The 60,948-nt window shown below is 36.3% G+C and overlaps 2 protein-coding genes and 1 long non-coding RNA gene across 8 annotated transcripts; all 3 read left to right on the forward strand.

Moving 5' to 3' along the window:
- Positions 1–3,604: 3,604 nt before the first annotated feature.
- LOC309501559 lies at positions 3,605–6,548 on the forward strand. The gene is made up of 2 exons (XR_014206900.1): positions 3,605–3,737; positions 4,517–6,548. It is a non-coding gene; the product is annotated as an uncharacterized lncRNA (long non-coding RNA).
- A 20,417-nt stretch (positions 6,549–26,965) lies between these two features.
- Positions 26,966–59,862, forward strand: LOC309501384 (uncharacterized protein). 6 transcript variants are annotated; one of them, XM_082173444.1, is made up of 5 exons: positions 52,223–52,264; positions 52,446–52,484; positions 53,072–53,104; positions 54,671–54,768; positions 54,902–59,861. In XM_082173444.1, exons 4-5 carry the CDS (start codon positions 54,675–54,677, stop codon positions 58,690–58,692), a joined length of 3,885 nt encoding a protein of 1,294 aa, XP_082029570.1. In that variant the 5' UTR covers positions 52,223–52,264; positions 52,446–52,484; positions 53,072–53,104; positions 54,671–54,674; the 3' UTR covers positions 58,693–59,861. The 6 variants fall into 6 exon arrangements, with proteins under 6 accessions (XP_082029568.1, XP_082029569.1, XP_082029570.1 ...); XM_082173445.1 differs by lacking the exon at positions 52,446–52,484 and having other exon boundaries at positions 52,246–52,264; positions 54,902–59,862; XM_082173446.1 differs by lacking the exon at positions 52,223–52,264 and having other exon boundaries at positions 54,675–54,768; positions 54,902–59,862.
- On the forward strand, positions 32,982–37,998 carry LOC309501393 (uncharacterized protein). Its single transcript, XM_082173465.1, has 2 exons — positions 32,982–33,290; positions 33,414–37,998. Exons 1-2 carry the CDS (start codon positions 33,197–33,199, stop codon positions 37,226–37,228), a joined length of 3,909 nt encoding a protein of 1,302 aa, XP_082029591.1. The 5' UTR covers positions 32,982–33,196; the 3' UTR covers positions 37,229–37,998.
- Positions 59,863–60,948: the final 1,086 nt, after the last annotated feature.

Raw genomic sequence — 60,948 nt, forward strand, 5'->3', positions numbered from 1 at the left:
GCTGACGTCACGAAAAGGCCTTATCGATAGGCTGCTGCAGTTGCCGCAGGGCAGCCAATAGGCGCACAAGCCGTCTCGCCTGTGTCTACATGCTGCCGCAACGCGTTTTACATTATTTCAAAATTAAGGATAATTTTTGGCTTCAGTATCTCGCGGAAAAGAGATTTTCCCCTAGCGTAAGACTTACGCAGTACGAGAGTACCTCTCGTAAGAGAACCATGATCGCACTTCTGCCGGCCAACGTTAACAAGTTGGTTTTCCACAGGACATTAAATGCTTAACGTGAAAAAGCTTTTAAAACGCTTAAAAGGCACTTTAACGTGGCTTAATGTACACAGTACACACTTTATTAAGATGTGCAGATAAGCAGATGAACCCAGAATATTTCCATCTAGTTTGTGTTATATTGTAGCCTATACACTGTAAAAAAAAAAAAAATCTGTAAATGTACAGAATTTTACTGTTTTATTTTACAGATTCCGTAAAATTACAGAAATAGAATGTAAATGTACTTATCTGCAGTAAAATAATCTGGAAAACATGTAACATAAAATTTCCGTTTTTTTGACTTCCCATACTCTGACTGTTCTGCTTTTTCAAAGTAGTTCTGTAGGTTTCGTTTCGTAACAAATTTCCTCTCATAATATCATATCATATCATAATATCATATAATCATACATTCTTTGTTGAAATGTCGATTACATGTCAACTATGAAGAATTCAAATATACAAACTGAAGAAATTCCCGCCCGGTGCAACCGTCTCTTCTGAGCACAAGGTGAATGGAGCAGCATAGTGATACAGCAATGAAACACTCTCTAGCTACATCTACATTAATCCAGACACATTTGAAAACATTGCTTTAATTTTAAGATGTTCTCAGACCACACTATCGTTCCAGCATTTTCCAAAAGTTTCACGATCTCTTTCACACAAAAAAAACTCTTAATTCATCTTCCTGCGCATGCTATAAAATTTAATAAAAGTTGATAATGATGATACAGAGAGACGGGAAATAGCTGTTTTCTAAAAAAATAAAAAAATAATAATAAAAAAATAATCTGCATGGAAGGAAAGCCAAAATGTAAAAAAAAAAATGCTTTTCAAAAGTATCTGGATTAGTGTAGACATAGCCCCTGTCGCATACACACTACCACTCACTCATAACATATTAACATAACACACTCATAACTCACAACTCTTGCATACACACTTTCACTCTTGCAAATTCCCTCCACAAACATGCTCTGTGCCAATTTCCACTATTCTGATATTTTTACTTTTCATTTATTAAAAGAGTTATATAGTAGAGTCTGTTTCTTTGTTATTTGTTGCTTGTTTGACATATGCCTTTTCAAGATAAAACCCAAGAGATCGAAAGTGGAGAAGAGCACTTCAAGAAAGCAGCTGACGGTCAGTCAGTCACAGCATGTGTGTCAAACTACGCTCCTGGGGGCCACTGTCCTGCAAAGTGTAGCTCCAACCAGCTCCAAAACACCTACCTGGAAGTTTCTAGCAATCCTGAAGACATTGATTAGCTGGTTCAGGTGTGTTTAATTAGTTCCTGGAGGGCCACTGTCCTACAGAGTTTGGCTTCAACCCTAAGTTTCACTCATGTGTTCGAAAGGTTCTTTCACTCTGAACCAAAATGACAGACTATGAATAGAAGGCATACATGGAGAACATTCTTCAGAAGAGAGTCTAATCTCCCTCCATCCACTTAATAACTGTTTAATTATTATTCAACTGTGTATGTTTTTTTTTGTAACAAATTGTTGTATTGTTATAATTAAATATATTGCTGCAATTGTTTTTAAACCATAGTTTTAAAACTGTTATACTGTTTTTATTAAATAAAAACTAATAAACAGTATTTTGCATTATTTAGCAGTGTTTAACCTTATTTTTAGAAAATGTTATTGTCTTTATGCAAGTAAATATGATCCTTCATTAAACAATAAAAAGCTCAAGAAAAAACAAACAAGATTTTATGTAAAATTACAGTTATAAACTGTATTTTAGTAAAGGAAAATTACTGTATTTTTACGAGATGTTTATTTTCTATTATTTTCCATTTTTTTCGGGCATCCCAGCTGCCAGAAAATTACCGTTTTTTAAAAAATTTTTAAAGGATTTCTTTCTTGTTCTCTAAAATGGTTTACAGAATTGGCCCTGCAGTCACTGCGTCACTCAGAAACATTAGGTCAGAACACTATAATGTTGATTTGTCTGCCTTTGCTTTGCCTGACAGAGATATGTAATATTAATATTTGTAAATCTGCTACTGACAGCATGGAGACCCACCCTGTAAACATACTGTATACACACACACACTTTTAAAATACAAAACACCATTTCATTTTTTACTTCAAAATTTCATTAAACTTAATTCAATGTCACTTGCTGTTTCTTTTTTCAGTGCACGAAAGCTATAACATAACTATGTCTTTCCTTGATATTCATATTTTTTTCACTCTCAATATGTTAGTAAATGTCTTTTTGCCTATACTACTACTACTACAAATAATCTGTCATATACTTATGTTTCTATTCCTTGTTTATTAATTGTAATGTTGATTAATGTTTTTTTTTTTCTCTCTCAGTCATTTAACTAGCAGACCGAGAATGTTTCAAAATCAATGTTTGGGTCTCAATGTTTTAGAATTTAAGAATTGCATGCATCTCATGTGTTAGAAATCAATCGAGTTTTCAGGTGGAACTGGCGCCCTCTAGTGGCCCAAAGTCTTTCAACGCTTCAACCTTTTTAAAGCATGACCCTGTAGTAGCTGGAGAATTAGCACTAGACTAATATTTGGCCAAAATCAACTAAGTGGAAAATACCGCAAATGCACCGTGGTTTCAAATTATTTATTAACTAATACTAACTTTTAACATTAAGATCAGAGGAACCTACATGTCTAAAAAAAAAAAACTGTCCACTCTGTTCAATGTATCTTAGAAAAATGCCCTACCTGAGCCTAGTTTCTCCCAAGGTTTTTCTTTCTTTCTCCATTTCTGCCACCAGATGGAGATTGGCTCTGTCTTTGCCACTGTCGCCTTTGGCTTGCTTAGTTGGGAAACTTTATATTCAGCAGTATTTGACATTATTAGATGAGAACTGAATTGACGATGTTGACATCACTGTTTTCTGCAGAGCTGATTATAGTTTAATTAAACTCATTCCATGATGAACTATTCTTGAACCAAACTGAATCAACACTGAACGGGTTTCAGCTGTATAATGACATTATTGTCTTTTTTAGAATTGAACTCAGTTTGCATCATTGATCATTATTTTCCTGTTTATCCCTGTAAAGCTGCTTTGAAACAATCTGCATTGTATAATGCTCTAAATAAAAAGAAGACTTGACTTGATTACACTTATTAATGTGAATCTGAAACAACAAAATATGAGTGCTTGACATACAAGGGAAAGATTGAGGCAGTTTTTAGAAAAGATATATATATTTTTAATTAACAGACCTAAAATAAAGACCAAATAAGATTCTCTTGTTCATCTTGTTGGTAATGTAAAATAACACACCTGTCATGTTCTTCACAACACTGCAGTCTCATTGGCTGATCCGTGACAGATCTGTCCAATCACAGCATTGCCACACCCACCTCAGCTCTCTATAAAACTGTAGTACTCTAGTATAGTTTACACACAGCAGCTGTACCTGAGAACTGGACGGGCGAAGACACAAAAACTACTGAAGAATCTAGAACAAATATAGGTATGTTGTTTACAGAGTTCTGCAATTTTTTTTATTTATTTTTTACATTTAGAACTTATGCTCTAATAGATTTTTTTGAATATATTTTATTATATGATTTGCAACTTATAGTACAAAGAAGCCCAACATGCTATTTTATAGACTTTCTCTGTTCTGAAAATATTTTTTTTTTTTAAATCGTATGCATCAATCTGACAATGAAAACTTAGACATTGCTAAATCTATTATAATTACTATAATAGTAATTATAATAGATTTTGCAATGCAATGCAATGCAAAAAAACAAAAATGCTGCAGAGACAATCACAGATTATATGCTCACTTTCATGAGAGACGTGGAACAGTAAAATGTGCACAAATGAAATGTCTTAAATGCAGTTTTGTTTCTTGTGTTGATGTATAACAATTCTATTGACCACAATAAAATGTACGCCTGTGAGTGCAAGATAAAGACTGAACGTTTTAAATACATTCAATATTTCTACAAAAAAATAAATACAATTTTCTGGTATTGTGGAAAGTGGAATTTTTAAATTAAGAAAATCTATGCAGTTAGCATAGTTTCCATGACAAAGTTTCTGCGAAATTTCATAATAGTTACTGAATTGTCATCATAGTAAATATTTTACAACCCTTACACACAGCATATTAACAGGACATTTGTGATGAATTTACTTTGTAGATTTCTAATTCTTTAATATACTTTCTCTTTTTCTCTCTCTCTCTCTCTCTCTCTCTCTCTCTCTCTCTCTCTCTCTCTCTCTAATCTTGCATAACAGATTTCCATCTTCAAAACTTTGAAAATGGGAAATGATACCTCTGGTGAAGATAGGCAACGTAGTAGAGCTGAAGCAGCAGAGCATCAACGTAGAAGAGCTGAAATGGAAAACTCGAATATGGCGGCAGAACTTCAAAGACTAAGACAAGAAAGTGAATTAGAGAGATTGAGAGAGGAGAGAAAAGCAGCGGAGGAGCGCAACAGAAGCGAAGCAGAAAAACGAGCACTCCAGGAACAATATGATAAAATAGAAAATGAGAGAAACATGCAGAGATTGAAAGAAGAAGAGAAGAAGAAAATCGACATGGAGAACAGATGTAAAGAAGAAGAAGAAAGGAAAAGAATTCACATAGAGAAGCAAACTGCACAAAAAGATGACAGTAAAAAGATCTGATGGCTATGTTTTTTTTGTTTTGTTTTTTTTACAATTGCTAACAAGCGTTTACCATTACTTAAAGTACTTTAACACGGTAACACAGCATAACAATTGGCCAAATAGTTAATTTTCTGGCCAAAACAACCTTTTTTTTGTTAAATAAATACTGTACAAACTCTACATTTCAAAATACTAAAAACCTTTTTTTATATATGCTAACTCTATCAAATCACAGCAAACTCGACTCACTAGCACAGGTTTTCTATCCAACATGAACATATTGTCAATCATTGCAGAACAACTGTCAAAATACTAACAATTGATGGCATTGTGAAAACTGCATTACTTGTCATGTTTAAGTTCAACCTGCAGATAATATGTAATCCATTGGTTTTTTTACCATTGTTATCCATTGTTTCCTTTTACTGTAAGCCATTCTATATTTTTGGTTGAGTGTTGAATGTGTGCTATCTAAAAGTAAATGAGGATTACTTTATAGAGTGTACAGTAAAAAAAAAAAATGAAAGAAATAAGAAGGTGACAAATTTGCTCAGGGCAGCCACTGGTCAAATGCGTCCCCTACCCAGAACTTCAGTTGAAATCTCTTTCTGGGGGAGGTGTGTTTTACTGAAATGAAAACATGAAATTGATGCCATTTGGAAACTTTTTTTCCCAACAGAATAAAAAAGTGTAAAAGGTAATTGTGACTTTTTATCTCAGAATTGTGATATAAACTAGAGAGAGAAAAAAAAGTCAGAATTGTGAGATAAAAAGTCACAATTACCTTTTTTATTTTCCATTCCATGGCAGAAATAAGCTTTCATAGGTTCCACATGTCTTAGGGGGGAAAACAAAGATGCAGTCCAGCACACACCCTTCCTCCTCTCCTCTACCTCTTCTTCTCCTTCTTCCTGATCCAACTACTCCTCTCCCTCCATTTATCTCCCTCACCCAGACATTATTTCTCTCTCTCTCTCTGCTCCTCTGTGTTGTTCCGCATCCAGACTGAACAAAACCAACTCAAAGAGTCCTATTTCACTGTGTATGTCCAAGTGATGGAAAGAACTTCAACACCTGACTATGCCTCCAGCTGAGATAGGAATATTTTATCTCTTACCTAAAAATGCTTATCAGTTGTTTCAATATTTTTTTAATATATTGTTTTAGTTCTTTTGTACTGATGCTGTTGCAGAAGTAGAGGTTTCAAAATATATTTAAGGTTTGGAACATTAGGTCTTCATTTCTGTCATGCTGTATTTAAGCATTTGTAAATAAGACCAGAAAGATCCATGATTCTGGTATTGGGTAATAAAAAGAAAATTGAAGTATTTTAGAAACATGTTAATTGACTGTATTGTGTGAAAACAACATGAATTGTGTTACTAGCATGGTTACAACAGACAGATGTCGTAATAACTGAGTTTAGAGTTTTGAAAATGTGACTAGTGATTGGACAAAAGGATGTTAGCAATTGAAAAAACTGTAATGGGATATTTTTTTTTTTTTATCTATTCATCATACAGAAAGATCATCTAGATGCACATCACCTAAAACATTTTGTGAAGATTTTATTTTTCTTCTTCCATACGTCTACTGTAAAGCACTTTGTAAACACTATGTTTTAAAAGATGCTATATAAATAAAGTTTTACATCTTATTAATGTTAAATAAATTAAAAGTTTTACAACTTTTAAAAACAATGCTTATCCGTCTTAGCTTTTGAATTGTGCATGACATGCATAAATCAAAGTTTGTTTTTCCATAGACTTTAGGGATTGATACTAATACATACATAAATCCTAAAAGACAGTAGTCACATTTTATTATATTGTTGGTTAATGCAATTTATTTGCTGCTATTCAATGGCCGAATGACAATACAATCCCTTTCAGATTGTCTTTTCCAAAACCTCTTACATCATTACACTAGAGAACACTGGAAGTATAGTGTGCACTTCTGCACTTGGTATTAAATACTAAAATGAGTCTTTAGCATTGAAAATAATTGTTGCTGTGAAGAAAATAAGTCCCCATTAGAAGCTTAGTAACTACTAGCTAGTTTGTAACTAATTCTGTACTTTATTTGGTTGCACCGTAGTAGGTTGTAAGCTCTCTGTAAAGTAATGCGTAGTTGCATAATATGACATTCATCCTCAATGATCCAACAGCAGCCTTTAAATATGTGAGCAGAAGTTGTGTTGAAATGCTGTACATTTCAGTTTATCCTTCATTTTTCTTCTAACTTCTAACTTCTTTTACCTCACGCAACTATGTTCAAAATATTTTGTACAATATTATTATAACATTTTCAACAATACAGCGGGGGAAATAAGTATTGAACACGTCATCATTTTTCTCAGTAAATATATTTCCAAAGGTGCTATTGACATGAAATTTTCACCAGATGTTGGTAACAACCCAAGTAAGCCATACATACAAAGAAACAAACAAAAATAAGTGTAATATTATGTGTAATAATGTGAAATGACACAGGGAAAAAGTATTGAACACATGAAGAAAGGGAGGCGCAAAAAGGCATGGAAAGCCAAGACAACTGCTGAAAACTTACAGTAATTAAAAAGCAATCCAGCCCCCTGTCAGTGGAAATTAATAACAGCTGGTTCAGTCCCAAATGATGGCCTACAAAAAGGTCTCATTGCCAAGGTGTCACACAAGACACATCTCATGATGGGTAAAAGCAAAGAGCTGTCTCAAGACCTTCGCAACCTAATTGTTGCAAAACATAATGATGGCATTGGTTATAGGCGCCATTCTAAGCTTCTGAATGGTCCAGTGAGCACTTTTGGGGTCATAATACGGAAGTGGAAAGACAATCATTTCACCATAAATTTGCCTCGACCAGTGCTCCTCGCAAGATTTCTGATAGAGGAGTGAAAAGAATAATCAGAAGAGTTGTCCAAGAGCCAAGGATCACTTGTGGAGAGCTTCAAAAAGACCTGCAGATAGCAGGTACTGTTGTCTTAAAGAAAACAGTAAGTAATGCACTCCACCGCCATGGCCTGTATGCACGCTCACCACGCAAGACTCCATTACTGAAAAAAAAGCATGTTGAAGCTCATTTAAAGTTTGCTGCACAACATTTGGAAAAGCCAGTGAAATACTGGGAGAATATAGTGTGGTCACATGAGAGCAAAATTGAACTGTTTGGATGCCATAATACACACCATATTTGGAGGAGAATTGGCAGTGCACATTACCCTAAAAACACCATACAACTTGGTGTTGGCTCTTGGACAACTCTTCTGATTATTCTTTTCACTCCTCTATCAGAAATCTTGCGAGGAGCACTGGTCGAGGCAAATTTATGGTGAAATTATTGTCTTTCCACTTCCGTATTATGACCCCAAAAGTGCTCACTGGACCATTCAGAAGCTTAGAATGGCGCCTATAACCAATGCCATCATTATGTTTTGCAACAATTAGGTTGCGAAGGTCTTGAGACAGCTCTTTGCTTTTAACCATCATGAGATGTGTCTAGTGTGACACCTTGGCAATGAGACCTTTTTGTAGGCCATCATTTGGGACTGAACCAGCTGTTATTAATTTCCACTGACAGGGGGCTGGATTGCTTTTTAATTACTGTAAGTTTTCAGCAGTTGTCTTGGCTTTCCATGCCTTTTTGCGCCTCCCTTTCTTCATATGTTCAATACTTTTTCCCTGTGTCATTTCACATTATTACACATAACTTAATTTCTGAACGGCTTACTTGGGTTGTTACCAACATCTGGTGAAAATTTCATGTCAATAGCACCTTTGGAAATATATTTACTGAGAAAAATGATGACGTGTTCAATACTTCTTTCCCCCGCTGTATTATTGATCTGCCTGCATTGACACCATTACATGAGAGCTGAACTGAGCTGGACGATGAAATCACTATTTTCTCCAAAGCGGCTGTTTGATAAATTAACTAAAAACTAAAAACATTTTTACAACAAAAATGAACTATCACTGAACTTACTTAAGCTAGTGTTAGGGAATGCAGACACAGGAGAGAAAGATGGAAGGTTAACAGGAAGTTTACTAATAACAACAAAGGGAGAGGATGATGGTAGGATACGGTGGAAGACGAGGCAGATGAACAAAGGTGGGAATGGAGACACTGTGGAAGGACGAGACGCTGGAGACAGGGAGATCGCTGGAGGCAGGGAGATAAATCCACTTTATATAACCAAGACCGGACAATGAGCTGGGGTGAAGTGAGTGTACAAGTAGTGGAGGTGATGATGAGGTGCAGGTGTGTGTGATCATAAATGATGTCCAGAGCCAAGGAGGGTGATGGGAGATGTAGTGCAGAGGAGGTGACAAGGCTGATCTGTGACAGCTGGACTATGACACTATTCTCTTCTAGATCTACCGAGACAAACTTTGTTGCATTATTTTCCTGTTATCACTGTAAAGCTGCTTTGAAATTTTGAAAATTATCTGTATTGTAAAAAGCACTATATAAATAAAGGTGACTTGAGTTGTATAGTATACTATATACCTGATTTATCACATATAGGATGCATTTAGTTAATTTAATTAACACTGTAATAAACTTCTTGTGGCGCTTTACAGCAGTTTCCTTTACTCACAGAAATAATATCCCCCACATATACCATATTAGGAGTAGTACTCAAAAGTACTCAAAGTGTTCAAAATTTCACTCATGTTGCTATAGCAGTCAAAACTAGCTTGACAAAAATATAGTTTCAAGGATGTGCATGCTGTTCAGTTTTTGAAAAACAAGTTCTTGTAACTTCTCCTTATCAGCCTATGCTCAGTTATTTAGTTATTTGCAAAAAGACACATACGTAGTTATTTGGCAAGCAAAAAAAAAAAAGAAGAACATTATTTGAAAACGATTTTCCTTGAAATTAACTAGTAAAACCAAAGCCATAGTCAAAGAATTTTTGTCTTCAATAAAAAAAATGTACACAGATTTACAAGGATGAGAGATCGTGAATGATAAATCGTGTTCTGCAATGAACGTGCAGACGCGTATTTTCAAGTCACAAACACGGTCAGTCATTGACTCCGGTATGTCAGCTGTGGTTGTTACTCCCAGTTATCGTGTTGTGTGTTGGAGAGCCCGGACAGCTGCTCTATGACCGGGGTCTAAATCATGACGTGGTAGCACTTTTTAACACTAGTTGCATACATTAGCTTTCCCAAGCACAATGTGCAGAAGCAAGCACCAGCTACCAAAAGGCTTGCCTTCTCTGCCTATTTCTTCTGTCCAAGCCCAGCACCATTTATTATTAAGTCCTTTATCAATTAGGACGTCTTCTCCAGGCTTCAAAAACGTACTCTCTATCCTGCTGACTGTTTGCTTACTACTCTCCAACAGTCTCCGCTCCGACATCCAGGGTTCAAAATGAGGGGGGTCTGGGGGGGTCCCGGACCCTCCATTAGTCATTAGGGACCCCCCATAAGAATATATTTTTGGATTTTGGGGGGTCCCCGACAAATATATTTTAACATTAAAAATTATTGTGAAAATTACAGGTCTTTAGTGACGTTTTATATTTATAACAGTTATTATTTTATTTCCTAGCGGGAGGCAGCAATCAGGGCAGCTATTAGCCGAGTGAGTTCCTATACAGTCAGCGTCACAGATTGTTGTTGTGGTGCTCCCGCAGACATGTACTGTAGCTGAACGCAGCAAAACGAAACCTCACAAAAAGTGAAATCCTGAATGAAAATCCTGTAAGTGCTTCGATTATGTTTATATCTCCATAATTGCTTATAGTAAAATATTAGGAGTTCGAGTTCCTATATCAAAAGTTGCATTAACTAGATACCCTACCCAGTGTAATGATTAGAAGAGTACGTTTGTCAACGTTTCTTGCTAGCTGTATGTGTATGAAGCCAAATGATCTGCCAGCTAACAGCAGACTATGGAAGCTTGTTTCCGCCACAGAGTGAAAAATAAAAAAGGTAATACATAGTTCCCACAGGCCAATTAATGTCACGTGACCTCCCCGGAGACGCCATCTTTGATGGCATAAGCTGCTGTGTTTACAAAGTTTTACAAGCAAATTTCGAATATTTCTTTCTGTTTATAATGTTACGAAAATCATGAAGAGAAAGTGACAGAGATTATAAAGAGACTCTATTAACACAAGACAGAGAGAGGTACAATTGTGATATTTATTTCTAAAGATTTGAAAAACATTCCGTCAAACAGAGGAATGAGAATAAATGTAGACATACAAACGCAAATTGGACACAAGGGACAACTTTTGAGCAAATAATTGTATAATAATACAATGGCACCACAGTTCAACGTGCTTTTGACATGTTTTGCATATTTGATGAAATTCTGCAGCAAAAATTAACAAGCAATGCCAACATTTAAAAGCCAGTTGGAACTCCATTTAATGCTTTTTAATTATATTAACACAGTGACAAATGAACAAATGACAAATAACAAATTAATTTTAATGCCTCACGGACACCCTGGATCGCTGCTGTTATTTCCACGATTTTGACCGGATGTTTTGGTAAATGGTGGGCAAAAAGCTGATTTTTCCAGGCGTAAAGAGCCGTTTATTTAAGTCACAGATCTTTTACAGTGCAGATCATTTTACAGAAGCAATGCTCTGTTTGTGAACATTGTTTTGGCCCACCATAGAACTATTATTATCTATTTAATACATTTGCGTTGCCCACGAGAGCCTCGGACGTAAATAATGAAACTCACAAGTTACCAGCTACCAGCATACACAAGATAGTACTGAGTAAATTACGTCTGTCAACACATAAGATATGCACCTGACACAAAGTGCTCTGAGCAAATTCTTGCGTGTTCTGAGGGAGTTTCTTATCTTCGCCAGCCATAACCTCCGTCGTTGTTCTGACAAAAGCTTAGTCTTCTCACATTCATTAAGTCTAATGACGGGTATACTGTAAAATCCAAATTTAACTGAACCCCCGGCACGATTTGAACATCCATTGACCCAGCAGGAGATGACCATTTTCACTTTTTATCACGAAATTAACTCGTTTCAGCTTCTTCTTCTTCTAATGATCTGCCCACAGCATGCCCACAGAAATGGCGCCGGGTCGGCAAATGCCCGTATGTTGTGACGTCATGTAGGAACTATGTATTGCGACTTTTTAATTTTAGTTTAAATCTCACAATTCTGACTTTTTATCTCAGAATTACGTGATATAAAGTCGCAATTGCAGGTTATAAAGTCAGAATTGTGTGATATAAAGTCGCAATTGTGTGTTATTAAGTCAAAATTGCGTGATATAAAGTCGCTTTGCGTGTTATAAAGTCAGAATTATGCGATATAAACTCGCAATTGCGAGAAATATACTTGAAATTCTGACTTTTTTTTCTCAGAATTGCATGTTTACTGTAAACTATTCTGAGGTAAAAAAGTTATTCCGAGTTTATATCTCACAATTCTGAGAAAAGATGTCAGAATTGCGAAATATAAACTCGCAATTATGTGTTATAAAATCAGAATTGCGTGATATAAAGTCGCAATTGCGAGAAAAATTAGCAGAATTCTGACTTTATAAGAAGCAATTGCGACTTTATTTCACGCGATTGCGACTTTATTTCACGCAATTCTGACTTTATATCTCGCAATTCTGACTTTATATCTCGCAATTCTGAGAAATAAAGTCAGAATTTCGAGATGTAAACTCGCAATTGTGAGATATAAAGTCACAATTATCTTTTAAAATGTTTTATTCTGTGGCGGAAATGAGCTTCCATAGCAGACAGCAGCTAGACTAGTTATTCAAAGCTAGCTTAACAACCTACTTGTCCAGTCAGTGATTACGAAAGATAACCAGGACTTAATTCACGTCTGTGAGTTGATTAAAGTGAATGTGATTTGAGCATGAATGAGTAGGCCTATATACATGAGAGCTTGGAAGCTATTATTTTTCTGAATTTAGAATCCTGCATCATGGAGAGAAAAAGAGGAAAAAGAACTTGTAACTTTGTTGCTCCAGAGTTAGAGGTTTACCTGTTAGATTATAGCCACTTCTCCAGACACCACTGCAATACTGGGCCTAGCCCAAACCATGAAAAACATCCCAAGACCATTGTCCCACCTTCAACATTGGTCCATATAATTTAGCCTAAAGTATATAGTGTTGCAAGGTAGTCTTCAGAATTTTTTATAATTTAATAATAACATTTTAGGGGACCCCCCAAGAGTCCTAAGTCATTTCGAACCCAGCCGGCATCTATGCTTAATAGGACTCGGTTGCAGCTGGATTTCAACCACAATTTTTCCAAGACCCATCGTATTGTACTTCTGATTGCCTAGTAATGTTAGTTTGGTTGAGAGTGAAAGCTGTGTTCCTCTCATAACATTGGTAGGCAAACTAGGATTTAGACTAACTAGGATTGGTAGGCAAACAAAAACTTTTTTTTTCCGCAGCCAAACGGCGCACACCGGAGACCTGGTTAGGTGCCGTAAAACTTTAATCCCTGGAATTAGATTCAGAGGCGTATCGTCAGCGTTTAAGGAATTGGAGAAAAGGAGAACGTACAGTAAAACCTATGTAGAAGTGGGAAGAGAGCTGTATATTTTAATCTGTGGAGCACCGCTTTGAATGCAAGTACTTTTGAGGAGTTGCGAGATTTTATTCTGTTGGAGCAGTTTAGGAACATTGTTACTGATAATATTGATACGTACAGTATAATAATGAAAATAAAGATGAATTAATCTTAACCCACAAGAGTGGATTTGCTGATGTTTGTGGAGTGGTGTTAGCCATCGAGAAAATTTGACTGCAACATTCATGAAAATTTTATGTTGTGCCTCCTACTCAGAGACCAGTTAACTTTGCCTGTGGGAAAACCGATGTTAATGTTTGGCATTATTGCATTAACTCTGGACATCGGAAAAATGAATGTCCAGCGTTGGCAGGCAAACTGAGGTTGTGAGGTAGAAAGGTAAAATCGGTTGTTCCTACATTACTAGTAGAAATATTTTCCACTTCTGTAAATTCTCGGCATATGAATGCCGTTTCTGTAATTCTGCTGAATAATTTGGCAGGGGTCTGAGTGTGGAGAGATGTTGTTCCTCCACCTGTAGTTTCATTTACTCCGTTGAAAGAGCAAACTGATGGGTAGGTGCGAGAATTCCTTGAGGCGTTTGTCTTGTGCCATAAAATACGCAATGAGTCGTACTTATCCTCTGAATGTGTAGAATTGTCCAAACTTGAGATACCTGGTTTATCCGTTTTCTCTCCCTTTTTCTCGTAGTGACTTAGTCACTGCGCATCAGAAAGATCCTACCTTGCAAGTCTTGTTTGCTGCTGAAGCTTCCCCTGAGGAGATGGGGAGTGTGGCAAACGGCTACTTTATACAGGATAAGTTGCAGCTTAGGAAGTGGAGTCATCAAAACGTAGATTCAGGTGGTGTGCCAATAATTTAGGTAGTGGTCTCTGTTCAGTTTAAGGAGGTGGTTTTGGTCTCGATTGGCCACGTTTTAAAAAAGCATTTATTAAAACTTGCCATACCTGCCAGATGGTGGGTAAAGTCAATCAGGTTTTAAAACCTGTGCCGTTGTGTCCGATACCAGTAGTAAATTAACCTTTAAAACACATAATGATTGACTGTGTTGAGCCGTTGTGTCCGTCTAAATCGGGTAACTCGTATTTGCTTATAGTCATGTGTCAAACAACTCGTTATCCCGCAGCATATCCTTTGCATAAGACCACTACTAAGGCTGTGGTTAAAAGTTTATTGCATTTTAATTCTATTTTTGGTATACCTAAGATTGTTCAATGTGATCGAGGGACTAATTTTATGTCTGGAATGTTTGCAGAGATTTTGAAACAGCTTTGTGTGAAACACAACCAGTCAAGCCCTTAGAGCCAAGGTGCATTAGAGTCGCTGTTGCGCGCTTTCTGTGTTGAATTGAACAGTGATTGGGAAGACAGACTGTCTTGGTTAATGCTCGCGGCTCGGGAGGTGATTCAAGAGAACTAGTTTTTTGGTCACATGGTACGGTGACCACTCGCAGTTTTGCAAGAGGAATTAAAGGCCAAAGAACCACCTCAAAATTTGTCAGACTATGTTAATTGTTTTCAAAATTGTGTGGACAAAAAGCTTGAGATCATCTTGTAAAGGCGCAAATAAAGATGAAGCAATTTTTGATCACCGAGCGGAATGTTGTGTTTTCCGTCTGGGAGATCAAGTATTGTTTTTGTTTTTTTTGCCTTATCCCGGATCTCCGTTTTGTGGAAGATTTTCTGGACCATATACGGTGGTAAGGAGGGTATTGGAAAAAGACTATATAATTGCTACTCCTGATCGAAAAAAATCTAACTAGCTTTGTCATGCTAATTTGCTTAAACCTTATTTTTCCAGTAGCACTGAGTTAAAGATGAGTCCCGTTTCTATTGCCACCAAAATACTTGAGAAGCTTCTTCATTCTACTTGGGAGGTTGAGGATGTTATGGCACCAGGGGACAGTGAGCTGTTACCTCGTCTGAGAAATTCAGATTTTTTGTGTTATGTTTTTCCATAGACTTTAGGGATTGATCCTAATACATACAGACTCATAAATCTTAAGAGACAGTAGTCACTCGTTTGGTGGGCGAATTTCCCAGTCTGTTTGGAGGCCATTGCGCACCCATCTGATACACCATGATGAAGCGCAGCCAATAAGCAAGCATTTTTATCAGGTCCCTTTTGAGAAACGATAAGTACTAGAATCTGAGGTCCAGTGTAAGCTTGACAATGGCATAACACAGCATTGATTTTTTTCAGCATTAACTAGGCCAATTGTGTTTCCTCTTCCCCAGATGGAGGACTGCGTTGACCAAGTTGGTGCATGCAAGTTAATGAGTAAACTGGATCTCATAAAAGGGTACTGGCAAGTGGGTATGTTTATTGGGTATATTCTGGCCGATGTTTATGTTGGAGGAGGCGCAGGTTTTGGTGTACTCGGATCATAATCCTCTGACATTTTTGCATTTATTGTAAAGTCCTAATCAACATTTGATGCAGGTGGTTTTATTTTTACAACTTTATAATTTGAATATTCAACAAATAAGAGGGGTTGATAACATTAAGGCTGATGCATTATCCCTTACTTTTGATGTGGTCGAGTAATGGTTGATTTATATGCCTATTCCTTTGCTCTCTACCATTTGTCTTTATCACCTTAAATTGCTTTCAGGATCCGGAAAGCTGGGGATGGAGATGATGGGTAGGTGAGGTGAAAGGGTTAGTGGGATGAGTTAGTTTTCTCAATCATAGGTCCAGTACTTCTCTTTGTTGTACTTTACAATAGTTGTACTTCATATGATTCATGTCTCTGTATGCAGTCTGCTAATGCTGAGTGGAAATTCACTGGCAAATAACAAAATAACTGAATATAGGCTGATAAGGAGAAGTACTACAACTTGTTTTTAACTGCACTTCCTTGAAAAATTGTTTTTTGTAGAAGCTAGACTTGACTGCTAGGAACATAAGATAAATTTTGAACACTTTGAGTACTTCTCCCAACTTATGGGTAGCGATATTCAATTTGAAATGTAATATGCAAAATGGCAATGTAATCTGTATTTAAAATTTACATTTTCAATACAAAATGTGTAACGTTAGGAACAAAATACTCTATACCAGGGGTCGGCAACCTTTTTGTCATAAAGTGCCATTTTTAAGTTTCCAAGTTCATCACTGTGCCACAACACACACATAGCCTATACACACACCCACCCACACACACACTCATATAAATACACAAACATTTTACATTTTCATAATGACTTACACAGAAATAGTACAGAAATTGTAATATTTCTCTTGAAATTTGTTTTAGATTTAGATAGACAATTTAATAATATTTATAACTCCTAACTAGAGATGCACCGATGCAACAATTTTCTAGGCCGATTCCGATTTCCCATTTTTCATTGAGTTTGACCTGGCGATACCGATTTTTTTAGCCGATTCCGATTTCATTTTTTCTAACTACTTTACAGCACACACAAATACTCACACTCCTTTTACCCAAACTGAATAATAAAAACAAGTTTAAATGGGTAAATTTTATATAAATATTTTTGAGTCTTCATTTTCTTTTCTGACATAACCTAATCCAGTTCTTGTTAAAACACACTAGACATGCACATTCTGTGCATTTTGGGCACTTTTGTTTGGAATCATATTTATTTTGTCCATCAAAAGTGTGCTTTCACTTTAGCCCCTTTCACACAGCGCTTTGAACCCAGCGCACAGCGCTTTGCCTTCGGTGTGAATGCAAACACGACCCGGGATTGATGCCGGGTTGGGGACCTAGTAACATTGCCGTGTTCAGTCCCGGAACGCGCGCTGTGTGAACAAAAGCCGTAATAATGCCGTGTCGTAGTGATGACGCTAAAGCCGGGATCGTTCGCCAGCTAGTGAAACGGTACGTAATGCGCAAGTTTATGATCGAATCAGAGAGAGAAATCGCAGCTCATAAGCAAAATTAAGACATTTTAAGTTACATCGATGTCACGTGTCTTTACGGGATTTGTAGGCTACGGCTTGTGTGAGAACGCACTCTCTGATTCCGGAAAATCACTGGCAGTGTGAATGAACCAAAATCAAACGAACCCGGGTCAAATCTCGGGTCACTTTATCCGTGTATTTTCTGGAATCTCTGTGTGAAGGGGGCTTTAAATTGAGCGTGAGCAGCGCAGACAAAATAGACTCGGCGGCGAGACCCCCGCTTCACTACTGCTCACGCGACGCTCACGCTCCTGTTGGGCGCTCGCGCACTGTTCCTGCTATGCACTCATTGATTAACATGTACGCCGTAACATGTGAAACGGCCGTAATTCACGAGGTTTCCTACATGTGCGCTCCGTGTGCACGTGTGATGCTGATGTTGCGCGATGTTAATCATGGGGAGCCCGAGTGCATTTGACCGGCATAAAACTAGACTACTTTATCTGAATTAAATACATACACTTCTCTCGCATTTGCTTGTGTGCCAGCGATTAACCCTCCGCGTGCCAGTGTTGGCACGCGTGCCTTAGGTTGCCTACCCCTGCTCTATACCATATAATCTAAACGTATATTTTAAGTTGCAAGATTAAAATGAAAATGTATTACAAAAATGATTAGATATGTCTAAGATGTTTAAGCTTTCATTATATGTCCCGCAATGAATGAAGCAAAATTCAATGTGGAATTGAAAATGCCCTGCCAATCATTGCATCAAGGCAGGGTCAGTTGTTGGAAACACCAAACCAAATAAAAGTTTCACATTTTCCTTTACTGAATCAGTCCTCTCCATCCTGACCTCTCAGACAGGGGGTTAGCAATCCTAATATGGATTGCAGAAGTGTTCAAAGTTTCACTTTTGTCCCTAGCAGTCAAGTCTAGCTTCTCCAAAAGATAGTTTCAATATGTGCAGCTTTGCTTACAGTAAAAAAAAAAAACAAAAAAAAGTTGTTGTTGTAACTTTTCCTTATCACCTATATTCAGTTATTTGCCAGTAAATTTCCAATCAGCATTAGCAGACTGCATACAGAAGCACAAATCACATATAAAATAAAGAGAAATAAATGCTAAGACATAAGTGTTCCACTACACCAACAATGTGTTTTTTTTTTTTTTCAGCTGCTCTGTTGACAAAGGAACTTTTCAGCATTCCTTGCTCGGTGTAAGGGAGAAATCATTTGTTTTGATAAAAAAATAATTATGTGAGTTCTGTACCTGCATCAGCAAAGTTCGCTTTGACTATTTGTGCAAAAAATGATTCGAACATCGACATATTGCTTACATGTATGCATGTTAGGTTAAGAACGAAGCGGGGGAAATTTAAATGTACAGTCAAAGGCCATGCTTTTTACATTTTTGTTCCACAGAAACGTACATATATTATGCTCAAGGCATTCAGCAAGTAGCCTATATGTAAACAAGCAAAATAAACGCATTTGTATGGGAAATCTTTTTTAATCAACAATAAAACCCGACCCACAGCCACAACTGTACACTACATTAAGTATAGCTCAGCTGTTACATGTTTTAAAGCCTTAACACCAGTTCACCTGTTAATAAAGCATTATGAATAAAGCATGTGCTGTTATTTAACAGTTGCAGAAAAGGTAGTTTTCCTAAATGTAAAAGACATTCCCCAATAGAACAATACAAAACAATCGAAAAGGAGAGAGAGGAATATGATCAGACCTCGGACTCAAACTTCTGTCACTAAAAGCAAAGCTGCAGTACTGCCTCGAAAGCAATTCACTACGCTACAGAAGCACCTTACTTCAACTGAAAACTGCTGCATTTTACAAGCATCAACGTACACAAAAGATAATAAAATTGTAAAATTTTATGCACATATGATTAAGGAATGCATAGGCATTTCCCAATGCAAAAATACAAATATCACAAGACGAAAGTTCAAACATTAATTGCAATGCCATTAAAGACAGGACCCTTGAGTTGGATCGCCATTCAGATCGATATTCTACTACACAGTTCATACCACCTACTTCATTACTGGGGCTGGGCTATGTAGTAAAAGGAGGGGCTGATTTTAATATTATAGAACATGCTGCTTTTTTATGCCATCCTTGTCAGACTGAGTACTATGGATGGCCAAATGGCGAAAGTAATGGCATTTAGGATTTGAATTACGCCACTTGTACTACAGAACGTCATATTTTGCAGCATCTTTTCATCTGAAACGCCATAAAAAACAGCACCAGAGGCCTCATTTATAAAACATTGCATAGAAAGCGTCCTACATTTGATCATAAGATCATTTCTTAAATGTCCAGTGTAAACTGGATCTCTTAAAAGGGTACTGGCAAGTGCCGTTAATAAACACGTGCCCAAGAGTTAACCGTTTTTTATTACCGCAACTTTTCAGAGATGACTGAATCGGGTGGTTTTGGGTTTGGAGGGATGCGCTGTTTATTTGGATGATGTTATTATTTTTTAGTGATACATGAGAGCAGCATCTTCAGTGTTTACAGGCATTGTTTGATCGTCTGGTTGATGTGAATTTGCCAAGGCCACAGTGAAGTACGTGGGTAAGGAGGTTGGACAGGACGGAGTACGCCCTCTCCGAGCTAGAGTTTCGGCTATTGAAGGTTTTCCTTCTCCATCGACCAAAAAGGCGCGCATGCGTTTCTTAGGGCTTGTTGGTTAGAAGCTTTTGTCCTAATTTTGCCACTCTTGTTTCTCCGTTGACTGATATGTTGAAAGACTCTATTAAGTTTGAGTGGACATCTAACTGTCAGAGGGCTTTTGACAACATGAAATTGTTCCTGGCGACAGCTCCAGTCTTTGCAGCACCCAAATTTGATCAGCCTTTTAAAATTCATCTTTTGTCACTATCAGATAAAGACAGAATGGACCATCCACAGTATGTTTCTTTTCTCGAAAATGTAATATACATCAGAAAAATGATTCCGTCACTGAAAAAGATGATATTTGAATTTACAAAAAAAATGTATCGTAAGTGGTTGCACACAATTGATTTTAGCTACATTTAAACAGATGCATTGAACTTAATACATTTTAGTTCAACTTAATGCATTTGTTTAAATGTAGCTAAAATCAATTGTGTGCAACCACTTACGATACATTTTTTTAGTAAATTCAATGAATAATTTTTTTCAGTGGTTATTGAGAAAGAAGCTTTTGGTATGTTCTGCCCGATGTTTATGTTGAGGAAGCACAGAGGTGTTGGTGTACTTATTTTTACAACTTTATAATTAGAATATTCAACAAATCAGAGGGGTTGATAACATTAAGGCTGATGCATTAACACATACTTTTAATGTGGTTGAGTAATGGTTGATTTATATGCCTATTCCTTTGCTCTTGTGTTAGATTTTTCCCTTAAAGGGATAGTTCATCAATGTGTACTTATGATGGGGAATTGTTTAATTTGGACGACGGGGAATTGTTTTAATTTGGACTCTGTGCATGCTCTTTGAGACAGTGACCATAGACCTGCATTATATGACTGACAGACAAGAACGGTTTGACCTAAAAATATCAAAATTGAAACTACTGCGGAAAAAAAGACACCTACATCTTGGATGCCCTTGAGGTAAGCTAAAACATACCAAAAATTAATTTCAAAGTGAACTATCCCTTTAACCTAACTATCTGGGTCTCGTCTACAAATCGACGTCCCCTTCAACGTTTACTGTCGACGTTTAGTCTATCTGGGTCTCGTCTACAAATCGACGTCCCCACTCAATAGATCACCTGGTCCCTGGGTCTCGTCTACAAATCGACGTCCCCACTCAATAAGTCACCTGGTCTAACTTGTTTTCCCTTACTACCTAGTTTTCTTGCTGCGCAGCATAACATGACAGACAAACTCTAGTAATTGTCCTTTAAATGCTTTTAATCATGGCCGGGAGAGTTTCTCGAGCAGTTCTCAGAGAAATATCACCCACATAGAATAATACATCAGGTTTTATAGGATAAAGACATGACACATAGAAACCAAATCACCTGCCTAACTCATGACTTTAATATTGTCACCTTCTATTAATATGAAGCTAGCCCCCTCCTTTTCACCCTCTGTTAGTGGCCTATGCAAGAAATATCTTGGAACACAGAAAAAACACAAGTAAAGGGTTAAGAGTTCTGTTGATTACTCAATATGTCATGGGACAGGATAGACAGTATATTTTTGATTTTGTTATAGTCAGCACTAGACAATTTTCCATAACTCAAATAGACAAGAACAGAACTTTTTGGTACAATGTGTCCCCAAGTGTTAGAATGTTAGACCTAGAAAGAGTAAAGGCTATGTGTTATTACTGTTAGAACCATGGTTAGTTTAAAATACAGTTTATTATCTTATTCTTTAATTTTTCTGTCACACTCTCTACCATTTTTCTCTATCACCTTAAATTGCTTTCAGGATCCGAAAAGCTGGGGATGGAGATGATGGGTAGGTGAGGTGAAAGGGTTAGTGGGATGAGTTAGTTTTCTCAATCATAGGTCCAGTACTCAGGGTTGCCAGGTGCCAGCAAGGTTTTCCAGCCCAAAACCTTGTCAAAAACCGTGAGAATGCACAAAAAAAGCCCCATTTTTTTTTTGCCTTGTTTCTCGTTTAAACACATTGAAATCATTAACAAGCTTTAAAATTACCCATTTTTCGACTTAGCCTATTTGATTTTAGAAACCATATTCAATCAAATGAACGCAAAAGTAGGCTACACTGACTTCAGTCAGACTATTCTACTATTAAACTACAAGCTTATGTTATGGAAAATAATGCGATAAACTTAGGCTATCAATGAGTTTGTTTATTGTCAATAAAAGTCGCTTGGAACAAAAGCATTCAGTAACATAAAAACATTGAGTGGATATATGGACATAAAAAAAATAACCCACTTTAACATTTCAATTATTTCAAATAGCAACATGAAACATGCATATTCTTAGAAAAAAAAAAAAAAAAAAAATCGATTCACCTAGGTATCGCGATTTTAAAATCGATTTTTTTATTAGAGAATATTACCGATATTAATTCAAATTGAATTGCTTTGTTTTTGCCCTTGTTTATAGATAAGGTTGACAGAAGTTATCCACTTTCATTCCAACAGAGGATGAAATGTGTCATTATAGAGCTGCACGATTCATCTTTAAAAGACTGTGATCTCGATTCAAACACCCACGCGATCTTCTTCCATTTCGTCTGTCTATTAAACCTTTGGCAACATCATATCGCAACATTCAAATCTGTGTTGGCGCTGCCGCTGACCCGGAGAGAGTTGTCATGAAACTGCAGTGTCAGTCATCTAGCTAAGTCTGAAAACCCTGCGAGTGTGTTGTTTGTTTGAGGGGTGCCGGTGTGACGTGACGTGAACTGAAGGTAGTGGGAGGGAGTGTCTGTTGTGAGTTTATTTTTGCCCGCAAAATAGATTGCAAAACCGCCCAATTACTCTGCCAGTAATTTACTTTATTGTACTTTACAATACTTGTACTTCATATGATATACGTCTGTGTATGCAGTCTGCTAATGCTGAGTGGAAATTCACTGGCAAATAACTAAACTGAATATAGGCTGATAGGACAAGTACTACAACTTGTTTTTCAGAAACTGCATTTCCTTGAAAACTGTCTTTTTGTAGAAGCTTGACTGCTAGGAACAGAAGAGAAATTTTGAACACTTTGAGTACTTTTCCCATCCTAATATGGTAATAAGGTATGTGCGCATCCAAGACACCCCACACTAGGCGTATGGAAACTTATGGGTAGCGATATTCAATTTGAAATGTAATATGCAAAATGGCAATGTATTTCCGTATTTAAAATGTAAATTTGCAATACAAAATGTGCAACGTTTGGAATAAAATACTCATTCAAATTCAATAATATAATTTACATTTTCTATTTCCTACACTAGTTATACCATAATCTAAACGTATATTTTGACGTTTTATAAGTTGCCTGTTAACTGTCACTGGCCCATTTGCCATTGCATGTTTAAAACAATTATATCCTATACTTAACCTGATCTAATATGGACAAACAATATATTGTTGGAAAGCTCTAAGTGTGTATTTTTCATATTTGACCACTGTTTTGCAGGAAATATTATGTAGTGACAAACATTTATCAATTTGTGACAAGAGAAAGTAGCGAAAAAATCAAAACTATACCAGGAGTTGTGACCTTTGTTATGAAAAACCAATACATCTTACATTTAGCAGATGCTTTTGTCCAAAGTGACTTACAAATTAGGACTAAATTAAGCGAGTCATCGTGAAGAGGCAAAAAAACAACGCAAGAAGTGCTCAAAATACGAAGTTCAGTCATTGTTCAGAGTAGCATAAGCGAGGACATAAGGGAAAAGGAAAGGTAGGATATAAAGGAAAAGGAATTTTTTTTTATTTTTTTTTATGAGGATAAGTGCTCACGGAAGAGAAGGGTTTTCAGTAGTCTTTTGAATGTTGCCAGGGATTCTGCATTCCGGATGAGGGTGGGGAGAGCATTCCACCAGCATGGAACTGTGAATGAGAATGTTCAGGAAAGTGATTTTGTGGCTCTCTGTGATGGAACCACGAGACGTCGCTCGTTGACCGATCGTAGGTTTCTGGTTGAAACCTGACTTTGACAATCCAATCAAAAGCTAATTGCCTCCTGTTGCTAATCACATGTCCATCTGCAGTTTGAAAACTGCTGCTGAACGTTTGTCAACAGTGTACATAAAAGTAAACCTGCAACCAAACCTAGGAGCAAACATTTTATTTGCACTTCGACACTCCACACTTCATGGTCATGACATGGATCCAAAGAGACAGAAAACAACATTTTATACACTTTTAGAAGTTGTAGATGAGCTTTGCAAATCAGTCGGGAGGAGTCCAGTGATGACGAACCAGACATGCTTTTTCCAGAAGCAGAATTTTCAGATACCTCACTAAATCGGTAAGTTCATACATTTATACCATCTTTACTAATATGCAGTATGTTAGAAAGCAGTGTGTAAATTTGACATGATGTGTAATTATGTTTTATATTTAGTTTATTTTTTGCTAAGTTTATACATTTCATTTACAGTCATTACTAATGTATGTTATGGAACATACAAATGTGCATATAAATGTGGTGTGTATTATATTTATTCTCTTGAAATGCACTGCTAGTTTTTAATTTTTATATGCCAATATGTATTATGTTTATATATGCATATTATTGCATATTATAATAGGTGTCAAGACGATACTTCTGATGAGGACTGGACTGCTGAACAAACATGCCAATCATCATCATTGGAATCACTTACTTCAGCTGCTCCTAGTAATTTCGGAGACAGAGGGAGAGGGAGAGCCAGAACCAGACGGAGAAGCAGTGAAACAAGGAAAGGACGAGACAGAAGCAGTGAGAGAGGAGGAGAAAGAGAGAGAAGCATTGAGAGAGGAGGAGAAAGAAAGAGAAGCATTGAGAGAGGAGGAGAAAGAGAGAGAAGCATTGAAAGAAGAAGAGAAAGAGAGATAAGTAGTGAAAGAAGAGTAAGAGAGAGAAGCAGTGAGAGCAAAAGAAACGGAGACAGGAGGCGCATGCGCACGCGGCGACTAGCAGCTACGAAAATGTATTTATCCCCTCAGCTGTAAAGTTTTTAAACTCAAGGTAAATGTATTTATTGGGTGTGTATGTACGTGTTTGACATTGTTTTATGTGTGTGCTTGTATGCTGCAACCAAATTGCCTTCGAATAAAGATGAACTGAACTGAACTGAACTGAACTGAGAGAGAAGCAGTGAAATAAGAAGTGAAAGAGGAAGAGGAAGAAAAAGTGAGAGAGGAAGAGGAAGAGGAAGAAGTGACAGAGGAAGAGGAAGAAGCACCAAGAGAGGGACAGACAGAGGGTGTGGAAGACAGATCCAATCGGTTTCATCTGGCCCTGAAGATAGATGGCATACATCAGATGAGCCAGATATTTCACCACGTGAACCATTGTTTAGACCTGCTCGAAATCCTGGGCCTCAGATTATTTCAACAGAATCCTACAGTCCTCTGGAGCTATTTCAACTGTTCTTTTCATCGTCTGTTTGCCAGACCATAATACAAAATTCAAATGCTTACACTGAGCACCTGAATACCACTAGGAGACCAAGGCAACACATATGTCAGAAGGACTTGTTCTCCTTCATTGCAGTTGTCATCTACATGGGTCTGGTAAAGCTACCGGCAGTGACAGACTATTGGAATGGCTCCAGGCTTTATAGTATCAGCTTCCCAGCATCAGTCATGTCATGCAGAAAATTCAGTGCTACCTCTTCAGCACTTCACCTGAGTAATCCAAAAGTGGATGCTGAAAACTTAACACCTACAAAAAAGGTACACCTGCCTATGATCGCCTCTGCAAACTAAAGCCATTATATGATCAGCTTCGTGATGGATGCAAGAGCTACTTTCATCCACACCATAAAGATAAGCCAACAAAGTGGGGGTACAAGCTATTTGTACTTGCAGACTCAAGCCATGCCTATACCTGGGATTTTTTTCATTTATGAAGGCAAATCCCCCGTAGCTCAAAGTCAACAGAACAAAGGGCTGAGCTACGACTCAGTGATGGCTCTAGTAGATGAAAAAGTCTTGTGGTCAGGCTATACGTAGAAAATTTCTACACTAGCCCAATGCTTTTTAGGGATCTCCTTATGGGAAATGGACAGAAAAGACTGTTCCCATTCCTGCTGCAGTGTTGGACTACAATAAGTGAGTCAAACATTTGCCAACTCGCGAACCAGTTCTTTGTGTTTCGACAGGCAAAGAACCATTTCTCAGCCAGAAAAATTGGTTCCAAAGCGGCACCAACTCTTTGCTGGACTAGAACCGTTCTTTTACCACGTCATGCTTACGTTGGGGGCTGGGGGCGGGGTTATTGTTTGAAGTTGGCGCAGGCGTTTCTAGAAAAGCTAAGACGTAGCCTATGGCAACGTACACAGTGACGTAACGACGTCGTTCTCTGGGCTCTCTAGTCGGTGGAAAAACAAACAGGTTCTGAGAAGGTTCGCAAGTGGAACCAACTTTGAACCAGCACCAGTTCTGAACCAGTTCTTTTTTGGTGGAAAACGGGTCACAGTGTTCAAAGTTTCACTTCTGTTCCTAGCAGTCAAGTCTAGCTTCTCCAAAAGATAGTTTCAATATGTGCATGCAGTTTACACTATGCAGTTTTTTAAATTTAATTTCTTTCTTGAATGTCATTGTTAAAAATAGACCTACTGTAGCTGAAATTTTTGTGCTTATTTTTGATAAAGATAAAATAAATGTTTTTTTTGGTAATTATAAAACTCCATAAAAAAAATAAAAATAATACTCGTATCATGAAATAAGATTTTAGTCATCCAACCCCTATCCCAACCTGTTCACAATGGTGAAAGGTTAGCGAATGTTAACATGATTGATAATAATGTGTTTGTTGCAAACATCTCTGTAAGGACATTCACACTGGCATGTAATCATCATTATTATTTTTTTATAAAATAAAGAGGAGGGAATGATCAAAAAGCAGGGCAGGAACATGCTGGGCAAGTGATTTAAAAAAAAAAATTTTTTTAATTAATTTATAGAACAGTGAATTGTAAGTTCTGTCAAAATATTTAATTACTTTAACTGTTTTAGTTTTTTTGTCAAGGTATCGATTTGGTATATTAGTCAGGTATCATATCGAAATTATATTTTAGGTATCACGACAAAACTAGTTTACAAAGGACATTGAGACACCATATTTCCTAATGAGGTTCTTTTGACGATATACCAGTTGGAGTGACATTTGACAATGAAGGATACCATTTCTTTGATGGCATTTTGGAATGTGAGTCCACGTGAATGTGATGTGACTTGTTGCCTGCCCAATCACAGTGTTGCAAGGAGTAGCCCTGATACACTCTATAAAACCACAGTGTTTAATGTAAATGAACAGTGTCTAAACCTGAAGGGGACAAATCATTCTGGAGTAATATATAGTGGGGGAAAAAAGGTATGTTGCTTAAATTAAAATAGATTTTGTCAATTCTGTCCTCCAAACCAAACTTCAGATATTATAATTATTTGTAATGACTGCTAGGTAAACAAGTGAACACAAAAAAATATATATACTGGTTTTCAGACAAAAGTAACATATATAATGAATATTTTAACCACACCATCGAACTATGTTCCCGGGACACCAGTATTTTTCATAAATGTCAGGTCAGGCCAAGCTGTCAGGTGTGTTTTAAATGCTGTAATATACAATTAAATGAATTACAATATCTCTCGACCAAAACAAAATATTAATATTTCATAGTGTGCTTCATAACTGTATTGCAGATGATACCAGAAGTTAATACACATATGTTGTGGAAGATTGTTATATATAAATGATAATAATTTCTATTTCAGGTATATAAGGTATTGCTCTCAAATCATTGTCAATTGACAGCAGTTTCCTACAACTTACCCCATAAGGTGACTGTGCCTTATTAGATGTCAACTGAATCAAATAAGCTTTATTCCATTTTTTTTATGTTATTAAAAATTACGTTATAATTCAATATAGATGTACAGTAGTAACATTAAATCTTTTTTTTTATATGATGTGATTAATATTATATTTTTAAATATGATGGTTTCATTTGGTATGGTATCTCTAAGGTGACACCCAACTTGATATATGACATTTACAATCTGAATCTAACCATGTCATGTCAACAAATGGAAAAGTCTGCCAGCTATTTTTTATCATGTTAATTAGCAGGGTTGCCTTTTACCCCAAATACTATACTTAAAAAAAAAAATAGTTAAGACGCATGTCTCAGAATATATACAATAATTTTAGCAATCCTCGTTTGCTATGAAAAAAAACATCAAATATTAGATCATATTAGCATAGAATCAACTTTGCGCTGCTGCCCGCGATCACGTCAATGTTCAGCCAAATTTCCACGTGCATCATGAAAAGTGGATGTTTTGGAAAGTGTCGCGGCAAGTTTTTGTGCCACCTAGTTGTTTCGAGGAGAATTCAAAGGAGCTTTTATCCCTGTTGTACCCTATACATAAATTTTACATATTAGTCCCTTTGGAATGTGCACCAACCCAGTGACAGCTTTTGTAACTTTTTTCTGAGAGTGCAGCTCTTCTGTAAAGTCCGTACTAAGGAATTATCCAAACATTACATGGTTTGATTAATGAAAAACTTTATCACTAATCGATACATTTTCACCAGCATGGTGTAAAGATGATGTAACATGCTACTCTTCATGACTGAAGAAATCTTAAGACATGAGACATGAGACTGATTTAAATGTTACAATAATTTTTAACACTTTTAATATATATATCATTGGTGGTGGTTGAGGAGATTCGCTTGTTCTATGTAAAGCTCTTTAAGTGCTGAGAAAAGCGCTAAATAAATGTAATTAATTATTTTAATTTTTATTATTATATACTAATATATACTAATATATATATATATATATATATATACATACATATATACATATATACATACATATATACATATGTATATACATATACACACACACACACTACTGGTCAAAAGTTTTAGATCGGTAAGATTTGTTATGTTTTTAAAAGAAGTCTCTTCTACTCACCAAGGCTGCATTTATTTGCAGAAAAAAAAACAAAAAAAACAAAAAAAAACCAGTAATATTGTGAAATATTATGACAATTTAAAATGACTGTTTTCTATTTTAATATATTTTAAAATGTAATTTATTCCTCAGATGAAAGCTGAATTTTCAACATCATTACTCCAGTCTTCAGTGTCACATGATCCTTCAGAAATCTTTCTAATATGCTGATTTTATGCTCAAAAACATTATTATTTTCACTGTTGAAAACAGTTGTGTACAATTTTTTTTTTCAAAATTCTTTGATGAATAGAAATAATATTTTCTAACATTATAAATGTCTTTGATGTAACTTTTGATCAATTTAACTCATCCTTGATGAATAAAAGTATCGATTTATTTTATTTCTTTCCCCCAAAAATAAAAATAAAATTCTTACTGACCCCAAACTTTTGAAGGGTAGTGTTTAATTTTACAAAAGCTTTCCATTTCAGATAAATGCTGTTCTTTTGAACTTTCTATTCATCATAGCATCATGAAATAAAAATGTAAAAGACTGTTTTCAACATTGATAATAACCATAAATGTTTCTTGAGCATCAAATCATCATATTAGAATTATTTCTGAAGGATCATGTGACACTCAAGACTGGAGTAATGATGCTGAAAAATTCAGCTTTGATCACAGGAATAAATTACACAACTATATATTCACATAGAAAACAGCTGTTTTAAATTGTAATAATATTTCACAATATGAGTGTTTTTGGTTGTATTTTTAATCAAATAAATGCAGCCTTGGTGAACAGAAGATACTTATTTTAAAAACATTAAAAATCTTTACCGATCAATTTTTTGACCGGTAGTGTGTGTGTGTGTGTGTGTGTGTGTGTGTGTGTGTGTGATATATGTATATGTATATATATATATATATATATATATATCACTGATTCTTGAGAGTCAGGACAAAACACGTTTAAAAAAACTTTTTTTTTAAATACACACTATATCAATTAGAGTTATATGTTTCTGCAGAGAAAGGTCTTAGCTATTTAACCATGTAAAGGAACAGGTTCTAAATAAAAACACATTTTTAACAAATAAACATGTTTCCCTTTTGTGCTCAACTCCGTCAGACACACTAAAAAGTATACAATTTTAATTCTTCAAATCCAACAAGAATCTAAAGTTCTGAAGTATATTGTAATAGTATTTAGTTACTCTGATATGTAAAAAAAATACAATATATAAACTTAAGTTGTGATTTCACACTATTCTGAAAACTCAGATTTCTAAATATTTGCATTTTCAAACTTTGATTTTAATTTCAATATTGTAAAAACAAATTCCTTAAATAAATAAAACATAAGAGGATGTAGATCAGATGGTCCTTTATTACAAAAACAACATAAACTGAAGGAAGAATATTTTTTTTCCCCCAAAAATTTACAAAAACATACAAACATCCAACGCTGTTGACGAAGATCTGACGGTGTTGACGGAAAAACTGACGGTGTTGACGGAAAAACTGACGGTGTTGACGGAAAAAGTGACAGTGTTGACGGAAAAACTGACGGTGTTGACGGAAAACTGACGGTGTTGACGGAAAAAGTGACCGTGTTGACGGAAAAACTGACGGTGTTGACGGAAAATGTTTGAATGTTTTACCTCAGATTTGTGAAGTGTTCACCTGTTTGTCATGATATGTTCTGACAATAAAGAGTAGTTTAAAACCACAATTAACGCTCTGTTTTCTACAACTTTCACTTAGGAGCAAAAATCTGCCTTTAAACTTGAAAGACATTTATCGTGATAATTATCGATATCGACTGATATAAAAAAAAGATCGTGATAATTTTTTTTGGCCATATCGCCCAGCCCTACACTGGCTTCTCATTTCTCTATCTCTGTCTCTACATATATAAATATAGAGCATTGCCCCCCCTGGTGAAACGGGTAATTGCATTTTTTCACAAAAAAAATTGCATTGTTTAAAAAAAAAAATATATTATAAATATTTTAAATAACACAAAACAACTAAATGGTGGTAGGTAATACATCTGATTTCATATAGGCCTACTGCTTTAGTAAAAAAAAATCGGGGCTCTGGGTCATGTGACTTCACATCGAAAGCGACATTACGGCCAAGCTCTCACCCCTATGCTCTCACCTGAGACCATTATCGACGCATATGCAGGACGCAAAAAACGTCTGTTGCACTAGTCTGGACAATGTCTAGGTCTGTAAGTTTTATTTATCTGCCAAATAACTGCTTAAGCTGGAGAAACTCAACACACTGCTCTCAATATGCTGTTCAATATGTTTCAAAAGTGGAGAGTATTGTTCATTTTTCCCTCTCAAAATGTTTTTAATGTTTCATGAAGTACAACAAATGCGAAATATAACTTGTTTTTTAATCACTCTCATTGCCACAATGTGTTTTGAAAAAAGGAAAGAAAAACCTTAAAAATCTTTTCGTTTTGGTTGAAGATAATATTTTAACAGTGCAAAAGTGGTCCACATTTCATTGATCCTAATTGTGTCCGAACGAAGATGCGATGCAAAGTCAAGTGGTGAAGTTCTACCTCTTTACAAATATTGTATTGTTGTACTGTTTTTTCTTGGGTTAAAAATAAATATGTGTTTATTTAGCACGTTTGTTTTGTCCATACAGTATGTGCTAGTGCTGAGTTCCCCAATTGATAGGCCATGCAGGTCCCTATGGAAGCTTGTTTCCGCCACAAAATAAAACGTTTTAAAAGATAATTGCGACTTTTTATCTCACAATTGCGACATCTCGCAATTCTGACTTTATTTCTCAGAGATATAAAGTCAGAATTGCGTGAAATAAAGTTGCAATTGCGTGTTATAAAGTCAGAATTGCGTGAAATAAATTCGCAATTGCGTGTTATAAAGTCAGAATTCTGACTCTTTTTTTCTCGCAATTGCGACTTTTTCACGCAATTCTGACTTTATAACACGCAATTGCGACTTTATATCACGCAATTTTGACTTTATATCTCCCATTTTGCGACTTTATAGGGGTCGCAATTATTATTATTTATTTATTATTCAGTGGCGGAAACAAGCTTCTATAGGTCCCAGCTGCTACAATGATTTTTTTTTTTTTTTTTTTTTTTTTGCCCCCCCTGGCTCGAATGTCAAACTCCGCCTATGCCCACCTGCACAACTGGGATTTAAACCCTGCTAGTGTCTTCTGCTAGTTAGCAAAACATTAAAGAACCATATCAACTGTTAAATAACATATTCAAGATTAAAATAATATCAGATTTGTCTAATTTAAAATAAACACCAATAATAGAGATGGAAAATTAACATAAGTATGAAATTTACTTTTGCTATGGTTAAAAAAATGCTTTTCTCTATATAGTGTTGATATGGCAACTAATAAATACACTAAATTTCGTCATGCTAGTATTTTTTTTTCCTTCATTTATTTGGATGGGACAGTGCATATTAATGAACGTACAATGGAAGTTGATGTAAATACGCCGGATTTAGTACAATGCTAATTTCCATCTTCTTCAGCTTGTGTGGAAGTATCTAAAATAAGTGTGTTACAACTAGCTGAGCTCGCTGAGCATCATCTTGCTACGCCAATGAGTTGGTAAAATGCAGAATTTTACATCAACACAATGCCTGAGAGACAATGTCGGACCTAAGGAATCCAAAAGCTGTGTTTTAGAGCACATTTTAAAACTGTTATAATGATAGAAGCCTTTTTTCAGATTTCTCGACCAGTAAGCAGCACTGTTCCCAAACTGCTCAGATACCCTCAGGTTCATATAGATTAGTTATGGTTATTATTTATTGGTAAATTGACCAAAGGATTAATCAAATATTCAGAAAATAAACAATAGATTAACTGGAAAAATAATGGTTAAATTATACGATTAAATGTTTGCAACAAAAACCATTGTGAACAGGTTGGGATAGGCGTTGGATCACCAAAATTAAATGTCATTTTATAATTACAATAGAGATATTTTATTTTATCTTTGTTATTAAAAATAAGTTGATTGACTGAGAAAAAAAAATCATTAGTTACAGCACTAAATATATTAAAGCTGCCAGCAACTTTTTACCAGCACTGTCTCAAGATAATTTTACCCATATTTGAAGATGGCCCAATGAATGCTGTTTTGTTGCTAATGCAATATTTTTTTCAGTCATAAGTTGTATATCTTTTTATTTAACATTTACAAAAAAATTATAATCCAAGACTTTTTCACTAGAAAGATGTCTGACTCTGAAACCATTGAACTGGCTTGTCTTGGCCGACCTTTTCAGTTGGGAATGCTTTATGACTGCCGAAGAGATGTCCTCATTCCAGGTAATAAAAAGCACAAGAACACACTGGGGAAGAAACAATCTAAATGGTATAATTCATTACTTTGTTAGATTTTATGCTTTACCTTTGGGGTAACTAATTATTAATATATAAAATGTTCCCAAGGAATAACTCTTTGGGATGCTGAGATGCTGCAGAAGAATATCAATGTACGGCCACAGCCAAACACTGACTTCAAAATCATTGCCTCAGATTCAAGTGAAGACAAAGTAGAAGCTTTGAATATTTCTGCATCTCTTGAAGCCAGTTTTCTGGGTGGATTAGTTAGTGTGAAAGGGTCAGCTAGCTATTTACATGACAAGAAGAAGTCCAAACATCAATCTCGAGTCACCTTACAGTATCGGACAACGGCACGTTTTGAGCAGTTAACTATGGAGCATCTTGGAGCAGGGAACATAAAGCATAGCAATGTATTTCAGGAGGGCTCGGCCACACATGTTGTTACGGCTCTATTGTATGGAGCTCAAGCGTTCTTTATTTTTGACCGTGAGGTTTCATCCAATGAAAATCATCAAGAGATACAAGGAAACCTTCAAGCATCAATCAAAAATATACCTTTAATATCAATTGAAGGTGAAGCATCTTTGAAAATGAGTGAATCAGAAAAAGAGAAAATGAACAAATTCAGCTGCACTTTTCATGGAGATTTTGCTCTGGAAAACAATCCAGTTTCCTATGTAGATGCCATCAAGGTGTACTCAGAGCTGCCAAAACTGTTGGGAGAACATGGAGAGAATGCTGTGCCAATGACCGTATGGCTTTACCCTCTTAAAAAACTAGATTCAACAGCTGCTCAGTTAGTCAGGGAGATCAGTGTAAGCCTAGTACGACGTGCCCAACGGATCATGGATGAACTGGATAATTGTGACATTCAATGTCAAGACCTGATGAGGGACAATGTCGCCATTCAATTCCCTGAAATCAAAACTAAAATCAGAAAATTTAAGGACCTCTGCTCAGAGTACAAAATAGTTTTTCAAAAACATCTCTGCAGGCTTCTTCCATCCATAAGGGGTGGAGGAAAAGAAGAACAAGAACTTGTTGATGCTCTTAATGACAAAGAAAGATCCCCGTTTCAGGGTGCTCTGGTACACAAGTATCTCAATGAGCGAGAGCGAGAGATGAATGTCATTAGATCTTACCTCGAAATCATGAAAGACGTTCCTGTTCTTTCATCCAGCAATGACTTGGACAAGGTTGTCTTGAAAGCATCCAATAACTATGTGATAGCTTTTGCACTTTCCTCCTTAAATGAAAAGGAACTGTACTTTTCAGACCTGGAGAATTACCTGAAAAAACAATCGCGTAACAAAGGAGAGCAAGTGAGTTATGATCAAGACTCCTCAAAAAAGACAGATAAATGGTTTTCCTCAGGAAATGTAACTACACTTACCAGGGAAAACACACAGTCCTTCCTAGATTTCAAAGAAGCCAATAAAGAAAGAAAGAACATTGAATTCTGCATTGCATCAATCCCGGATGAACTCATCACTGCCTCTTCAATTCATGTTTATGAAAGGGGGAGACTCATAAGCTCACAGTACGAGCTCCCCTCAAAACCCCCAAAACCAGTCTTCTTGAGTGCTGAGCATGACTGCATACATCTGCAAATCAAACCTCCTGACCACGGTGTTAGTTGTGTGAACTCTTACTGTATTTCATATCAGTCTGCGCCGAGCCCTGAATGGACAGATGTGTTTACTGATGGGGTTTCTGATCAAGTCACAGTCAAGCAGTTACAACCACATAAAGAACATCGTTTCAACTGTAAGGCAGTGTGTCGTCCAGGAGTAAGTCTGACTAGTGACGCAACATCATTCTTCAGGACTCGTCCATGTGCTCCTCCTGGAGCACCTATAGTGAAACGAGTAGAATCAGAGTCTGCAACTGTAGCCTGGGATGTTCCTACATCTGTGGGAGAGGATGTTCTGGTCACTGGATACGTGTTGGAATTCAGAGAATGCACGAAGGATCAGGAAAGTGAAAAGCCATGGAAGTCTGTGAAATCTACAAACAGGGAGTGCACTCTTCAGGGACTGAAAGAAGACGCAGATTACGCAATCCGAGTTTTTGCAAACTGTGGAAATGATGGAGAGAGTCTCTCCAGCCCTGAAACTGTGTTTTCAGCCAGTTTTAAGGGGAAACAATCAAATAAGGATGGGACTGGGATGTTCTTGAATCAATCTTCACGAATAAAAAAGGGCAATCCATCAATACATACACTAACACTACACAAAAAAATGGCAGAAACTGTTAGTTTTAATCAGTATGTCTTCGGAAGAAAGGTTGAGGATGTGAAAAACAAAGTTATCCTTCTTTTGGGACCAACGGGTGCAGGAAAAACCACACTGGTTAATGTGATGGTCAATTACATACTGGGCGTAAAGTGGCAGGATTCATATCGCTTCAAACTAATCAATGAAGTGACCAATCGCTCACAGGCTGAGAGTCAGACATATAATGTCTCATCTTTTGAGCTGTACAATCAGCCTGGCTTTAAAATTCCCTATTCCCTCACAATCGTAGATACACCCGGATTTGGGGATACAAGAGGGATCGCACATGATAAACTGATTACAGAGCAGGTCAAAAGCTTTCTTTGTAGCCCTTTGGGAATCGATCACATTGATGCTGTCTGCTTTGTTGTCCAGGCCTCTCTTGCCCGCCTGAGTGCCAATCAGAAGTACATCTTTGACTCAATCCTGTCCATTTTTGGCAAAGACATTGCAGAGAACATCATCATTTTGGTGACATTTGCAGACAGTAAAAACATCCCAGTTCTAGAGGCCATCAAGGCAGCAGATCTGCCCTGTCAAAAGAATAAAAAGGGACAACCCACCCATTTCAGTTTCAACAATTCAGCTGTGTATGCAGACAAAAAAGTAGAAGAGCCTACAACCTCTGACAATGATTCAGATGATAATAATGATGACGATCATAAACTGACCGAGCTTGTCTGGGACAAAACCTTTAAACAGATGAAGGCTTTTTTCAAGGCATTGGGGGCCATTGAAAGTAAAGATCTGAAGATGACTATAAAGGTGTTGGAGGAGCGAGAGCGCCTTGAGAAAGCCATGAAAAGTCTGACCCCTCAAATAACTGCAGGTCTCTCTAAAATGAGTGAGATAAAAAAATTCAAACTATGTTTGGAAAATGAGAGTGACAGCATGAAGCAAAATGAGGATTTTGAGCAAGATGTAGAGGTGATGAAAGCAATCAGATCCCCTGTAAACTGTTTTACAATGAATTGCAACACCTGCTTCTTCACATGTCACTCCAACTGTTTCCTCCCTGCAGAAGATTCTGTGCAAACTTGTGCTGTGATGGAGGCTGGACACTGCATTATCTGCCCTGAAAACTGCCATTACTCTGCTCATTCTAAGGAAAATTTCATATGGACTTATGAAACAAAAACAGAGAAAAAAACTATTAAAGAGCTGAAAGACAACTTCATGAAGGCAAAAGGAAAGTTTATGGACTCCAAGCAAATACTTGATGCACTTGAAGAGGAACTCCATGGAATTGAGGAAAAACTAAGGAAGTTGATCAAACTGTCCTCTGATTGCCTAAGAAGACTGGATGAAATTGCATTGAATCCAAAATCTCTCTCCACAGCCGAATATCTCGAAATCCTGATCAAAACTGAGAAAGAAGAGAAAAGTCCTGGCTTTGAGGACCGGGTTGTTGGACTCGAGAAAATGAAACAAGAAACTCTTATTCTGGAAAAGATTGCTAAAGGAGAAAATTTGCTCGAAACAGAGCGCCGCATTATGAAGGAGAGAGAGAAGCGAATGCAAACTGTTGCCTTGAAAATGATGAAAATTAAGAAAGCTTTTAGTGCCTTTCCGTCACAGAGCAAACAGAAGACATCTGATCAAAAGGATGGAAGTGCTTGCCTTGAGGGACAGGAGATGTCCTAAACAAAATAAAAGGCTGATTAGTTTTCCTAAAAAGATTTAGGAAAATTGAAAATTGAAAATAAGATGTTACTTATACATCAATGCTTCTTCACGTATAAATCAATAATCATTTAACATCAAGAATACTGAATTTAAGAGTTATTTTATGCTTTTAATATTTGTGTTTTCAACAATGATGCAATGTCAAATTTCTCAAGAATCCACAACTATCATGTACTGTTGCTCAACTGGTAGAGTATAGTGCTAGCAACACAGTAATAATGGCTGCAGAGAATGCATGAAATTAGCGTTTTTATTTTATTTTATTTTTCATAGCTTAAATGCTATTTAAGCTACTTTGGATAAAACCTTCTGAAAATTTAATTTAAACACTTAATTTTTGTGTTTAGTCTTGTGTTTATTAATGCAAACATTTTGATACTGTAAAATATGATGAAATACTATAAAAACAATGTATGATTTCAAGCACTTCCTTTGTGTTTTCAAGAAATTATGAGTAAGTTGTATTATTATGGCATAAAATATTTTGAAATTAAGAAATAAAGATTTTTCTTATGGTAGAGCTTATACTGTATTGCCGCAATGCGCATGTGAAATTTTCCCAATTCCCTGACAATTTACTACTGTTCAAAAGTTATCAGCAATTGTATTATAATTAATTCTACCTATGGATTTTAAAATGATCAGAATAATTTTTATTAGTAGTAATATTGTTTTTAAAAGTAATTTTCTCAACTCTGTGAATTAATAAAAAGATCTTAACTGTTTAACTTAATTGTCAATTCATGATTTTACTGTCTGAAGCCTGTTTTGCAAAATCCAGGTCCTGAACACGGACTGCGACTTGTAAACAATGTCCAAAATTATAGCCATTACGCATGATGACTGTCTGTCATTCGTGTTAATCAAACAACAAAAGACAAAAAGAAGATCACTTTCGTAGCTTAAACAAAGATTAATAATATTTAATTATATATAATATACAGCCAAGACTATAGTTTTATTTAACATTTGATTTCCTGAATAATTCATGTAAATAAATAAAAAATGTTATTGCAATATATAATTCCAGAAAAACTAAATATTGCAATGTCGTGCAGCCTGGAATGAAATGGTATACCTCTGTATAATGATCGAGGATATGAAAACAAATATGAAAAATAAAAATAGACTATATGGCAAAACCTTTACAACTCTGTCAGACTAACAGGTAATGATATTCTGTAGCCTACCCTCCATGGTGAATTCATTAAATACATAATTATTATAAGAAAAGAAAAAATAAATCTAATAAAAGGTACACTGACATAAGAATTAGAAAAAGAACATCAGAAATATGCAAAGACCTAAAATACATTGTGATATGAAATGTTAATATTATGGCCATTATAAATTAATAATTTTTGTTATAGGGGTTCAGCTGGCAAAAACTTTTTGGGGAATACTCGGCCCATAACGGTCACAGTACAATAAAATACAACAGCTTTTTATACTAAAACTTGAAGAAATTCACACAGTACGAGGCATAATGCCAAGACACATGCTAAAGAGTCAGGCAGCAGCACTCCTCTCATAAACATATACAGTGCACATGCCTCAATACATTTATTCAATTCTGGACCTAATTTCAACCATGATGATCAACAGCCCGTTTAAGTTAGCAGACGACAAGGTCATTTCAAACTGTGTGTTCATAACAAGATTAAGGAGTGCAACTTTCCTCTGTTTAAAACAACAAATCATGCAAAAGTTTTAGGGGATCCACGCTCAAGCCCAAAGGATTACTTGTTATGGGACATTTAAATATCAGAAGCATTGCTTCAAAAACGGAACAACTGGTTACGAACTTACAACTTACTGGTTACGAACAACCGGTACTTACAAACTCAACCTTTAATTTGCTTTGCTTTTGGGAAACGTGGTTGACAGAATCATCACGAACACTGTATACTTGGTCCCTGGATATAAAGTCTTCAGAAAGGATCGAAAATTTGGAAAAGGTGGTGGACTACTAATGTATGTGAAGGACAGCATAAAGTGAATGGACATTGCATTTAATACATTAGTAGATATAGAATGCATTGCTGTAACAATTGTTTTATCCCCATGCATGGCATTTACTGTAGTTGGTGTAGGCCTCCTTCATTAAGCAGGCTAGTATGTTTTATGATCATCTATAAATTTTTTTTTAAAGGGTTTGATAGAAATAAGGAGTTAATGTTTGGGGACTTTAATGTAAATTGGATTGAGAAGTGAAATAATAAAAAGCTTCAGGAGGTAGTAAGTCAGTTTGACCTCTCAGGGTTAATTCAGAGCCCCAGCAAAGTTACCTCATCATCTCAAATTGATTTAATATTTAGGAACAAATCAGAAAGAGTAACTATAAGTCAATGAATTTATTAACAGGGTTATCAGATCATAATCTTATATTAGTGGTCAGAAAATTAACAAAACATTATAACCAACAAGAGAAAGAAATTTTTCCAAACATTATACCAAAAAGATTTCTAAAGAGAAATTGAAAAAAATAAATAAACTGGAATGAGATTCTGTCCACAAGTAATCTAGATGATGCTTCTGAGTGTCTAATGGCCAGGGGCCGTATGTATAAAGCCACTCAGAGTAAAATTTTAGTCTTAAGTCTCTCAAAATTCTAAGAATGACGTCATTTTACTTTTATTCCTAGACTTAAAAATAAGTGTGATTCATAAAGGTTCCTAAGTGTCAAGACTAGGTCTCAGCTCCTAAATTACTTAAGAGAGCTGAAGAGGTCTCCTAACCTAGTTAGGAGTAACAAGATGGCCGCAGAGAGGAGGAGGCCACGCACTTTTCAATGAAAATATGATGTATTGGAGTTACAGTAAATGATGACGGAGTTGATCAAACAATAAAAGTTTGATCATCAAGGGATCCTTTTTCGAACTGACTTTTAAGAAATTTTATAGCAATGAAATTAAAGGAAAGTAATAATTACATTGTTGCTGACTGGAAAAAAGCAGCAGTGCTTTTAACTTAGTGAAGATATTTATCTGACAAAATTATTTCAAGTCAAGTCGCTTTTTACAATAGGGCCTACACAGTGTTTCAAAGCAGCTTTAAAGTGATAGCAGGAAAATAATGCAACAAAGTTAGTTTGGGCTGTACAGCAGCTCTAGAAGAACATAGTGCCATTGTGCAGCTTAAGTAAGTTCGATGATGATTCATTTCCATTGTAAAAGATCATTAGTCATTAGTTATCTATTTAGTTCATTATACAGTCGCTCTGCAGAAAACAGTGATGTACATCGTTCAGCTCAGTTCAGTTCAGAGACAATGGTGTCAATGCAGGCAGATCAATAATATCGTTGAAAAAAGGGTTAACTACAGCTACAGGTAAAAAAAAAAAAAAAAAAAGCTCACAGGAGAAAAAAAATCATAAAATCATACATTGTCTGCAACATAGTCAGTTATTAATATTTCATTGTCCTCTCTTGTTCATTTGTTTGACAGCCTGGCTAAAAATTATGTCTGTACAATTTGGCATGTTTCAGTGTGTTATCACAAATAAACAATTGACTCTAAGCACAACTACACAAAACGCGTACAAAATCTTTAACACATTTGTAACCCTATTTGAATAAAGGGTGAATCTGACAATTTTCCTTTGCCTCACTTTTGGCCACTACTGTATGGCAGTTCATTGACTTTGCAAATCTCGCAGCAAAATAAAGCCACTTAAATGAGTATTTCAGGCTTTCCTAAGTTGTTGGATCCATTGATGGAACTCATGTTTGCATAATTGTAAATGAGGAGTTGCAAAGCATTTTTTAAAAAAAATAAATTTAAATATTAAAGTGTCTTAATTAAATGATTTTATTATAATAAAATTAAATGATTGGTGTCATGCTGCAGTGACCTCACCATTGCAGGCTCACTATTGGCTGATTCAGTGGTTGAGGGCGGCCATTTTGGGTTGACATCACTGTAGTCCTTAGTTCACAACACTTAAGTCCCACTTCAGTCAGCACTTAAGAATCAGTCTTATACTTTACTGAAAGTTGCTTTTAGCTGCTTTATAAAAGTCTCCTACTCTTAGAAAACTCCTACTCTTTACTAAGTATTTTCTGACACTTAAGTCAAAGCTTAAGACTATTCTTAAGAGCATTTCTTAGAAGTTTTATACATACGGGCCCAGATTAATAAGGTTCAAGGCGAATTCAGTAGCAATTTAAGTTTTCTTGAAAGAAGCAGAATTTACCTTGGTTAAATGAACAGCTATAAAAGTTAATGAAACAGAGGGACCATGCCTTGAAGATAGCGCTCAAATCTGGGTTAGCACATGACAGAAGGACGTTTCAGTGTTTACATAATAAAGTTGTAAAGAAATGGAGAAAAGCGAAATTCTTCAACCTTATAAATGATGCTGAGGGGAATAGTACACAAGTCTGAGAGAATATCAATAAAGTACAATAGAAAAATAGTAACAAAGGAGATAAAGATATTGAATTACAAGTTCAGGGAAATTTAATTCAAGATAAGCATCAACTTGTGTGTATTTAATAAAAAAAATGATAGATTCAGATAAAGATTTAGCACAAGGGTTTAGTGCAAGAAGTAAGGATATTGTATCACCAAATCATAATTCTAATGTCTTTAATATTTCTGAAGTATCTGAGTCTAATATAATACAACTACTCATAAGCTCAGTACAAACTCCCTTTTCCCCCTCAATGAAATGTATTACCTCAAGCACACCGGCAGATGGCGACAAACTACTATCAGAAAGTTAGAAATCCAAACCAGCACCTGTTCACTTACTGAGCAAATTCCAAACAGCATTACGAGCCCTTGAAGAACTCTGTAGAATCATGACTCAAAGGGTTGTTGCACACAAAACTGTGCATCTGAAGTAACATTAGTGAGGGTATGATGGTAACTGCAAATTTGCCATTTATGATCACATGATCGCGCATCTAGACTATTTTAAACACAGCAGTGAGATTTAAATCCATTTTAATAATCATTACATATTTGTTTGTCTTTTACCAAATGGCATGGGAAGAATTGAAATAAAATGTCAGTTTAAATTAAAAACGCAAGGTGACATTTGGCCATACACTTTTGTTTGCTACTACAACCTTAACAGATATAGCTAAGAATGAACTGTTCTGCTAAGATTTAAGTGTAACAGTCAGATTAATAAATTAACAGTTATCTAAGAAAAAATGCAGTTACTTTCTTCAATGTCATGAAAAAAGGAATTCAAATAACTTACAGAAAGCTATAAAAAAATATTATTATTATTGTTGTTGCTGTGTATTATTGTCATAGTTGGTGTGAACGGGCATTAACTAAAATAACTATAACAAGAACAATATTGGCATCTACTGTTTACTATAAGCACACACTGCGGTTTTGTCGTCTGCCGCTTTAAATGTTTGAGCTCTTTAAAGCAGGGTGGATTGTGATCAGCTTTCAATGTTTTTATCAGTCATCAGCCGGACTCTGTGGACTCTGCTGTTCTTTTAAATTTCGGACAATTTTTAAAACAAAATCTTTATCGTCATTATCCTGATGTGAACGGGCCTTAACCCTTATACACTTGCTCTGTCAGAATCTATCATTTTATAGTAGCTACTATTTAATCTATTAAATCGGATAACATGAATAGTGAAAGGTTGGTTACCTGACATTTTCATAAATTGGCGAGGCAGATTTCTTAAAGCAACCTAGTGTCTTGCTCTAGGGCACGATGGCAAGGAAGTAGGACTGCATTCTCAGAAGCTCTCTGGTTCCTGGCCATCCAAGGACCTGCTGAAGAAGCTCAGATGGAAACAGAGACATGCAAGTAATTAGTTAACTGATTTCACATTATGTGATGGGCTTTTGACAGAGATTTTGCATTAAACTCCAGTGTTTCTAGTGCACACTAAGACTTTGATGAGACCTTATAAGATTTTTAAGCTCTAAGTGCAGCTTCATGTGCAGCCACTCAATCACTTCAGTTTAATAAACACAACCACCAAACACAGGAAACATACAATATAAACTCACTCATTACCATGCCAACAGGAAAACCAGGCAGGAAATGTGTCATGAAGCTAATTCCCAGTCAATTGGGAATGTCTGGCTGATCTGGGTCATTGATGTAAAGTTATGTTAAAGCTAATGAACATTTAGGTATAATTTTGTCAAATGATCATTAATTATTATAGCAATGAGATCAAAGTGAAACTGTTTGAGCAACGAGTTTCAGGAATGTACGTGACAGGACGGCGGCTGCTTTTTCAGAAGAGAGGAACAATTCCACCGGATATGTCAGAGATGGAATTCAAAATAAATGAAAACAAACGGATGTAAAACTCAGTGAATTGAAAAACCCAAATGGAGAGATTTGATGTGTATATTTGTTTGGGGAATTTGAGGGATTATTTATTTTGGTTAGTTCAGGTCACATCACATGCTGTCTGTCTTCCTGTTAGCTGTGTTTCCTGAGGTGTTCACAGAGTCAAAAACGTATTTCTAGTCCAAACAGAGAATTGGAAAATGTCCAGAACAGAGAGAGATGCCTTGTGCAGTCACGTTGTTCACTCTTGCACTCTTCATATCGTCTTTCTTTATAGGATTTGTGTCTGCAAGCATGCATTTACAAAATGTTCATCTCTTCCTCTGCTGAAATGCATCAAATATTTAATATCTCGCAAACATGAGAGGGGGATTAAAGAAAAAAAAAAGGGAGGGTCAAATAAGAGAAGAAACAATCAGCATAAAAAGTATGTTTTATATTATCAGAACATAAAAAGATCCCATTCATCTTTCAAACACACACACACACACTTTTATACAGTACAGTAATTGGAATTACAAAAGACTACAATGAGAATTTGGAGTGAAATATGCCTTAAAATAATGTAAAAAAAATAATAAAATAACTTACATTGATTGGCCCTAAAATAGGTTTCATTTTCTACATTGATTTCGTTTTCAAAATTCTACTTTTTAAATATTTTGGAGTGAAATATGACTCAAACATGTTTTTGTAAGAGTCATCCAAAAATGTAAGAACAATAAGAAACCACCTGCAGAAACTCAATATGTGTCAGACTCAGACTGATGTATAGAGGCTGTGTCTATCATGGTGTACGGCATATTCCAACACGATCCCACTGTCCTGATAATCAGCGGGTGTGTGTATGTGCTGCATGACTGCATATCTGTCCCTTCTCCATCCAAATTTATCTCCTGTCACATATTCCAATCTTTCTCTCACCATCTTTCAAATTGCATTGGGAATCTCAGAGCATTTTGAATCCAGCAGGAGAAGGAAGATATGCAGTCAGCTGTGAAACGGCTCTTAGGTGGCAGTTTTAAAAAGATGATTATCTGGTGCAGATGTGCCGTGGAGATTTGTATAATGTCATCTCTCAGATTTGGTGAAGCAGACTGGTGCAACAAATTTATTTCAGTTAAGGATGAGCAGTGGACTGGGAACATTTACCATCCTGTAAAACCTAACAAATATCCTAACTAACCTGTACTTTACCTTTGTTACTCAGAAAACCCTAGTTAAGAAACTGATTTTATTAAGAATTAGTACAGCTGTTCCCAGCGTGCTTTACAGGAGTAAATGTTAAGGCAAAATGCTTGTATTTACAAAAGGTGAATAAAATAATAATATTAACAAGAGAGAATAAAAATATATTTTAGTGCATAAATGTTTTTTAATATTTTAAATACTACATATTTTTCTCCCAGGCAGAGCAATGATAAGCAACAGAAAAAGTCTCCTGCTTTTCAGATGTTTCGCCTGAGAAAAAGACCACTGTAATTCCAGGTGTCTTTTATAGAGTTCAGAAGAAATGTCAATGAATTAAACTGCTCAAATTTGCCAAGACACCAACGTCTGCAATCAAAATCCATTTATAACAAACTCAAACATTTCTCATTAAATTATCCCAAGCCCATATGATCTGAGCTAAGCTATCCAAATTACTTTTACAGCTCAAACTATACGAGCATTGAGAAGTGTATATATAGAGAGTGCAAATGATATGATGGTCACCCCTGCAAAATAATTAATTATAAATCTCATTTTTAAAAGATGATCTTGAAGAGTGAGTGAGAGAGATACAGATTCATGACATTAGAGTGAGAAGTAAACGATATCCAGGAGCCAAAGAACTGAATCAACCTTCACGTCTAACACCAGATATATGAAAAACACACATATGCATTATGAAGCAATGCAAACATATGGCTTTCTGTGTGTGTGTGTGTGTGTGTGTGTCTGTGTCTGTGTGTGTGTCTGTGTGTGTGTGTGTGTGTCTGTGTGTGTGTGTGTGTGTGTGTGTGTGTGTGTGTGTGTGTGTGTGTGTGTGTGTGTGTGTGTGTGTGTGTGTGTGTGTGTCTCTGGGAATTCCAGCTTAAATGTTTGAGAAAACCAGATTCAGAAGTGTGCGTGAGAAGTGACAGGGTAATGATTCAGATTTTACAATGTGTTGCAAAAACATACTCTGTCCAAAATACAGACCTGATAGCACAAACACAAACCCATGACAGTCATATCTTCATCAGGAGAGTCTTATTATATCTAAACTGTACATAGGCTACTTTTACATCACAGTTGAATTGAAAACATTTGTTTTAGGGGTTATGAGCAACGTAACTTCTGTTACGTATTCTGTAAAACAGGTTGCATCGCTTCCGGTTCTGGTCTTTTGTATGTGCTTCTGTTTCGTGATTTTTTTGTGCTTTTTTACTCAAGATAACTTAAAAGGAGGGAGCAAAGATGAGCATAACCAATGTCCCTTGCACGTGCAGATTGATATTTGAAAGTCATGACAAGGCTCTTTTGTGTCAAAGTGCTCTTGTATCATGATTAAGGATAAATCTGCACAGTTAATTTTACAGGCACTGTTTTAAAATTAGTGTGCCAATAAATACACCTGGAACCATTAACTCTATTTACATGTAGCAATCCCTAATCAACCAGACTAAGATAAGAGGTAAATATATTGATAACTCTTTCCAAACTGCATAAAAGATCATAAAAATGTGACTGCATGATATCTAACAATAGGTTTCTGAGTCTTCGAGATATAACAGTAGGCAAAACACATACACAAAATTAATACAAATTAGTTCTCCTTTGTGAAAATATGGTAAAATTTCAAATCGTAACATTGCAGTCCAATTGGCTGGTCTGACCTATCATCTATCAAATCACAGCATTGCAACACCACCCTACCCTATAAAGGTGCCTTGTTCTAGCAGTCTATAAACTCCAGCTAAGATCTGAAGGGGCAAAGACACTGAAAAACTACCAAAGTATCAAGGAGAACTGGGTATGTTGCTTACAGTGTTAATACAAATGTATGTACATTTCTTCTCTTTTTGTTAAAATTTAGGTTTTAATAGCTGTTGTTATTTTGCAATAATTGAATTACAAGCTCCACATACCATTTTTGGCAGTCAATTAAATATATAAAAATATTATTGTTACTTTATAGTTATTCTTGAAGCAATGTAAAAAGAAATGTTTAAAAATAAACTTTGATGCAATCTGGTTTGAATGCTAGCTTGGTTTTAGTCGCTAAAGTAAATAGTTGGTATATAAACATGGTCCATAAAATTTTCTAGCACTGTTTTCCAGTTAATAATGTAAATGCTGTTCCACATATACAGAAGCCATTTACACATAAAACTGGAAATACATTTATGTTGGACTAATCTGTGGTTCTTCATTTCAGAAGATCACTGCTTGCCTCCGAACCTGATGGACATATAATATTAACAACAGCAAATAACATTTGTGCTGGAAATTAGAAATTTTGTGAATAACATTATTTCACTTTGTGGCAAAAAGTTCTTGTTGTCTTTCTCCTTTAAAGTATCACATATTTAAAATCGTCAAAGCACTAGGCTATTTAAATCAAAGGACTCACAGAAAATGGGGAATGAAATGCAGAACGAAAGAGAGAGACGACAAAAAGCAGAGCAAGAGCGCAATCGGGCTGAAGCAGAAAAACAAGCCGCCCAGGAACAACTTAATAGACTACAACAAGAAAAATATTTGCAGAAAAGGAGAGAAGCCGAAAAGAAGAAAATTGACACTGAGAACAGAAACAGAGAACAAGAAGAGAAGAAAAGAATTCGCATAGAAAAGGAAAATTTGCAAAAAGACACTACCAACTGAAATGTCAACCAGCAGTTCTTAAGGGTCATCAAAAAAAATGCATTAATGGGAGACATGTGTTGTTTAATTCATCATACATATCATATTTGTTCATACACGTCATCATATAAATGACCAAAGATAATAAGAAAACTGTGACATCCTTGAGTCAGACCTTTAATAATATTCTATAAGCTTTGTACACTTATATTTGTACTGTATTGCATCCAAAAGAATGTCGACACACTCACTATTTCCACTGTAACTTCAAAACACTAGTGATGTGATGAACAGATCCTTCATATGTGTGTGCTTACTTACTTTTCACTTAAAATAAGAAATTATCATAAATCACATTTGTTTTTGTCACTGCTGAAGTGACCTTGATACATGATACACTTTCATAAACATAGATATACAGTGTACTGTTTGCTTGCAGTAAATCATTGATTGTATGAATGATCTGTGTAAAAGAGAAAGTAAATCAAGTCAATCAAAGTCAAGTTGTCATCACTTGAGAGGATTTGAAATACATATGCACTGCTAAGCACTTTATGTCAAAAGATGCTAAACAAAATCTTACAACCAAATACTGAACGTGATTTTCAAATGACTGTGTAGAAAGTCTTACAAAAAAAATCTAAGAAAACAAAAATAAGGAATTATTATATATTTTGGAAACAGAGAATAAGTATATTACATTTATTCAGATGTTTAAATGTGCAGCCCATGGTGCGGCCTAGTCTCATTGTTAAAGGGATAGTTCACTTTAGTGTTGTCAAAAGACCCGGTACTTCGGTACCAAGTCGGTACTAGAAAAATGTAAACGTCACGGTACCAAGTTTTCTTAAGTACCGGTGGTACTGAGGACCCGTTCAAACCCGGTTCCTTGATGCGCATGCATGCACGCATGCACTGAGCGCGTGCAGTTGCGCGTCCTCTTTATTAAAGCGCTGAGACATGGCGACCGGCGGTGCTGCTGATGTGGTGGCTGTAAATCCACTTGTTGATAAGAAAGGAGGAAAGAGACACATATGGAAATATTTTGGATTTGGCTAATGTCACGTTGCCATAAGTGGCCGTTTTTTGCGCGTGCAGATTCGTTATTCCAAATGTAGGTGCGCGGCAAGCACGCTCATAATAGAAGCGACGCGGCACGCTCGGTTTTCCAGGCACGCCTATGTTCATGGTTGCATTGCAACGACAGACGTCACGGGAGAGCAAGCGCTTGTGGAAAGGAGAAACTTGTCGATCTCCGAATGCAACGTTACATGAGGAGAGAGTAAAGATGGAAAGCTTTTAAAGTTTAGTTCCATATAAATTCACGGATAATTTGTTGTTTTATCATTAGTGAAAATCAATATTGACCTTGTATTTGAAAAAGGATCCTCATATAAAAACAAAACTAAAATTCAAGAGTAAATTCAGTAATTCGCATTCGGAGATCGACTATTTTTGAAATGGTGCGAACTGCGCTCTCCATGATGACGAGAAAGTATCAGCAAAGAATTTATTGATTTCTAGCCCTTTGGTACCGAAATTGGTACCGAGAACCGTGGATTTTCACTGGTATTGGTACCGAATACTGAAATTTAGGTACCGTGACAACACTAGTTCATTTTGAAATAAAATTTTGGTATGTTTTAGCTTACCTCAAGGGCATCCAAGATGTAGGTGTCTTTGTTTCCGCAGTAGTTTCAATTTTTATATTTTTAGGGCAAACCGTTCTTGTTTGTCAGTCATGTAATGCAGGTCGATGGTCACCCCCTCGAAGAGCATGCACAGAGAAGTCCAAATTAAACAATTCCCCATCGTAAGTACACATTGATGGCCTAAGACACGAAACGAGCGGTTTGTGTGAGAAAACGAACAGTATTTATATTGTTTTTACCTCTTGTACACTTTCCGGCGCTTGCGCAGACTAAGCCAGAACGCACACGTCACACACCAGGAAGCGCGCGCACCCTCAGATCACTTGGACGTGGTTGTGTAGAGATAAAAACGATATAAATACTGTTCTTTTTCCTCACACAAACCGCTCGTTTCGTGTCTTAGGCCAATACCTGTTTTTATTTTTTTAATCAATATATTTATTATTTTTCACATTAAAAGGGATACTTCACCGATTAGCATTAAGCTTTGTATCAGTAGAATACAATCCGGGATCCGTGTGAAGCAGAATGCATGACCTGCAAAGCTGGCACGTACGTGTCAGTGTCAAATAATGTAATAATGTAAACATAATGAATGGTGACGGCACGCGAATCCGATGTTTGTGGCTACCTGTACGAGCCGCAATACAACGAGGAACAGTTGCGGATAATGGAGGAACAAGATGTGGCCGGAGCAGCTGCTGCAGCAGAGGAGCAATACCTGCTTGGCAGTCAGAAGGAAGAGCCCGGGCAGACTCGAGCTGGGGCGGACTAACTCGTCAGTTTCGAGTCAACTAGTAGCCTATTTGTATCATTTCTTCCGATACTGCCCTCTGTAACCTGTAGGCATGGCTTGGGAGTGGCCTCATAGGGCTACGAAGAAAGTGCATTCTGGGAGTTGTTGTCTTTCATCCACAGGAGCCAAAAATTAATTTTCTGGCTTTTCTCAGTCTAGAAGACACCGACTTCTAAAATAATTTCACATTTCTACTACATAAATGACCATTTAAATTAGGGCTTGTCCGAATACCATTTTTTGAGCTTCGAAGCTTCGGTAGTAATGAACATCGAATATTCGAAGCTTCGGAGAGAGGGGGCTGAACATATTATTCTCTCTAATAAAGGCAGGAATCTCTATGTGTCTGTATGTCCGTTTGCATTTTTATTATTTCGAGAACCGTTCATCCAATCGACTTCACAAGTGCAGTGTCGCATTTGGTGCAATATAGATGGACACGCAAGACGCGACACATTCAGAATTAATAAACTTTTTGTAAACTACAGAACAGCGCGAGCGGGAAGCGGCACGCCTCACGCGGGCAGGGCTTATATGCTCAGAGAATGGACACTGCACTAATGATATAAAACGCGCACACACACACAGGTCTGTTAAATTAAGCAATACTTTTAAGGTAGTCTAATATTTTTCTGACTAACTAATTACTGACACAGTAAAGGGTAGATTTAAATAAAGAAAAACAAAATTAAAATAAAGAAAAACAAAATTTTAATAAAGAAAAACGAAATTTAAATAAAGAAAAAAACGAAATTTAAATAAAGAAAAAACGAAATTTAAATAAAGAAAAACTGAATTTTTATAAAGAAAAAACAAATTAAGTTAAATTAAAAACGAGATTAATTTAGATTGATAATAACGGGTAAAAAGGCTAATACATTTTGTTTCTATTATTCTATTTTCCACAATGTCAAAGCAACGCAGCTTAACCCAAAACACAAGCTCAGGCATGCGCTTCGGTCCATACAAACTCTGCTGTTCTGCGCTAGCCAGAGAATACTCCCGTTGCAGGAACACTTTTAGGCATCGGTTCTATTTCTAGTATGCACGCGTTTTCCGCGTGGCTCGTGCCGCGCCTTGAGCGTGTCTCACGCAGGCAGTGTGCAAACCTCAACCTGTTAACATGGGAGCAGAAATAAAAACGGACACACCACGCAGCCAGTGTGTCGCCGGCCATATTCAAGCGCGAATGAGAACCGTTTCGCGGGGGATCCCAGGTGTAAAAAAAAAAAAAAAAAAAAAAGGAATATTCGAATGTCAAATTTTCAAATTGAATACCAACCCACCGAACGAATATTCGAATATTCGGGTCCAGCCCTAATTTAAATACACATTAATCTTTCCAGGGGTGAAGTATCCCTTTAACAATTCACAGATTGAGTTCAGTATACAAGTAAACCATCTTTTCTAGCAACGCTCCCAGTCCTGTCCCACCCCCCAATAGACAGAACACTCAAATGTACAGTATTACAAGGCACTCAAGCTGGTATGTAAGAGACAGGTTTTCATCAGTTAAAGTAGAGAAGGGTTACATTATCACATCTGCATTTTCAATCAATGTGACATCCAAATAATTCATATATTCAATAAATCTGTCTCATATCTTTTCGAACATTGATAAAAAAAAAATCAGATTAAACATTATTTTTTCAACAGGCATATAGGACAAACGTTCTCTAAGCCAAACAACATGACTGGGTGGTTCTTCTGATTTTCATTGTATAGCTATACATTTCTTTGCTGCTATAAGAGCTGATCAAGTTGGAGGACCGATTAATCCCCCAGTAACATAAATTTGGAGCATATGAAAGCTTAAAGGGATGGTTCAGAGTAACATCAACCAAGGGTCCTTTGCACCATGACCTCGAGCCAAACACCCACAGAGTATGTCAATGTCAATATTTTACGTTTCAATGTGTATGAAAACGTAAGTAAACGTACGTTTGGTAGAACCACAGTTTAAGTAAAAATACACACGTATTCTCGTAAGATCACGTTGGAATGTGTGATCAAAGGACATATTAAAAGTCTTCTCAGAACTGTGTTATTTGCATTTATGGACAGTGGTTTATAAAAGTATATGGGTTTACAAAGGACTTTGAAACACCATATATCCTAATGAGGTTCTGAGAATGAAGGAAAATTGCTGATCCCAATTCTTTCATGGTATTTTGGGATGTGAGTTCATACAATACATTACCAAAGGTCACTTGCTGCATAAGCTATTCTTTAGTTATTTACCTGCTCATATTGCCATACTAGTATGACCTGATCAAACATTTTACTATCAGGACTTGTTACTTTGCTGCCCAATCAAAGTGTTGCAAGGAGTGGCCCTGATTTACTCTATAAAACCACAGTTTTTAGATGTAAACGAATAGTGTCTAAACCTGAAGAGGACAAATCATTCTGGAGTAATATAGTGGGGGAAAAAGGTATGTTGCTTATATTAGAAACATTTCTGTCAATGATGTCCTCCATACCAAAATTCAGATATCATACTTATTTGTAATGGCTGCAAGGTAAACAAGTGAACACAATAAAACCACACTGGTTTTCAGACAAAAACAAAAACAAAAAAATATATAACTAAGGTATATTTTATCCACACCACAGAACTGTGTTCCCGGGACACCAGTATTTTTCATATAGTAGGTGAGGCCAAGCTGTCACATGTGTTTTAAATGCTGTAATATACAACTAAATGAATTATAATATCTGTCTTTGTATTTGAAAACTGAGTTTTTGTTTCATAACTGTCGCAGATGATACCAGAGATAGCAGTAGTTAATAGATATGCTGTGGAAGATTGTTGTTTTGGTGACACTGTGACCTACCTGTAGTAGATGTCAACTGTCAAATAAGCTGATTGTTTGTTTTTACTGACCTTTTGGAAACTGAGCAGTGAACTTTCCTAGCTTGGTGAAAAGGCTCAAAAGCTTTAAAAAGAGTATATATATTGAAATACACTCTCAGAAAAAAAAAAGGTAGAAAAGTTGTCACTTTCAAAAGGTACAACTTTGTACATGTTTACCCCTTAAGGGTGCAAATTAGTAAATAGTAGTACATAATACCTTTTGAAAAGGCCACAACCCAAGTGACAGATTTTGTAGCTTTTTCTTTCTCTAAGAGTGTATTATGTATACATATAAAATGTTCTAGTCTATATTCCATTGTAGAAATACAACTGCTGTAACTGAACATTTCTAGATTTCATGTTTTTTGTTTTGTTTTATTTGCAGATATTAGTGAATGACCTGAGAAGCTGCATTACGGTAACTATGTTGTCTTTAATAAATAAAACATCTTGTTGCTTCATTTACATCATAATATTACCCAAGACGTCAATATTTTTGTAGTTCTGTCCGATTGTGAAGGACTCGAATTTCAGCGCGGAATTGCGAGTATGGCACATAATTTTAATTTCATTATAAGTGCAGGTCTGGCATTTATAATGCGGGAAATTCCTGCAAACATTAATTCACTTTAGCATGTAGGTTGTATGAGTAAATTAATGAGTAATGAGTAAATTCCATACAGATTAAAACTTTTCTCTATCTTTCTCTCTCTCTCTCTCTAGTTGGTTGTGTCTTAAACAGTGTGACAGTATAATGAAAACAGTGTAATGGATCTGTGCACTAACTCTTAAAGTGACAGCAGCCTAATATGTGTGTCATTATTGTTGATAAAACAACAAAATATACCTTTAATTGTAAGGAATCAGGATTACTGTAATAGCCTATGTATTTAATTTATACAGGACTAAAATACTATTTATTGTTATTTTAAATTTGATACATTTTATTCAGTTTCTGTAGTATTTCTGAATACTAGTGGTAGACTTACTCAAAACACTTTTCTCTTTATTTCAATTGTCGACTCTGCCATGATTCACGTCTGAAATGCGTGCCATTGGATTAGTTTAAAATACTATTTGAAATGTGAAATGATATTTAGGGCTGGAACGACAAGTCAATTTGCGTGGAATGTGTTGATTCGTCGTTGTCGCTGTTGTTGGTTATTTCAAATATCGAATGGATATCTAATGGATGAACTCGCACCGCTGTTAATCATTGTAAACTTCACGGTAAAACGTTTTATGGACACAGCCATGTTTGATACTGTCGCTATGGTTTCAGTTATGGTTAGTTAGTTAGTTAGTTATTTAGTTAGTTAGTTAGTTAGAATGTGGTTGTGACTTCAGTTGTTCCTATACAAGGCAAGCAGCTACTTTAATATCCTGAATGAAAATAAAAATAAAAATCAGGATTCACACTTGTAAGCAATTGCTACTGTAAATCCCAAAAAGTGACTGTGAAAGCAGCCATAGTAAACACCATTCCTAATTGCCTCTTCATGATGACTCGCTTAACTTAGTCCTAATCTGTAAGTCGCTTTGGATAAAAGCGTCTGCTAAATGACTAAATGTAAATGTAAATGTAAATTAGGCCTACACATAAACCTTATCTTTTGTCATTAAGGTAAAAGTTCATACATTAATTAGTTAAGGTTATTATTTATCTGTAAATTAACCAGAGGATTAATCGACTATTCAGAAAATAAAAACAATAGATTAACCTGAAAAATATTAATTAGTTTATTCGATTAATCGGAAAAAATATAAATTAATCGATTGAAAAAATATTGATAGTTCCAGGCCTAAATATATTAAAGCTGCCAGTAACTTTTCACAAGGCTAATGCAATAGTTTTCAGTTACATTTTGTATACTTATGTGTTTAACATAAAAAAATGATATATATATATATATATATATATATATATATATATATATATATATATATATATATATATATATATAATCCAAGACTTTTTCACTAGAAAGATGTCGGACTCTGAAACCATTGAATTGGCTTGTCTTGGCCGACCTTTTCAGTTGGGAATGCTTTATGACTGCCGAAGAGATGTCCTCATTCCAGGTAATAAAAAGCACATTGACACACTAACAGATGACACTAGGGGAAACAATCAAAATGGTGTATTTTATTACTTTGTTAGATTTTATGCTTTACCTTTGGGGTAACTAATGATTAATATAAAAATGTTCCCAAGGAATAACTCTTTGGGATGCGGAGATGTTGCAGAAGAACATTAATGTACGGCCACAGCCAAACACTGACTTCAAAATCATTGCCTCAGATTCAAGTGAAGACAAAGTAGAAGCTTTGAATGTTTCTGCATCTCTTAAAGCCAGCTTTTTGTGTGGATTAGTTAGTGTGAAAGGGTCAGCTGACTTTTTAAATGATAAAAAGAAGTCCAAACATCAATCTCGAGTCACTTTACAGTATCGGACAACTTCACGTTTTGAGCAGTTAACTATGGAGCATCTTGGAGCAGGGAACATAAAGCATTCCAATGTATTTCAGGAGGGCTCGGCCACACATGTTGTTACGGCTCTATTGTATGGAGCTCAAGCGTTCTTTATTTTTGACCGTGAAGTTTCATCCAATGAAAATCATCAAGAGATACAAGGAGACCTCCGAGCATCAATCAAAAATATACCTTTAATATCAGTTGAAGGTGAAGCATCTTTGAAAATGAGTGATTCAGAAAAAGAGAAAATGAACAAATTCAGCTGCACTTTTCATGGAGATTTTGCTCTGGAAAACAATCCAGTTTCCTATGTAGATGCCATCAAGGTGTACTCAGAGCTGCCAAAACTGTTGGGAGAACATGGAGAGAATGCTGTGCCCATGACTGTATGGCTTTACCCTCTGAAAAAACTAGATTCAACAGCTGCTCAGTTAGTCAGGGAGATCAGTGTAAGCCTAGTACGACGTGCCCAACGGATCATGGATGAACTGGATAATTGTGACATTCAATGTCAAGACCTGATGAGGGACAATGTTGCCATTCAATTCCCTGAAATCAAAACTAAAATCAGAAAATTTAAGGACCTCTGCTCAGAGTACAAAATAGTTTTTCAAAAACATCTCTGCAGGCTTCTTCCATCCATAAGGGGTGGAGGAAAAGAAGAACAAGAACTTGTTGATGCTCTTAATGACAAAGAAAGATCCCCGTTTCAGGGTGCTCTGGTACACAAGTATCTCAATGAGCGAGAGCGAGAGATGAATGTCATTAGATCTTACCTCGAAATCATGAAAGAAGTTCCTGTTTTTTCATCCAGCAATGACTTGGACAAGTTTGTATTGAAAGCATCCAATAACTATGTGATAGCTTTTGCACTTTCCTCCTTAAATGAAAAGGAACTGTACTTTTCAGACCTGGAGAATTACCTGAAAAAACAATCATGCAACAATGGAGAGCCAGTAAGTTATGATCAAGACTCCTTAAAAAAGACAGATAAATGGTTTTCCTCAGGAAATGTAACTACACTGACCAGGGAAAACATACAGTCCTTCCTAGATTTCAAAGAAGTCAATAAAGGAAGAAAGAACATTGAATTCTGCATTGCATCAATCCCGGATGAACTCCTCACTGCCTCTTCAATTCATGTTTATGAAAGGGGGAGACTCATAAGCTCACAGTACGAGCTCCCCTCAAAACCCCCCAAACCAGTCTTCTTGAGTGCGGAGCATGACTGCATACATCTGCAAATCAAACCTCCTGTCCACGGTGTTAGTTGTGTGAACTCGTACTGCATTTCATATCAGTCTGCGCAGAGCCCTGAATGGACAGATGTGTTTACTGATGGGGTTTCTGATCAAGTCACAGTCAAGCAGTTACAACCACATAAAGAATATCGTTTCAACTGTAAGGCGGTGTGTCGTCCAGGAGTAAGTCTGACTAGTGACACAACATCATTCTTCAGGACTCGTCCATGCTCTCCTCCTGGAGCACCTATAGTGAAACGAGTAGAATCAGAGTCTGCAACTGTAGCCTGGGATGTTCCTACATCTGTGGGAGAAGATGTTCTGGTCACTGGATACGTGTTGGAATTCAGAGAATGCACGAAGGATCAGGAAAGTGAAAAGCCATGGAAGCCTGTGAAATCTACAAACAGGGAGTGCACTCTTCAGGGATTGAAAGAAGACGCAGATTACGCAATCAGAGTGTTTGCAAACTGTGGAAATGATGGAGAGAGTCTCTCCAGCCCTGAAACTGTGTTTTCAGCCAGTTTTAAGGGGAAACAATCAAATAAGGATGGGACTGGGTCGTTCTTGAATCAATCTTCACGAATAAAAAAGGGCAATCCATCAATATATACACTGACACTACACAAAAAATTGGCAGAGAATGTAAGTTTTAATCAGTATGTCTTCGGAAGAAAGGTTGAGGATGTGAAAAACAAAGTAATTCTTCTTTTGGGATCAACGGGTGCAGGAAAAACCACACTGGTTAATGTGATGGTCAATTACATACTGGGCGTAAAGTGGGAGGATGCATATCGCTTCAAACTAATCAATGAAGTGACCAATCGCTCACAGGCTGAGAGTCAGACATATAATGTCTCATCTTATGAGCTGTACAATCAGCCTGGCTTTCAAATTCCTTACTCCCTCACAATCGTTGATACACCCGGATTTGGGGATACAAGAGGGATCGCACATGATAAACTGATTACAAAGCAGGTCAAAAGCTTTCTTTGTAGCCCTTTGGGAATTGATCACATTGATGCCGTCTGCTTTGTTGTCCAGGCCTCTCTTCCCCGCCTGAGTGCCAATCAGAGATACATATTTGACTCTGTACTGTCCATTTTTGGCAAAGACATTGCAGAGAACATCATCATTTTGGTGACATTTGCAGATGGTAAAAACATCCCAGTTCTAGAGGCCATCAAAGCAGCAGATCTGCCCTGTCAAAAGAATAAAAAGGGACAACCCACCCATTTCAGTTTCAACAATTCAGCTGTGTATGCAGACAAAAAAGTAGAAGAGCCTACAACCTCTGACAATGATTCAGATGATAATAATGATGAAGATGATAAACTGACCAAGCTTGTCTGGGACAAAACCTTTAAACAGATGAAGGCTTTTTTCAAGGCATTGGGGGCCATTGAAAGTAAAGATCTGACGATGACTATAAAGGTCTTGGAGGAACGAGAGCGCCTTGAGAAAGCCATGAAAAGTCTGACCCCTCAAATAACTGCAGGTCTCTCTAAAATGAGTGAGATAAAAAATTTCAAACAATGTTTGGAAAATGAGAGCAAGAACATGGAACAAAATGAGGATTTTGAGCAAGATGTAGAGGTGATGAAAGCAATCAGATCCCCTGTAAACTGTTTTACCATGAATTGCAACACCTGCTTCTTCACATGTCACTCCAACTGTTTCCTCCCTGCAGAAGATTCTGTGCAAACTTGTGCTGTGATGGAGGCTGGACACTGCATTATCTGCCCTGAAAACTGCCATTACTCTGCTCATGCTAAGGAAAATTTCATGTGGACGTATGAAACAAAAATAGAGAAAAAAACTATTAAAGAGCTGAAAGACAACTTCATGAAGGCAAAAGGAAAGTTTATGGACACAAAGCAAATACTTGATGCACTTGAAAAAGAACTCCGTGGAATTAAGGAAAAATTAAGGAAGTTGGTCAAACTGTCCTCTGATTGTCTAAGAAGACTGGATGAAATTGCACTGAAGCCAAAATCTCTCTCCACAGCCGAATATCTTGAAATCCTGATCAAAACCGAGAAGGAGGAGAAAAGTCCTGGCTTTGAGGATCGGGTTGTTGAACTCGAGAAAATGAAACAAGAAGCTCTTATCCTAGAAAAGATAGCTAAAGGAGAAAATTTGTTTGAGAGAGAGAGAGAGAAGCGAATGAAGACTGTTGTCCTGAAAATTATGAAAATTAAGAAAGCTGTTAGTGCCTTCCAAAGCAATCAGGAAACATGCAATCAAAAGGATGGAAGTGCTTGCCTTGAGAGACAGGAGATGTCCTAAATTGCTTACCACAGCTATGCCGACGACACACAGATCTACTTAGCCCTTTCGCCTAACGATTACAGCCCCATTGACTCCCTGTGCCAATGCATTGACGAAGTCAACAGTTGGATGTGTCAAAACTTTCTTCAATTAAACAAAGACAAAACTGAAGTCATTGCGTTTGGAAACAAAGATGAAGTTCTCAAGGTGAACGCATACCTTCACTCTAGAGGTCAAACAACTAAAAATCAAGTCAGGAATCTTGGTGTGACACTAGAGTCAGACCTTAGTTTCAGTAGTCATGTCAAATAAATAACTAAATCAGCATACTACTATCATCTAAAAAAATTGCAAGAATTAGATGCTTTGTTTCCAGACAAGACTTAGACAAACTTGTGCATGCTTTCATCACCAGCAGGGTGGATTATTGTAATGGACTCCTCACTGGCCTTCCCAAAAAGACCATAAGACAGTTGCAGCTCATACAGAACGCTGCCGCCAGGATTCTGAGCAGAACCAGAAAATATGAACATATCACACCAGTCCTCAGGTCTTTACACTGGCTCCCAGTTAGATTTAGGATTGATTTTAAAGTATTATTACTGGTATATAAATCATTCAATGGCCTAGGACCTCAATACATTGCAGATATGCTCACTGAATATAAACCCAACAGATCACTCAGATCATTAGGATCATATCAGCTAGAAATACCAAGGGTTCACTCTAAGCATGGCGAATCTGCTTTTAGCTATTATGCTGGAACCAGCTTCCAGAAGAGATCAGATGTGCTCCTACAGTAGTCACATTCAAATCCAGACTCAAAACACTTCTGTTTAGCTATGCATTTACTGAATGAGCACTGTGCCGCTGTTCGTCCGACTGTTTGTTTTGCTTTCAAAAGATCAAACTATAGGCAAGGTGACAGAGAGGGTTTTAATTATGGTCAGCAGGGCATTTAGCCCGTAACTGTAAATGCCCACTCAGAAGGTGACAGTGACGTGTATTAATGTGGGTTTGAAAGTAGAACAGTATTCTGAGAAAGAATGTGAATCGCAGTGCTAAAGAAAGTGAAAAGAACGTGCGAGTAAATGAGGGAGAAAAGAAAATGAAAGGAAAGTTGATAGATGGAAGTTGTAAGAAGATTGAAGGTTAAAAGAAGGTTGAAAGATTTAAGTCTTAAGGGAATCCTTTTGAAGGAAAGATCTATAATAATATTCTTTTATTTTTATTTTTTAAAAGTACTGTATTTTTTTTTTTCTAAACTGTTTTAATTATTCTTTTTTTTTCTTCTATGTAAAACACTTTGAATTGCCATTGTGTATGAAATGTGCTATATAAACTTGCCTTGCCTAAACAAAAAGGCTGATTAGTTCACCGAGAATTTGGAACATTTAAAATTTGCTTAACATGATGTTACTTAACAAACATTAATGCTTCATTCACGAATGGATCAAACATCCTTTAATATCAAGAATACTGAATTTGAATTTAATGAGTCATTTCATTATTGTATTTGTGTCAACCATAGACTGTAAAAAATATGGACGACGCACCTCTACTCTCTTACATTGTAGAAAAGTGAAGCCGCCAATGTCCCAATATGGCGCTGACATCTGATTCATGGACCTGAGTCCGCGCAGAAGTGAACTCAGGACCCGAGTTTGCACATAGTGAGCATGAAGTGGAGCCGTGTGCTATCAAGGCCCCGCCCACACTCCCGCAGAATCGTTTAATACAGTTTACTGCAGAACAACTCCTTATGTCGGTGTGAAATAAACAGTTATGGAAATTAGACATGGACTTAAAACTATATCACAATATTTTCTGGTATTTATTGCGATAACGATATCAATGACGATATAAATATAGTACCATTCACCACTGTTTTTGGCTACAAGTGATAGCTGCATGCATTATTGAGAGCCTCAGAAACACAAACATTGATCTAATGTAAAACGTACCCATCATCAAACAGGCTCCTATAATATAATAATTATATAAAAGAAAAAAAAGAAAAACCCAAACACCAGCTCTTGCAGAAATTAAAAAGTTGCAGATACACGTTTCTTCTGTAAAAGTGCCAATAATGTTTAAATAGTGCAACTGTACACAATAGTCAAGTCAAGTCACATTTATTTATATAGCGCTTTTTACAATACAGATTGTTTCAAAGCAGCTTTACAGAGATAACAGGAAAATAATGTAAAAAAGTTTCTTCCAGAAGAAAGTAGCATCACAGTCCAGCTTAAAGGGTAACTCTCGCCAAAATTG

The sequence above is a fragment of the Leuciscus leuciscus genome (genome assembly GCF_965113295.1).
Source record: "Leuciscus leuciscus genome assembly, chromosome: 6".
Taxonomy (NCBI): Eukaryota; Metazoa; Chordata; class Actinopteri; order Cypriniformes; family Leuciscidae; genus Leuciscus; species Leuciscus leuciscus.

Bases quoted from the DNA above. Each gene is read 5' to 3' on its own strand.
- LOC309501384 (XM_082173442.1), top strand. From the start codon at position 27,143: ATGAAGGATACCATTTCTTTGATGGCATTTTGGAATGTGAGTCCACGT. The intron at 27,344-54,674 runs GTATGTTGCTTA...TTCACTAGAAAG, and splicing joins TATATAGTGGGGGAAAAAAG to ATGTCGGACTCTGAAACCAT. The intron at 54,769-54,901 runs GTAATAAAAAGC...AATGTTCCCAAG, and splicing joins AAGAGATGTCCTCATTCCAG to GAATAACTCTTTGGGATGCG.
- LOC309501393 (XM_082173465.1), top strand. From the start codon at position 33,197: ATGTCTGACTCTGAAACCATTGAACTGGCTTGTCTTGGCCGACCTTTT. The intron at 33,291-33,413 runs GTAATAAAAAGC...AATGTTCCCAAG, and splicing joins AAGAGATGTCCTCATTCCAG to GAATAACTCTTTGGGATGCT.